Raw genomic sequence first — 72089 nt, forward strand, 5'->3', positions numbered from 1 at the left:
TGTCGTGGGGTACTTCGCTAACCAAAAAGGGCACTAGCTTAATTACTCTGAGAATGCGTAACCTATTCCCCAGATATATTAAAAGAACCATGTACTTACAATTCGCGACCATGAGCGATAAGCATATCGGTTCTGTCAAGGGTAACCTTGTTTTGTCCTATCAACCTACTTATTGCATACATCATATAGAAAATTAGACCATACACGATTAGGATACGCCATAAACTAACATAGTGGGGCTGAAAGTGAGATTCTCGGTGGTCTACCTTTTTTAATATGGATTGCCTGTCATAAGAAGGGGCTCTATCCGTCCCTCGATAGTCCCTCGTAAAAAATGACATATCCATCTGGGCTAGTATATCGAGAAAAAAAATGTTGCCTCGATTGTCCCTCGGAGAATATCAAGTATGGTATGTTAATGATAGAGCTTTGAGCGTCCCGCGATACAAGGCATCCCATAGTAGCAAAGGATAGACCGCTGAGAGATTCTCGACTAAGCCATTTTGTTTGTTGCTATGTAACGATTCCAATTTGACCTAAAGCATTAAACAATGAAGGATTTATGGTTTCACTACATCAATTCTGAGATTATAAGGGTCTTCCCTGATTAATCCTGGGTATTGGCATAATTACACCATTAATTACCTGAATAAGATGGAACCAAAAGGTCAAAGGCAAATTGTTGCACAGACTAACCTTGTTTGTATATATTTGTTTGTGTATATCTTCTAGTAAAAATAAAAAAATATAAATATAAAATCATAAAAAAATTCTTCTCAAGTCCTAAAATAAGTTTTGTCAAGCACAATCCACGATAAGAAATATTCTTGTTACTCGTGTGGGCCCGTTATGATAATGGGCTACCCGAGTTGGTCCAATTTGATCCCCAGAGGTCTTAAGTACTTTCATTCCTCCACTCAGACAGAGTCATCACCCAGTGTGGGCACCATGGATCCGTCAAATGTTAGCTTGTCAATTGAAGTACTGAATCAGGAAATAGTCAGCATGCGAAAAGAAATGACAGAGATGAAACAGTTGGTCACGCAGATGGTTCAGCAATGCAGGGCCAGTTTAGAGGAGATAATGCGCAAAGCCCCGAAGAACCTAGGATGACACGGATGGTACCTAGGGTGCAGCCCAAAGTTGTGATAGAAGAAGAGGAGGTTGTGGTTGTCAACACCCTACAGAATCCACTTGAGACTGAAAGGGAAAAGCAAATGAGAGAAAAGGTCGAGAAATTGGAGATCGCCGTAAAAGGTAAAAAGTTATGAAGCCAGAAGATGATTTGGTCTTCTTTCCGACAAGAAGAATGCCCAAAGATTTCAAATGGAAGCTAGATAAGTTCGATGGAACTGGAGACCTCAAAGCCCACTTAAAAATCTTCATTACTGTGACCAAGTCATGGGAACTCACAAAAAACCAGATGGGTCAAGTCTTCCTTTACTCATTAGCTGGATCAACTCTGAGGTGGCTCACCCAGTTGGACCAGACTCAAACTCAAACCTAGTTGGCAATTGTGAAGGCATTCACAAAGCAATATTCTTACAACACTGAATTAGATAGCACACGATGAGAGTTGGAGACACTAAGGCAAGGGCCGAATGAAGGGTTCTCCAATTTCATCATGAGGTTTAGAGAGAAGGCCGAAAAGATATGGAGCCGCCCGACGGAACCAGAACAGGTAGAGATGATCTTGGAGTATCTGTATGGAAAATATCATGATTGTCTCTACTGTCAACACCTCATAACTTTCGAAGCGCTCATAGCCACATGGAAGCGTATTGAAGATAAATTGTTCAGAGATGCAAACGGCCAAGACAATCAAATGATTCAAAATCAAAACCAAAACCCAGAGGTGAATATGGTAAATTCAAGTCAGTGTGAGTTCACTGATTGGGGCATGACTAGGTCTATGGCATACATCAAATTGAAGAAATTAGGGCTTTTGGGCACAGTTCGACCACGACCGCTCAAAGATCCTCCACCTTCTTGGTATGACCCAGATCACTACTGTGACTATCACACCCAAAAGGGACACCCTACTGATGAATGCATTGCCCTTGGCATGGTATCCAGGACCTACTAGAAGCAGGAAAGTTTAAACTGGGGGCAGACACTGATAGAGGATATCACTATCGCTTGAAGGCGTTAAACTACAGTCATTAACTTGATGAGCGTAAGTCTCGCTGGCCAACTTAAAATGGATCCAATACCTAGCTCTGGTTAGAAGGGCACTTTTGATGGTACAAACTGCACAATCCCATGACAAAGCAGTGATAGTACTTCACTCTTGTGTAGACAGGATCGCACTAAAGACATCATTGGGTCCGCATTCCTTAGGTCTTTTCATTCAGTCAAATTTTCTTATGTCGACTCATCCACCGTGTGTTTTCCATTAGCCATCAATGAATATGTTTTCTTGTCCATCTACTCATTCTCTTTCTTTTCGCTTTCATTCAAATAACAATTTATGATGATCTCATGACTGATAGTTAAAAAAAAATCTACTACCCATTTTTCCAATATCAAAATCTTGATGGTCAAAGATCTGGAGCTTTCCATACATCTGATCCCCTTCCAACGAGCCAGAAGCCTAGATGAAGATTTCATGTCATAAAGCCTGTTAAAGGAGGCCCCCTTTGGTCGCTAGTCATCCCAAATAAATCCTTATACAGCAAAACCCGCTAGTCCCCCAGTTGTACCTTAACCTTTTCTTAAAAAAAAAAATTCATCTTGGCCCACCTACACCTCATTATCCATACATCCTCCTGCTTATCAAATATCCCATTAGCTTCTAGGGTCCGACCGGAAGGAGTCTTCATGTTTAAGGAAGATGTCACAAGGGTAATCCATTTTCGAAGGATAAAAAGAAAAGAAAAGCTCCATCTCCAAAACCAAAGTTGAGCCAATAAAAAAAAAATGAGAGTTCAAAAAAAAAAGGAAATGATGAAAGAGTCCAAAAAAAAAAAAGATGATGAAGAGTTCAAAAAAAAAAAAAAACAAAGAGAGCAAAAATAAATGAGAGTATTTTTTTTTTTTGAAAAAGAGAAAGGATGCATTGGCTCAAGATCTTGCAAACAATTGGGAGTAATTAGACCATGGGACAAAAACTGTCACTTTTCCTTCGGAGATAATATTGTCAAAATTGTTAGTCAATCCTCTAGGGTAAAGCCCTTAGTTAAAATGAGAAAAATTGTCTAACTTCTCGATTACACTTCTTGAAAGAAAAATTATCAAAATCACAAGAAAAAAAAAAGAATTCAATTACCAGATTCCTGGTAGAATTTTGGGACCGAAAGTGCCAAGTCATGGTTGGACCCTAGGGGCACATTTGAGCCTCTACCATCCTTTTGAACCTAGTCCTAAGCCCCATTACAACCTAGTAAAATCCTCTTGGGCTAAACGATGATGAGATTCTCCTCAGCAGCTATGAGTTCACCTGGCTATGACGGAACTTAATTATCAAGGCTTTGACATTGGGATTTCTTTGTCCTGAACTACGTTCAACCTGATCCCTATAGGCAACTTGATAGAAAGAACAATCAAGTTCGGTCCTCCCACATATACAATCCTCCGTTCATCCATTTGCTTCTTATCTCTTCTACTCTTCATATTTCTACTCTATTCTCTCATTCGTCAATATCTCTCTCTTTGATGCAACCCAATGATAGATAAAAAATAAATAAAAAAAGATAGCCTGTCTATAAAGATCAAGGGAATTTATGGTTTATAAAATCCTAAGGATCGGAGCAGCGTCAGTAGCAGTGTACTCATCCTTTTAACCAGCAAGATGACTAGGGGAATACCGGAAGAGGAATCAAGTTGTCACTGGGGCAATCTCTATCTGAGATGAAGGGGCATGAGGAAAAAAGTTTATTTCCCTAGGATAGTCTACCAGGAAAGAGCATCTGAAATAAGAGGGGCATCCTGTCCATGGAGATCAGTTCCTAATCATTGAAAAACCTCGATGATTACACATAAAAGAAAGATAATGCTACCCACGGAGGAAGGGAAGAATGACTTAACTACCCAACTTGGTCGTATCCATTCTGACCTACTAGGTCAAAGTTCTGCCCATTCGATTTTGGCCCCTCAACGTTTGTCGAGCTTATACGAGTAACAGGGACGTGAATAATGTGCCTACGTGGAATTGTGTAAGAGGATTTCAAAATGAAATGCTTTTGCAAATAAAATGTTTTTCAAAAGAAAAAAAAAATAGGAGAATTACAATCATGGAATATGTTTCTCTACTTAGGTTTTTGGTGTTGCCATCACATTTGTGCACTAACCATTTGTGAAGAACAGGTGTTGTGCACTACATAAATGAAGGATATTTGGTAAGCATTTATGATTGTATATGATTGCTTTTCATTTGCGCATGTTTGCATCATAAACATTTGCATAAAATTGGTTATTTCATCTTTTTACATAAAATTAAAAATTTCATCATGCGTAAGGATTGCATCGTCATATGTTGTCTAAACGATGATTTTGGTTGCACTAACATACAACCTGACCTCATATTGTTTGGCTCCTACCATACTCACGTATGGCTTGACCAAACCTTCGATCTCTTCTGTAGTCGCGTGCAATTTGATTATCCGACTACTGCTGAATTCATGAATGACCTTTAAAAAACAAAAAAAATGCACTCTTGTGCAATTTGATCCTATTGATCCCTATTATACTTGTGCATAGCTTGATCATTTCAATCCCACTCTACTCGCGTATGGTATAATCACATGTGAATCTTCTGGTCTCAACCATAGTCGCATACAAATTGATTATGCAATTTGATCCTATTGATCTCTACTATACTCGTCAATAACTTGATTATTCTTGCTATACTCATGTATAGTTTGACCATCCTATGAATCTAACCCCACCTTGTACTCGCGTACAATTAGATCATTGACCTTTTTTATCCTCGCTATACTCGTGTATAGTTTGATCACCCCATAAATCTTTTGGTCCCCGTTGTACTCACGTACAAATTGACCCATCATCTGACCATCCTTGCAAGTTAATCGTTAACTCTTCTGATCTCTGCTGAACTCGTGTATAGTCCGACCTCCCGTAGTACCTTGATTTCAACTATACTCACGTATAGACCGACCTCTCATGGTCTCTTAATTTTTGTTATACTCACATGTAGTCCAACCTCCTGTGGTCTCTTAATTTTTGCTTTACTCATGTATAGTCTGACCTCCTGTGGTCTCCTAATTTTTGCTACACTCGCGTATAGACCGACCTCCCATGGTCTCTTCATTTATGCTATACTCGTGTATAGACCGACCTCCCGTGGTCTCTTGATCTCTTCTATCTATCATATAGTCCGACCTTCCGTGGTCTCCTAATTTTTGCTATACTTTCGTATAGTCCGACCTCCCGTGGTCTCCTGATCTCTGCTATACCCGTGTATAGTCTAATCTCCTGTGGTTTTCTGATCCTTGCTATACTTGCGTATGGCTCGATCACTTGGTGACCCCGTCTTTTTCAGTTACAAGGCTGTCTCATCGCTACACCATTTCAAAATTCGATCGCTAAGCTGTCTCATTGTTACATACTTCAAAATTCGATCGCGATGCCGTCTCATCATCACATGTTTCAAAATTTGACCGCAGTGTTGTCTCATCGTTACACATTTTGAAATTCAGTCGTGATGCCATCTCATCGTTACACATTTCAAAATTCGGTCGCGATGCCATCTCATCATTACACATTTCAAAATTCGGTCGCGATGCCGTCTCATTGTTACACATTTCAAAATTCAATCGCGATGCCATCTCATCATTACACATTTTAAAATTCGATCGCGATGCTGTCTCATCGTTACACATTTCAAAACTCGGTCACGATGTCGTCTCATTGTTACACATTTCAAAATTTGGTCGCGATGCAATCTCATCGTTATGCATTTCAAACTTTGGTCACGACGCCATTTCATCATCACACATCTCAAAATTTGGTCATAATATCGTCTCATCGTTACGTAATTCAAAATCTGGTCGCGATGCCATCTCATCGTTACACATTTCAAAATTCGATCGCGATGATCGTTGCACATTTTAAAACTCGGTCGCAATGCCGTCTCATTGTTACACATTTCAAAATTCGATCGCGATCGTCTAATCGTTACGCATTTTAAAATTCGGTCGCGATGCCGTCTCATCGTCACACATTTTAAAATTCGGTCGCAATGTCGTCTCATCATTACACATTTCAAAATTCAGTCGTGATGCCATCTCATCATTACATATTTTAAAATTCGGTCACAATGCCATCTCATCATTGCACATTTCAAAACTTGGTTGCGATATCGCCTCATTGTACATTTCCAAGGGAGATTCAGTCAAATCCCAACCGAGCGTTGCTCAAGGTCAGGTTTCCTACTGAGCGTCGCTCATAAACCAGAATTCAATGGAGCATCGCTCAAAACCATTACCCCATTTGATCTGTTGATCACCCATCATCATCCGATCCTTTGATCACCTGTTACCATTTGATATGTTGATCACCCATTATCATCCAATCCTCAGATCGCCCGTATCTGTTGATCACCTATTGCCATCCGATCCCTGGATCGTCCGTTGCCATTTGACTTTGTGATTATCCGCTATTATCCGATCTGTTGATCACCCGTTGCCATCAGATCTTCGATCTCCCGTTGACACCTGATGACCTCTAGATTTACTAATTGAGCACCAGTTGCTACCGAATGGTTTACCGAGTTAGGTTTTATCGTTCAAAACAAAAAAATTCATTGGGCGGTTTGTCGAGATAGGTTATATCATTCAAAACAAGAGATTTAATTAAGGTTTGCAGAGATAGGTTTTATCTTTCAAAACAAAAAAAACTTCACCGAGCGATTTGTCGAATTAGGTTTTATCATTCGAAACATCGTCACTTATGAGCAAAGTGGCGATAGTAGTTGCTCAATCGGATGAAGTTTGCCGAAAGGCTTACTAAGGGACCTCTATTACCTTTGAGCAAAGTAATGGAGTAGTTGCTCAACCCAAGGACGCTTACTGAACAGTTTACCGAGAGAACACCGTCACCTATGAGCAAAGCGACGGTAGTAGTTGCTTAAAAGATTTGTCGAATGGTTTATCGAAACACAATTTTATCGTTCAACTCCACCACCTATGAGCAAAGTGGTGGTGATGCATGCTCCTAGTGACAAAATCAAGTGGTCTTTTATCTTTGCCCTTTGGCTGTTGGCACAGCTCTCGGCCAAAGAGGGGCAAACTATAGACCCTGGATTTTGCCACCCCCCAGCGATGACGACAACCGGATGTGAAAGACTGGCAATGCCCTTTAATACTCTTTCCCTTCGAAGTGACTCAGACACCCCATGTTCCACCTTGTTTCCACCCATGGTTCCCCCTGCATCCCTAGAACGACCCTACACGATGCCCTCGCCTGAAGCCCTGACCCTGTGGCAGCACCGTGCCCAGCTACGGCACTGCATGGTGGCACCATGCCTGGCAACGGCACCACGGCCCGGGGCGTGCCGCCACCAGGTATCCAAAGTGAAAATTTTTCATTTTTGGGGGTGCCCCCGATTTCGCGATGGCACCGCCATACAGATTTTTTTGGCTATAAATACCCCCACCTCTTATTTCAACAAGTCTCAAGTTGAGGAGAGGGAGGGACCCTCAGAGCTCCAATTTTCAGTTTTTTCTTTTTTTCCTAGTTTCGGGGCCCTGCCCCTGTTCGATTTTGAGCATTCGAGCCTCGTCCCTCTGTCCGGAGGACCCGCCTTTCCTAACCTATTTCTGCCCAAAACCCCGAAGCCTCCCATGACCTAGTCACCCTGCCCGACGTCCTAATTCCTAGTTTTTGAAGCACTTTTCAACGCCGTTATTCTATCCAAGGCCCCAGTACCCGACACCTGTGCGCCATTACTCTGGCCGATATTTAAAGAAGCCTAGTTTCAAAGCATTTCGCCGTCGTTATTCTGTCCGAGGTCTCAATACCCGACATCTGTATGCTATTACGCTGCCCGACATCCTGGTGATTACTCTCCAAATATTTTTCGACATTGTTATTCTGCCTGATATCCAGGTAATTAATTTTTGACGATGTTACTCTATCCGATAAAGGATAAAGCCAGTTTTTTACCTCCAACTGAGCTGGGGGCGCGATTCGTCCCGTATAATTGCATTGGTTTAATGCATACAGGTATTTAGTCCTTTCATCGCATTTCAATTCCGTAACAATGTAGACTTTTAAATTATGCCCGTGTAGTGTACAGTAGTTAGTTTATTTAGGCAGTTTGTGCATCATTTTAGCTATACATGTGGGAATAGGACATTTATGAAGGAAGAATATTCAAAAACCAGCATCTAGTAGAAAGACCAATTTTATCGAGCGAGATGGGTGCCTAACACCTTCCCACCCTCGTAACCTGACCACTTACCTTAAATCTCTGACCAGACCAAACGAAGTCCTGTAGCCCTTCATAGGGCTACACCAATGGGTCCTAGGCCCTAATCCTAAGTGGCAACTCCATTTCACTTGATTGTATGACCCCCATCCCCCGATAAATCATAACCTTCGAGAAGACACATTCCTCTCTCCAATCGAGGAGCATAACGCCTAACCCCCGGTACGAACCAAGCGCCCCCCCTCGAGAGGGAAACACGGGCGTGGTTCTAGGAACAGATCCTCATAGCACCCCTCTACATCTATAAATACACCCCTCTCAGATTGAGGAGGGTTACATGCACCTTCTATGAGCTTTGCCTAGTCCCCAGTTCAGAGACAGTGCTCCCTTGTCAAGAAGCTTTGAGTCATTAGCCTTTGGCTCTTCACTTGGCCTTAGTCTATTGCCTTTCTCACCTATTGATTACTCCTACTTGAGACTTCAAGATCAAGGCTTGGAGATCCCAATCTGGCAATTCTGGCTTAACCAACGAAGTGTTTGAGTACATAGAGAAATGAGAAGCCACCACAAGTGGCGATACTTGCTCAACGTACAAACCTCCTGATTTACACAAGGGAATCCTCCACACTGTTGTTTCAATTTACCTCTACTAGGTAGGCTCTCTGTCTTCAAACTCCATTTAGTTTACGTTGTTTTTGGTTTTATTTTGTTTTGCATCTCCTAGGGAAGTGTGATCCCATCTTTCAAGATGGTGATCACACTCTTTTTCTGTCTCACTTTCATTGTTTATCTTTTCCTTTGTTATACATCTCATCTTTAGCAATGCATGCATATCTCCATGGTCCCCATCCCCTGTAGTCTAAGACTCCCTCATGCATACATCTGTATCAATCTCTTATCATGCACACGTTCCCTTACTTTATTTTTAATTTTCATGCTATTCCATGCATATACATTGAACCATCATCCTCGTTTTCATGCTCTTCTCTTATCCCTATCTAGATTAGAGTCAATCATGTTTAGGTCCCATAGGTCTTTGAGTCCTTTATTTTATTTTCATATTCTAACCCTTGCCTTGCAGCCGAAAGTTTGTGTATATGTTCTTCTACCCTCCTTGTATTTTATTTCCTTACAGTTTTCTTTTATTTTACATTCCTCTAAAGCATGTTATACCATTACCTATGCCTAACAATAGAAAGACCGGTAAGTCCGGGCAGTTGGGGTGCCTAATACCTTCTCCGGACCATAACTTAACCCATAACCAGACCAACAGAACAATTGTCCCCAGAATGGCACAGCATGAGAGTCATTACATTTACAATTTTTTTGGGATCCGAGACCCTCCTCTAGGTGGCGACTCCCTACATACAATTCAATTCATCTCTATCTCCTTCTATCCCCCAAAGATCTGATGGGGTGGAGGACATGTGGCGATTCCCCACCATGGGCCATCGTCCTCACAATACCACAGGACCCTCCTGAGTCAAAGGGACGCAGATTGTTTCCCGGTACAGGAACTCCTTGTAGTTTTGGTCAGGCAAAGTCAGCTCCATGGGAAGGACTCCGACCCTCAACTCAGTGATGTCAGGGGACAAAAGAGCAGTATGCATACAAGAAGGGGGGCGTGGCACTAGTTGAATGGGAGACCACTGAAGTGTGACTCTCTCTCCCAAATAAAGCTTGACCCCGTTCGGACCATCAAAATCTTGGGATGATTGTCTCAATGTCGAAGTAGGTTAGACAGTAGAAATGTACTGCCCGACAGTCAAAGGGCATGGCTCAATGTCAATGGAAGGTGGACTCGGTGTCGACTTGGGGTCTTTGAGTGTCCACCTAGGTTTTAGTATCGACAGGGATGGTTTGGACTATTTGGTCCAGGTTCTGTGCTAGGCTAGGTTGGTTCCAAGGAATCTAGGTCAGGGTTAGCCTTTCCAAGGGATCGTAGAGGGCTTGGAGGCTCTGGTTTGGGCACCGGCAAGGGGAATAGACAATCGATAAATGGATTCGGGCAATGCACACTGATGCTACATCCACAGATACACCGGCTCTAGGCCTTGGAGAGTACTCATCATTGTTATGGGAAACCTCTGAGGGAAAGACAAAATGAGGTGTCTATGGACACACTACCTGTAACATTGTGTGAGAACTGAACCAGCTCTTTGTTGACCTTGTTCTTGACTGGCTTGATTACTCATAATTCCATCTTGGGCCTGCTTTGCCTATATGCAGCTGGGACCACATAGGAAAACATTTGATCAAACATTCAATAAAATCAAAGTGCATACAATTGTTGGATTTATGTGTCCATCAAACCTAGTTCGGTCCGGTTTACTTTGTATTGAACATTTTATACATTTTGGTTTAATATTATTACATGCGATATAAATTCCAAGCTTTATGTGTCCATAAGTGATACTTAAAATGGTAGTTATGACTAGGGTTTGGGCTGGGCACCCTATTCATATGGTTGTTGCATTGGTTATGCCTAGACATGTGATGTCAGGGTACGAGTGCAAGTACTTACATGTTTGATGTGTATTGGTGAAGAATCTGCTTTGTCGATTCCCTCATGTATTACTGCCAGATATAGGATGGGATAGACATGTCTCACCAAGACCCTGTACCTGAGAGGACCCTATCACTGCAAAATGTGACCACATTCTTTGGTTCATCAATGACTGAGATTCAAGCGAGTCAAAGCCAGTGTTCTGGGAATACGCAAAGATTTTGTGAGTGAAGGAGTTACTCAACATGGTCACCACTGCCCGATTGGGGAACACCAAGATAGAGATTGTCTGTGAATGGTCGGTCGAAAGCTGCATCTAGTGTCGTTTTGGAAATGGTTTTTGCAAAACCTATTTTACATAAAATGATAAACTATATGTTGTTTTAATTAAAAATGTTTTGTCGAGTTTTACGGGACCCGATCATATACACAGACTTTCTGATATGGACTTGTTAGTACTAGTGTACATGCCCTAGATTCCATAATGATGGTGTTGATTAGTGGTGGGTTGGTACATGATGATTTATTATCATGTAGGGGTTTATTTGGAATTCATTAAAATAATTGGTTATTTATTTAATTACTGGATATGGTGCTAATTTTAGTTATCCATAAATTGAAATAAATAATTAATTACATTATTCCCTATTAGATTCTGCTTCTAGAAGCACTCTAGGTTTAAACAGGTTCAAGTCAAAGAGGAGAGAGAGAAACAGACTCTCACTGGGTTTATTCAAAATAAGATTTTTTAATATAAAAAAAACCAAAATATATAAACAATCTAAATTATGGAGGGAGGGACCACGTTTTCAGCCTTGGGCGAATTTTGGTGCTCCCCCCTCCTCCATGTTTTTCTCTCTCTCTCTCTCTCTCTCTCTCTCTTGTGATCTCTTCTCTCTCATTCTTCTTACTCTCTAGCTTTTGAGAGTTAGGGTTTTGGAAACCCAGGATTGCTCTCGAAGATTTGAAGAAGAAGATCTGGTTTTGACTTGGAGAACCTTGGCTGCACCATTGGAGGTTTAGATATGTTTACCTGGTGCACTTGTTGGAGGAAAAACCACTGTCTATTGGAGGAGCAACACTTGATGCTCATTAGGTTAGCAAGTTTCTGTTAATACCTCTTGGTTTAATTACTTGATTATTCATGGGATGTTAAAGAAACCCGAATTGATCTCTTTTCGTTACGCATTCGGGTATGGGATGGATCCCTCTTTCCATGGGATAGAAAAGAGATGAATTTTCTCTCTCTTAGGGATCCCATAATTTTATGGGACAAGAAAGAGAAGGATTGGATAATGGTTTATCATACCATCCATACTCTCTAGGAGAGGAACAGAACTTTAAAACATATGTACAGTCATCCGGGTATAAGACCCTCCTCCAAAATAAAATCTTTATATTACAAAAGTTCTAACTACATCAAAGTAATAGGCTCCAAAAATGATCATAAAGATCATCAATCTTCATCCCTTTCGACAATAGCAACACTCTTGCCCTTGTCCATGCCTGTCTCATCTATAAAAAGGTAATCATTCGAGGAATGAGCTGGCACCCAATAAGAAATAACATTGTCAATCATGCTCACCATATAATAGTCATATAAGGCTTCGGTTTTCTATTCATAAGCATGATATCATTTCATATCATTTGAATTTTTTTTCATATCATTTTAATCATAAGCATTCGATTATTATAAATCATTCAATCATTTGACAAACGATAGCATTTCATTTCATTATATCATTTCTCATTTCATTCATTTCATTTCATTTCAATCTTTAGCCTCAGTTTCTCAAACGTTTGGTATACCTCCAATTGTACCACCAAAGTGCCACTGGAATGGGTTTTACCTATGGAAAGATTGGTTTTCTCTTAGACCGCTATTATCTACCAATGATGATTACTCATGTCTTAGAGAATCCAATCCCGTGGCAGATTACTCTCCAAACATGCAGCATTGTCTGGTCTATCTAGTCCAGTCATTGATTTCCCATATTACATTGAAGAAGAGATCAGAAAGGTTTTTCTTAGCATGCCTAGATACCGATTTTCTTCATTGTTTCCTTTTTGTGGTTAGTCGATTCCTGTTGATGGCATTGTTGAAGTTGGGGATCGACTTTCCTATTGTTTTATTGTGTCTCCTAGGAATGCCCAGGATCATTCTTTGTAACCTCTTTTCATTTTTTAATATATTTTATTTCTGATCATTAGTAAAAGAAGAAAGAAAAATTGATAAATTGAAACCAATTTTAAGGCTTCCTTTCGATGATCTTATTAGTTAGAAAGGAGTTCTCTTAGCATCTAGATGCAATTTATGCTTGCATGGTCAAGAAACTATCAAACATATTTTGTTAGAGTGGCCTGAAGGGAGTTTTTCATAAACAACCTCCCATCAATCTGATCTTTGCTCTATGCAATGAATCACTACAAATAAAGGTGTTCAATGACATACCGTTCACCGACGAAAATGAACCGATAGCTTGAGCATCTGCCATGTCTTGCAATCCTTTCTTAGAGACACAATGCCCACGTTCTTGAAGAAGACTTGATTTCTTCCCTATGTTCCTTTCACAATGGTTCTTACTCAATGGTAATGAGAATGCTCGATGGATTAGGGAAGGACCAAATGTCCAATTTTATAACCTTAATTACTACTTCCCATTAAAGTAATGTCCAATTAGATTAGATAGGTTTCCTTATTTACAGCCAGACACATATGGAGGAAATCTCTAATTGAATCCAAGATTGACGACAATACAAAATCAAATATTGGGTTTCCATAATGGAACCAAATCAACGGTCATTTGGGACATAAACATAGAAATAAATACTACAATCTCCCACTTGGACTAAAATGACCAGTTCACAGCAACCCAACCTTTATTTGTGAAAAACATTAAAAAAAAAATTTATTCGTTTAAACTACTATACTTGGATTCCAACAAATTTAGAAAACAACACAATGTGGCCACTTTAACAAAACATCCCATCCGTTGGCTACATTCAGTAATACCTTGAATGAATGAAACCATTGATATGAACTATGGCGATTATGTGTCATTTATGAGTCAACACACTTCCTTCCATAATCACAATATCAACAATTCCATCCAAACCGGTTCTTAAGTAGGAAACAAATAATAAATGGTCCAAACAATAATATCTCTCATATTGCAATAAGTGTATACACAAAGATAGAGATGAGAAATGCTCAGGAACATCCATAAATATGATCATATCAAATAATAGAGGGTGTCTATAACAAAATGTGACCAATACATCAAACTCTAGTAAGACCCATGTTAGATACAAGATATTCAAAGAGCTTAGGCGCCAATGCCTTGATCAACGGATCTGCAATCATCAGACTTGTCTTTATATGAGATACAGACACCTTCTGTTCCTGAACAACTTTATTCACAAAGTTGTACTTCACTCCAATATGCTTACCTCTGCTAGAATGCTTGTCATTCTTGGAGTAGTACACAGCGGCGACATTATCACTGTAAATTCTCAGCGGCTTCATGATGGAGTCGACAGCCCAAAGCCCTGAGATGTAATTCCAAAACCAAATCGCTATTGATGTGACCTCAAAGCATGCCACGAACTCTGCTTCCATGGTGGAAGTGGAGACATAAGTCTGTTTCTTGGACTTCCAAGAGATTGCCCCACTAGCTAATAGAAAGACATAACTAGATGTAGACTTCCTACTGTCAAGGCAACCAGCAAAATCAAAGTCTGAAAAACCGATCACTTCCAATTGATCAGTTGCTCTGTAAGTAAGCATGTTGTCTTTGGTTCCCTGTAAATAACGCATCACCTTCTTAGTAGCTACCCAATGATCCATGCCAGGATTGCTGACATATCTGCACAACATCCCAACTGCATAGCTGATATCTGGATGAGTACAAGTCATGGCATACATAAGACTTCCCATAGCTGAAGAATAGGGAATGTCTTTCATCCGTTCTCGCTCTAGATCATTCTGCGGACACTGGCTCAAACTAAACTTATCACCCTTAATCATGGGGGCAACACTAGGTCTGCAAGTCTTCATACTATATCTCTCAAGAACTTTGTCAATGTAGGCTCTCTGTGATAGTCCAAGTAGTCGCCGAGACCTATCTCGAAATATCTCTATGCTGATAACAAAAGATGCCAAACCCATATCTTTCATTTCAAAATTCTTAGAGAGAAATGTTTTCGTATCTTTTAACAAACCAAGATCATTACTGACAAGCAAAATATCATCTACATACAGGACCGTAAATATAAATTTGCTCCCATTGACTTTCAGATATATACACTTGTCAAAAGTGTTCTCTACAAATCCGAAAGACACGATGATGTGGTTGAACTTTAAATACTACTGTCTAGAAGCTTGTTTAAGTCCATAGATTGATTTCTTTAATTTGCACACCAGACTTTCCTTTCCTTGTACACTAAACCCTTCTGGTTGGTTCATGTAGACTTCTTCCTCTAAATCCCTGTTCAAGAATGCCGTCTTCACATCCATCTGGTGAAGCTCCAGGTCATAATGAGCTACCAATGCTCAAATGATCCTATGTGAGTCCTTCTTAAAAACAGGAGAGAAGGACTTATAGTAATCAATGTCTTTCTTCTGAGTGAAACCTTCCACAACTAGTTTGGTTTTATGTTGCTCAACTTTATCCTTCCAATCGCGCTTGGTCTTAAATACCCATTTACAACTAATTGCTTTAAACCCTGAAGGTAGTTCAACAAGCTCCCAAACATCATTGTTGCTTATGGATTTCATCTTGTCTTTCATGGCAGCTACCCATTTGCTAGAATCATCATCATTCATAGCCTATGAAAAACTTAAAGGGTCATCCTTGATTCCTATATCAAACTCAGACTCCTGGAGATACACTATGTAATCATCCGGAATGGCAGACCTCCTTACTCTTTGAGGTCTACCCTGTACTTCTGGCTGAGGAGGAGGTGGAGGTAAATCCACAGTGTTCTCAGTGACAATGTCCTCATGGAGTGGCACATCCTTGGTAATTTGTTGTTCCACAGGATCATCATAAATGATGACTTGTGCAAGAACAACACTATTATGTTGTGCAGGAGCTGGGAGTGTAACTCGGAGCTCCTCAAATACCACATTACGTGGTTTATCACTCTCACTAATGTTGCCATCCTCTAGGAATCTAGCAGTTGAAGTTTCCACAATCCTAGTACTATGATTAGGTGCATAAAATCTGAATCCCTTTGACCATTAGCAGTACCAATAAAGTAACAACTAATGGTCCTAGGGTCGAGTGTTCTTTCATGTGGGTTATTATACAATCTGGCTTCAGCTGGAAGCCCCATACGTGTAAATGTCTCAAACTAGGTTTCTTTCCCGTCCATAACTCATAAGAAGTTTTAGGAACTGACTTACTGAGAACCTGATTCGAGATATACACGGCTGTCTTCAAAGCTTCGCCCCACAAAAACTTAGACAGCGATGAGTTGCTTATCATACTACGAACCATATCCTTAAAGGTACGATTACGTCTTTTTACAACTCCGTTTTGTTCAGGTATACCAAAAAGCGTATATTGGAGAGTAATATCCTTCGATTTGAGGAAACGAGCAAACGGTCCTTTAACTTGTCCTAGGTCTGTATGCCTACCATAATACTCACCTCCTCTATTTGACCTCATGGTCTTGATCTTTCTGTCCAACTTATTTTCGACTTCAGCACAAAATGTCTCAAAGACATTTATGCTTTCAGACTTTTCCTTCAACAAGTAGACGTAACAATACCGTGAGTAATCATCGATAAAGGTGATGAAATATGTTTCACCAGTAATGCAGGGGTCAAAAGGTCCACAAATATCGGTGTGAATTAATCCCAGAAGTACATCACTCCTTGTGGCGGCCACTTTATTCTTTCTAGATTGATTGCTTTTAATGCAATCTATACAAGTTCCAAAGTCAATGAAGTCTAGTGTAGGTAGCACACCTTCTTTCACTAACCCTTCCATTCTAGGTCTAGAGATATGACCTAAGCGCCTATGCCACAAGGTCAAAGAATCATCACTATTGGATTTATGCTTAGATCCAACATTCACATACAAGGTAAGTAAAGAATTTTCATAATCGGAGTTCAAATTAAATCTATAAAGACCATCATATAAATATCCAGTAAATACTAGATTATTGGCTTTATAAACTTTAAAAACATTATTCCCAAACATAAAGTCATAACCCTCAGAATCAAGTTTTGATAGAGAAACAAGATTTCTAGTAATAGAGGGGACATAGAGAGTGTCAGATAAATCTAGTTGGTATCCAATATCCATTATGAGTCTACAAGTGCCGATTGCTCAAACTTCAAACTCCATCCGGTTCCCCATGTAGATGATATTCTCACTGAGACTTGGGCTCCGGGTTGAAAGGAATCCCTGCATGGAATTCGATATATGCACAGTTGCACCAGAATCAATCCACCATGTGTTCCAAGGAACGTCAATGAGATTGGTTTGAAAACATACTAGAATAGAATTATTACCCTTCTTTTCAAACCAGGCTCGACGTTTCTGACAGTCTTTTCGAAGATGGCCCTCCTTCTTGCAGAAAAAACATTTCACTTTGCCAGAGTTTTTATTGTCAGCAGGTGGATTGGTCTTCTGCTTCTTCGGTGTAGCTTTAAAGTTCTTTCCTTTCTTACGTTTATGTGACACCATGTTGGCCACTTGACCTCCTGCCTGCTTCAATCTCTGCTCCTCCTGAACTAGCTTACTTTGAAGCGTATTCAGATCCCAGTCATTATCATTCGTGTTGCGATGGATCTTGAATGGTTCAAATTTATCAAGGAATGATTGCAGAACCATCTCAATAAGGAATGGTTCATTCATCTTCTGATTCAGCTTTTCAAGTTCTGCAGCTAAATTTGCCATTTCACAGACATGCTGGCCTATGCCACTGCTGCCATTATATTTCATGGACACTAATTTTCCCATAAGAGTGTCTGCAAGTGACTTGTCTATTGAAGCAAACCGCTTTTCAACATTTGCCAAATAGGTCTTTGCATTGTTAAACTAAGGGATCGATCCTTTAATAGTCTTGCCAATGGTCTTCTTGATGAACAAAAGGCACAGATGGTTCAATCAGGTCCATTTTTCATGAAGAACTTTCTCAGCTGTTGTACTATCATCAGTGAGATCAGCAGGTTTCGCAATTCGGAAGCAATAGTCATGATTAACGATAGCTAGGTAGTAAATCAACTCCTCGTGCCAATCCGGGTAGTTGGAGCCATTAAGGATAGGGATGGTATTAGGTACTATTATAGATGATATACCCTCTGAAATGGAATAGAATACATGCTTACTATCTGTAATGCTTTGAGTTTTAACAGTACTAGAAAAAGCAACCTATTGCATCATTACAATCTATCCTTTGGGATCAAGAAAGTAACACACTAGTGGTTCACTCAAAAGGTGTTGGAAGTCACCCATAGGACCAAAAATCTATCTACACAACCAGACAGTGATGTGTGCCTTTGGACACTCCCATCCCAACCTAACTGCTAAACTAATGATTTATCATAATGCCCTATAATTTATCTTTAATTTGATGTTATCACAGTAATGTTTGGGGTTAGCGGTTATGACCATCGCAATTATGATAAAACGTGTACCTTTGGATACTCCCTTTTAATCCTAATTGCATGATCTAATACCCTAAACTAGTTGCAATATATTTGGGATAAAATTTCATTTATATTTAAGGCTAACGGTTAGATTCAACATAGTTGAGAAAAATGTGCACCTTGGGATACTCCCACTCATCTCAACTATGTGATTGTCTTTAATGCCTTAAATTTCAAGTTTTAAAATGTCATTTCATTAATGATGTTAGGATTAATAATTTTAAGTTCAATCTCTTTGAATTTCATGACTGATCCGCTCTGGCGGCAATCAAATCACTAGTTTCTTAGTTTTATTCCTAAAATTCCAACATCTTGTCATATATGACATCAATAAATTACTAATTTTATTATTCCAAAATTTAGTGCAACTAATGTCATCAATATATTTTATCTTAAAATTCTCCTAAAATAACAAGCATGGGAGAAGACGGAATCAAAATCGGATTTAAAATGAAGACAGAATCACAGTGGAAAGGATTTTGTAATAATTCTGTCACACACAAATTTCCGTTGCTAAAGGTTCTGTTTCTATCCCTAATAACAAGTTTCTGTTGCTAATAATCATAAACAAACATAAACTAATTTAAAGAGAACATGTTTGTTTTCATAAACAGAAACAAACTTAATTTCATTTATAACATAAATAGAGTAGAAACAGAAACACAAATTCTAAGGCCATCTTTGGTATAGTTTTTATTTTTGATTTTTGCCTTAAAAAACGTTTTTGGTTGCGTTTGGTATTGTTTATGGAGCCTATTTCTATTTTAAAAAGATTGAAAAAAAACCAAAAACCAAAAATAGGTCCTGACCCATTTATGTGTTTTGGCCAAAAATCACTTTTGGTCAATTTTTCGGGGACTTTAATGAGCACGTGCTCATAACGTTAAAATTCAAAGGGTAGGAGTGTCATTTCTCATTTAATTAGAAGATCGACCCTCCTTCTTCTACTTCTACTTCTTCTCCTTCTTCTTCTTCCTCCTCCTGCTGAAACACCATTCGCCACTCCCCCATCATCTTATTTTTCTTGCACTCCACCCGCCCCCTCATCTTCTTCTTCATGTGACTCCACCTGCATTTCCTCCTCTTCTTCTTATTCTTCTTCTTCGACCCTGCACCTCCGCCCATGGAACCCTTTCTTTTATATTTTTTAGGGAAAAAAATTAACCCAATTAGAATTTAATATCAAGAAAACTGCCCCCCACCGCCATGGAGAATGATCGAGCAGCCCTTGCCGGTGCATCGGCTTGAATGAAGGGACCTTCTTGAGTTCATGAGATCATAGAAGCGGGAGCAATAGAAACCCTTTTAGGATGAAGATGGGATTCCGCTGCCAAGAAAGGATCTGAGTAGTGTCGAGAGGAAGAGGATTCAATGGCCCCAATGGGATCCAAGAATCGAGAGTCACCATCACAGCTAGTGATTGGACCCAAGAAGAAATGGGTCTTCTACCAATACAAGTAGCCAAGCAGGGGCCGAAGTCATTGAACCCCTGTTTCGTGCTCTCCAAACACATTGTTGTTTTGCCTCCAATTCCTTCTGTTAGCTTGCTTTATAGCTCTTTTTTGTTTCTTTCCGAGGGACAGTTTTTTTTTTTTCAATATCCCCCAGTCTTTCTTCAGGTAATCATGTTCTGAAGGAATAAAAGCACCCAATAATTTATTTGTTTTTCCCCCTATGGATAATCACGGGCTGTTGCAATAGGCATTGACGGGATATGTGAATCTATAGACTAGTGAAGCTCTTGTTCTCAGATGGAGAATCCTTGTTCTCATCTTTCATTAGGGCTCTGTGGATCAAATTCAAGAAACGCGCCAAAAGGGTTTCTTCTCTCTCGATCATTACTTCCATCATTCTGTCAATGCATCAGAGGTATTTCCTCTCTCTCGATCTCTCTGATGGCTTTAAATAAATTAAGAGTTTGTTGTTGTATGCTTGGTCTTCATGTTTTTCTCTGTAATTCGATTTGTAGATCATGCTATCGTTGATTCGTTGCTGATTTTACTTGAAGATCTTTGTGATTTTAAGGAAGGAGAGCTGAGAGAGTTATAAGGAAGGTGGGTGAAGCGAACATCTCTTAACCCATTTTTTCAAAAAACCATTTTGAACATAGGGATACCAAACCTATTTCTTCAAAAAAAACCATTTTATGTCTATTGGTTACCAAACCATTTTTATGTTTTGACAAAAAATGGTTTTCATTAATGATTTATGTTAAATAGGCAAAAATCAAAAAGAAAAATGATACCAAAGATAGCCTAAATAAATAGATTCAAACAAACCAGTTTCTATTTATGAACAGAAACAGAAACATAAACATAAATTAATTCATAAATTAAAACAAACAGATTCTGTTTATAACATAAATAGAAATCAGTTTAATAAACTTAAACAAGCATGTTTCTAAAGAGTGGCCAGAATATTTCAATCTCTATCAGAGTTCCAACCGCTGGCGACCGGAATTCGGTCAAGTCACTGGTTGACCCGTCGGGTCAAATTCTGGGGCAAAAAAAAATGGATCCGGGTCGGGTCCGTTTTGAATCGGTAGGTTCGGTTTGGAACTGGTTTGGTCTGGTTTGAATAGGACCGAACCAAACTGGTTCACATGATGGTCTAGTCTTAATGGGCCAAGCACTATGGGCCCTAAACTATTACTTATTATTGTTATTTTTCATAAAAAGACAGCCCATTAGTGAGCTATAGCCCACAATAGTAAAACATAACTAAATAAGTCATTTAATAGACCGAAAAGTCCAGAAACAAATCAAATAATGACACCATTATCCTTTTCTTCAATCTTAAGTTAGGAACGCATAAACCAGAACTCGTACAAGTTTTGTCTGTGAATAAACAGTTGGCTGATGAGGCCTCTATAGGTGATCGTTGGCTCTCATATTTTGGGCAAACTATGGCAGTAGTTCGGTGAACACAAATCCGGTGTCCAATTGTCCAAAAACAAACCACACAAAGTGATTCAAAGAACAATCTAACCAAAAACTCACTCTAATGGTTGGTTTCTTTAAAGAAACAAAGCGATTTAGAGCATGAGGGCTACAACCCGGGCTCTGATACCATCTGAAGGGAGTTTTTCATAAACAACCTCCCATCATTCTGATCTTTGCTCTATGCAATGAATCACTACAAATAAAGGTGTTCAACGACATACCGTTCACCGATGAAAATGAACCGATAGCTTGAGCATCTGCTGCCTTGCAATCCTTTCTTAGAGACACAACGCCACATTCTTAAAGAAGATTTGATTTCTTCCCTATGTTCCTTTCACAATGATTCTCTCTCAATGGTAATGAGAATGTTTGATGGATTAGGGAAGGACCAAATCTCCAATTTTATAACCTTAATCACTACCTCGCATTAAGGTAATGTCCAATTAGATTAGATGGGTTTCCTTACTTTCAGCCAGACACATATGGAGGGAATCTCTAATTGAATCCAAGATTGACGACAATACAAAATCAAATATTGGGTTTCCATAATGGAACCAAGTCAACAGTCATTTGGGACATAAACATAGAAATAAATCCTACATGACCTTCCCTAAAAAGATGTGGATCAAGTGTTTAGATATATACAAAGTTGCTTGGCCGAATGTTTAAAATCTAAATGATTTTTTTCTTGATGGAAACAAAAGTTAGCCTTAGTCTCGCTCAACTGTTTCTGGTTGGCTTGTTTTATTTTGATCCCAATGCATGTATAGTATAAGAGGAATTTAAGAAGATTTGATGTGAAGGGAAGGACTTCAAATGTCGTCATAGTGATGATCATGCGAGACTTAGAAGAAGCAAGTCCATTGATGTCTAGCAAAATCAATTCGATGGATGATTTGTTAATCTCAAAATATCTGGGTATTAATTTTCCTCATTCAGCTTCTCAAAGAATTATGGAAGTTCATTGGTGCAATCCTGCTTTGGGTGGGATTAAATTGAATATAGATGTTGTTCTCACTTCTTGGGGAACCTAGGCCATGCAGGAGCAGTTTGTAGCAGGGCTCCTCAAGGTTGTTTTACTCAGTATTTGGGTGTGAATCAAATTTCTTTGTTGAGTTTACTGCTTTCTTCATAGTCATCGAGTTGGGAAAAAAGAAACAAATTCAAAACCTATGGATTGAATTAGATTCATTTACTGCTCTCTTCATTGCAGCAATGGAATCACCGTAATCATTTCTTAGCATCCATCTCTTTGAAGATACCTCACTGTTATATGGAAGTTCATTCACTAGCAGATTTGTTAACTAAGAAAGAGGCAGCTTGAGTCTCATTATTGGCCTATGTACCTTTCTTTTATTTATCAAGATATCAGCTAGGATTCGCAGAAGAGATCCAAATACCAGTTTGAAGGATGATGGATGTATATTTAAGGATATATTCATATGCTTTGTCCAAGGTTATCTGCGCATGACAATGCCAAAAGTGGATCCTTTGATCAAAGGTTTGTGGTATTGTGTTCTGCACTTCTGCCGGTGGCAATGCTGAAGGTTTGTTATCCCTGGCTTCGTATGTTTGCACATTAATCCCAAACATCCATATTATTCATTTTTCTAATTTTTAATATTTAATATTCTTTTGCTGACCTTTAGGCTGCGTTTGGTAACGTTCAGAACAGCGTTTTGAACAGTTCTTTTGTTCAAAAAGAACAAAAAAACATGAAAAAGTGTTTGGCTTTGCGGTTCGTTTTTTCGTTCTTTTAGAACGAATCGGAGATTTTCATCACCAAAAGAACGTTCTTTACAGACCGTCTTCGACACGGTCTGTAAAGAACAAGAACGACAATTACATCGCGATAACGTGAAATCCCGTGATTTCGAGAAAAGAAGCCAACAGCCTCCTTGGGGGAAGAGAAGGGAATAGAAGGAACAGAGGAAGAGAAGGTACTTGCAACGACAGCCAAGGTAACCATGATCTCATCTCTCTCTCGCTTCCTCTCTCTGTCTCTCTCTCTCAATCTCTCTATCTGGCTCTCTCTGTCTCGCTTTCTCCCTCTCACTCTCTCTGTCTCGCTCGCTCTCTCTCTCTCTCTCTCTCTCTCTCTCTGTGTCTAGGTCGTCCCTGTTGTGCGAAAATCAGCGGTTAATGGGGGGTTTTTGTGTGTTATTGTGTCTCAGGAATTGGATCACCAACCCTATACTTGGAAGGATTCAGCCGAAAAGGTATAGGATTTTAGGAATTTTTTTGGTATGATTTGGGAATTTTGTATGATCTGTAATTTTAGGGATTTTTTTGGTATGATTTGAGATTATGGAATATGAATTTTGAAGAAGCCGTGTGCTTGTCTGCCATGTGAATTTAGGAGGAGATCGCACCGAAGCTTCGTTGATTATTATGAGAATCAAACATTATCTCCTGTTGCGATTACGGTGATTCTTAACCAACCACTTTGTCCACACGTCTTTCTTCTTACACGTATTCCCATCTTCCTTCCTTCCTTCTTTTCTCTCTTCTCAGTCTTTCTCTGCTTCTTTATTTCTTCACATCTTCAGAGTTTTTTTTTTTGTTCCCTCTTTCCATTCTTTTGGGTTTTCTCAGCCTTCTTTGAATCTTTTAAGACTCAACCAGTTTCATAGCTCAAAGAGTTGTCAAAACCCACTTCTCTGTCTGTTCTGCTTTACTCGAAGTCTCTTTTTTCCCCTTTCTGCAGAGTTTCTTGGGAACCTCTGTGTGTGTTTGAAAGATTATTGAAAATAGTCTATCTGGGTAGCTCCAAGAACTCTTCTACAGATTTTAAGAGTTGAGAAATAGAAGAAAAAATTATCAGTAAAAAAAAAAGAAGACTAGAAGGAAGAGGATGAAAATCCAATGTGATGTGTGTGAGAAGGCACCGGCAACTTTGACATTGAAGTTCATGAAGCAAACAAGCTTGCAAGCGAACATCAGAGGCTTCTTCTTCAGTGCCTCTCCAACAAGCTCCCTAAATGTGATATCTGCCAAGTAAATATTGCTTTACCTCCATATTTTTTATTTTCTCTAATTTTCCTCACCATTTTTGTTGTTTCCATTTATTGTTTGATTTGGTTCATTTGATATTTTTTTCTCCCTTCTTTTGATTAACTTGCTTTGGGTATTGAAGTAAATATTCTGAAGATGGTGTTAGGCAACTAGGAACTACTTTCTAATCGTTTGAAGTGTTCTTTATACCACTTTTATTCACTAAATGATAGAGATCAGAATGCTTCAAGGTACTCTGTTATCGTAGCCGCAAGGCGAAAATGACAACTTTAGTAGTTCGTTAGCTTAGGATCTATAGAGTTTCGATCGATGGAGATGTTGGTTGTATTTACATTATTCTGTGAGTAGTTTATGATGTAATTGGTATTAAAAAAAAAAAGGGAAAGGGGAAAAAGAGAGAGAGAGAGGGAAGAATGAATCAGGATTAGATATCAGAACTATATATGGTAAAAGGAATAACAAATAATGAGCCAATGAAGCACAGTTTGCTATGTTATTAAAGCTTCCATAATCTAGAGCAGAAGATAAAAGACAAAAAAGGGGGGAGTCTTGTTAGAACTGAAAATTGTGAGTCATCCATGAGTCCATTTATGGGCCCAAAAAGGGCTGGACATTCAATGGAGCCTGTTAAAGATACCTGCATGGGAGGGTAGTCTTAGCTAAGTAATTTGGGATTTAATTGTTATATTGTTTCTCTTTCCTATTATAGTTATATTTCAGTTTCCTATTGTAATTAGGTTCTAGGCTTAGCTAGGTAAGAGGTGTTAGAGTCCTATTCTTTTGTAACTCTTATTTGGCTTTCTAAATATAAAAACATGAAGGCTGGTATGATATAGACACCATCTATCATCCAACTCTCTTCCCATCTTCTCTTCTCAGTGATTGTACAACTCAGCATAGATAAACAAGATTGAAATTCAAGCAAGAACTATTGGAAACAAACAGTCGTATGGACAGTTTTGCTGTCTATATGCAGGAGCTAAAGCAGGCCAATGGATTTGAACCTGAATGTAGGAAATAATATTCTGACCTATAGAATCAATGAGAAGAACAGTGCACTACAGGGGGCTGCAGAAATCAATTCTAGTTGTAGGAAACAATAAAAGGAAATTTGTAAGTGGGATGGGCTTCGTTTGGTTACTTTGGTATATTGTAGGTACATCGTAGCATATAATTTATGGTTGAGTGTTGGTGTTTCACCTGATGGTATATTCTGCATGATGGAAAAACAGGTCTAAAGTTGAATGAAATCTATATAAAAGTGGTGTTACTGTCTGGTTAGGAAACAGTATGTTGATAAACAAAGTCCTTATCAACTTCCTTTTCTCTTTATGACTACAGAAAACACCATGCTAGTTTTGGTCAAGGCAACCCTAAGGAAAGTTCAGATTCCAATCCAATAGGCAGAATCGCATATGGACACAACCAGCAAAGTAAACTGGTGATATCTCCCAAACAAGAAATCTGATCAGATTCCAACACTATTTACTTAAGATTTGTCCATCAGATTTGAGCCAAAATTTGGGAAACCATTCTTCTCCATATAATTGACCTTCGACCAGCTTTTGGACCATATCTGAAACTTTGATTTGTTGTTATTAAATATATTTTTAAATCTGGTTTCTAAATCTATCACTGTGAAAACCATCCAAGAGAATTTGAAACAGGTCAGATTTTAATAAGATATTGATCATGAGATGTGATCTTCAGCCCAGAAGGACTTGATTAGATGATATTGATCTGGGTATGACAGGGGAGAATGGTTTAAACTTGAACTTTTGATTTTTGATCTGGGTACCCTAGGGGGGATTATCATATGATTGCCCTTTAAATTATAAGTTGATTCAACTTTCATATCCATACCTTTTCTGCCTTTACTTTTTTCCACTCACATAGGAGAAAGGGGATTGGGGAAGACAGAGAAATTACTGAGAAAGGAAGCAATGAATGGCAGGTAAGAGCAGGGCCCATCTATGTTATCTCTTAGGACCAATTTCAAAAGGTTCTGGCATTGGCACCACCATTTTTCTATTTGTACTAATTGCCTTTTCTTTGAAAAACAAAAAATTTCTTTACTTCTCATGTCCAAAATAGCTAAGTGCTTCAGTTAGTTAAGATCATTCAGTCTATGGAATCTCCTGGCTTTTTAGAATCCAAAAGAATGGAGAATATAATTTGGTTTAATTTGTTGTGTTAATTCATTGACAACTTGATGGGCCTTTAGCTCAAATTGGTAGAGCACTTGGAACATGAGCATGTTCCAAGAGGATGATGGTTCGAGTCCACCAAGGCCCTCTTTATTCAACTGTTCATAGCATAGTTAGTTATGCCACTAATCCACTCAAGAACCTAATTTTAATGACATTTTTGAAATTTGACATCTTTTTATACTTACTTTGGCTATGTTAATGAGATATTTTAATTTTATGCTAAGGTTGATAAGAGAAAAAGATTTTACAAGTCTTTTTTTGGTATAATTGACAAAAAAATAACATTATTGTAATTAATATCAAATAGGGAAGAACATATTTTACCAAACACCATTTTTGTTCTAAACAACGTTCTTGAGAACGTTATCAAACGGTCATTTTCGGTCTCAGAACGTCGTTCTAGGCCAAGAACGTAAAAGAACGTTTATAGTCAAGAACGAACGTTTTTTGTTCAGACCGTTACGAAACGCAACCTTAAGATCAAAAAATCAATTTTACGTAATCTTGTAATTTTTCCATATTGACATCAAACCCGACGGTCCGGTTACCTTCATCAGACCCAAACCAACTGGGAGATAACGTCTAGCGTAGTTCGCCGTTAGGGTATAATCACGAAAGCCTTGATCATTGAAGAGAAACAAAATCAAAGAAATTGGTCGGCCGTCATTTGCTTCAATGCTCTATAAAGCACCGTCTTTCCCCTACCTCCCCTCCTTAGATTAGCTAGCTCCGCTTCGTCTCGCGACTGAACACCCCGAAACCCCTACATTGCAGTTTGCAAAGCTCTTGTTTCTCGTTTAGATATCTTGGATCCTGGTTCGAGTCCTCATAACGGTTCCCATCGTAGAACCCTAGACCTGTAATTCTTTGAGGGTACATCTGATCTGGATCCTGGTTCGAGTCATTGTAACTGTTCCCATCGTAAGAACCCTAGACCTGTAATTCGTTGATGGTACTTGGTCTGGGGTTTAGCAAATCTGATTAAATCGCATTTAACTGCTGGAGCATAGTTACAGGTATGGTTCTACGATTACAAGTTTTTTTTTTTTAGTTTAGTGAGGAATTCAGTTTATCGATTGTATAGCCGGCCTTTTCTGTTCTAACTGATCAACTTCAGTTTAAAACCCGGAGTCCTATCTCATCAATAGAATTGAATCTGTTTTGGACAAGTTCTTCACTGCATGTTGTTGCTAATATTTCTGAACTTCATCATTCTTTATTTATTTGCTTTTTCTTGGCTTTCTTCTTAACGTTGATGTTCATTTTGTTCCCCGATTTCATGGCAAGAATCTCAAATGCTAGTCGTGACATGATAAAGAACATAATTTATTTGCTTATTTTGTAACGGTATGCCATTGTTCACTGGCCAATGGCTATTCTGTTTTTCTGTTAGTCCTTTTGTCAAGTTTTTCCTACAGGCAAGGATGGTTATTTCAGAACTTAGTAATCTGCGTAATGTGTTCAAATGAGAGCATATGGAAGTTAAGGATAGTTACTGACTCTTCTGAGTTCTGATAGGCGGGACCTCTACCATCTCATCTAGGCTGAATAATCTGATGTGCAACGGGAGGTGAACAAAAACTCCCTCTAACAATATGGGATTTGATAACGAGTGTATTCTTAACATTCAGTCTCTTGCTGGTGAATATTTCTGTCCTGTTTGTCGCTTGCTCGTCTACCCAAATGAAGCCATTCAGTCACAGTGTACTCATCTATACTGCAAGCCTTGTTTAACATATGTTGTAAGTACCACGCGTGCTTGCCCTTATGATGGCTACCTGGTCACTGAAGCGGATTCGAAGGTTTTCATCCTCTCTTGATATATTTACTGTATCAAACTGTTTACTTTTTCTGTTTGGATCTTGTCATATAATGTTGTCTTAATTTTTTTTTATCCTCTCTTGCAGCCTCTCGTGGAATCAAATAAAGCTCTTGCTGAAACCATTGGTAAAATAGTTGTTCACTGTCTCTATCACAGGAGTGGATGCACGTGGCAGGGTCCATTATCAGAATGCACATCACATTGTGCTGGATGTGCCTTTGGCAATTCTCCTGTTGTATGCAACAGGTGTGGTACCCAAATTGTGCATCGACAAGTGCAAGAACATGCACAGAACTGCCCGGTGAGTGTTGGAAGGCTTCATTTTTTGTAATATCTTTCTTGGCTGGGTGGTTCTGAGTACAATAAGATGATTATATTGGTTCAATAACAGGGTGTGCAGCCTCAATCACAGCAAGCAGAGGGTGCCCAGGATGCAACCTCTACACCAGGTGCTGCAACTGCAACTGAACAGAACCAAGCTGGTGATCCAGCAGGTGCGCTGACATCTCAAGCTCAGGCTGGCCAGTCGTCCCAGATCACTGCAGCTCCTGTGCCTGGACAAGATCAAAATCAAGCCAGTGCCAGTGCTCAACCTCAAGCTGTAGCTCAGGCTATGCCAACTCCAGAGCAGTGGTATCAGCAGCAGCAACAATACCAACAATACTATCAACAATACCCTGGATATGATATCTATCAACAACATTATGATCCATACCAACAACAAGCACAGCAGCAATATCAGCAACAACAACTACAAGCTCATCCCCCACATATAGCAGCACCGCATCCTCCCCAGGTATATTTGCAACCCCAGGCCCAACCTCAGTCTCAGCTTCAAGCTCAGGCCCAACCACCAGTGCAACCTCAGGCACAGCTTCAACCTCAACCTCTCCCACATACCCAGTCTCAACCTCATGCACAGCCCCAAGCTGTAGTGGCCGTGCAACCTCAAATGCAGGGACAGGTCAACTCTCAGCAGCAACTTCAACCAGTACAACCACCCCCCCATGGGCACCAACAGCCTCAGCCATATTCACAGGCTCAGCCTCATCCTCATCCACAGCATCATCCAGTCCAGAGTTATCCTCAGATGCAACATTCACGGCCCCATCCTCATCCTCAACCATATCTTCATCCACATTCCCAACCTCATCCTCATCCCCAGCCCCAGCCTCAACCCCAGTCCCAGTCCCAGTCCCAGCCTCAACCCCAGTCCCAGCCCCAGCCTCAAACTCAGCCACAACATCCATCAGTCCATGCAGTGACAGGCCACCAATCTTATCCACAACAGCAGCCTCACCAACAATTGCTGCCCGGTGCCCCACAACATCCTGGTTACATGCACCCTCAGCAGCAAGGTGTGACACACCAACCACAACATCCTGTTCAAATGCAGAGTCAGTTCCCTCATCAACAACCATCACAAATTCGTCCACCTCAATCTCATGGTCCAGTGCAACAGCCACAGCAGCCGCAACAGCCAGCCATGTTGCCTCAGCAGGGTCAGCATCCAAACATTCCCCCTGTGCAACAGCCACAACATTCTCTTGCTAGCCAACCGTTGCATCAGCACCCTGGTATGCTCCCACCCCAACAACAAACTCCTGTGCTTCAGCAACAGGTGCAACAGTTCCATCAGCAGGCCCCTGGGCATTCACATCCATTCCCTGGGCAAACACCTGGCTTGCTCCACAATCAGGCCCATCAACAAGGTCCTTTGATGCAGCAGCAGCACCCCATACAGTCTCATTTGCGCCCTCTGCAGCAACACGCTTATGGCAATCCTCAGTTGCAGCAGAATGTTCCACTGGGACAGGGCTTACAAGTCCAGCCATCTCAAAATCTTACTGGAAGGCCTATGATGCCAAATCATGGGGTGTCACAACAGCCATTTCCACAGTCTCCTGGAGGACCTGCAGGAATGGGTTATGTCAAGCCGATGCTGCCTGGTCCACCTGGTCCGAATCAACCATCTCAAAATCAAAATTATCCATCAAGGACAGGCATTCGTCCACAATCATCTTCTGAACAACTGCATGGTTACATTCAACAGCCTGCATTTTCACAATCTGGCAGTCTGAATGCCCCCTTTCCTGCTTTGCCCACAGCACAGTCTGGGACAAACATTCCAGCAGCTGCTGCGCGAATCACATCTAAGCCAACATCTTTTGATAACCCAAATGATTCCATGCCTGAGAGAAGTACGAATGAGCTTGAAAATGAAACAGCATCTCTCAAAACTAGTGGAAAGGAGGGAAATGGTTCAATTACCTCATTATCTCAAGATGTTGATGCATCTGAGCTTAAGGTTCCCAAGGAAAGTGATTCCAAACCGGTGGTTGATGAAGAGAAGCTTGTTGATAAAGATGAAGATAAGAACAACCAGTCTGATTTTTCTGTTAAAGAGATTCTGGGCTCTTCACAGACTCTGGGAAAAGACCCTGAATCAATGTTGCAGGAAGATGCATCCGAGGAACCTGTAATTAAACAGATAGTGAAGGAAGAAGCTGGTGAGAAGTCATCAGAGCTTTCTCCAGGTGGGGCTAAGAGCCATGAGGATGTTCATAGTGGTCCCAAGGAGAATTCCTTGTTGGAAACTAAGGAAATTCATAATGCACCTAAAATGGAGATGACTGAAGGACAGGATGTGAACATGCCAAAGAGCGGAGCAGATGAACGTGGAGCTGCACAGTCGTTTCCTGCTGGTGAAAGAGGCAACTCGCTGATTCTTCCTCACCATGGCTATCAGGATAGAAATTTGCCCCAAGCCAATTTTGGTCGGCCTGCTTCTAGCCAACAGCCAATGCATTATGGAGCTCCTCCTTACCAGCAAGGACCACCTGCTCCGGACCGAATGTTACCATCAACAGTGCCTCCACATCAAATGCATTTGCCAGGGCCGCCTCCGGTTCAAATGAGGCCTCAAGGGTATAACTCCCATTTACATTTACCACAGCAAGTTCAGCCATCAATTCCACCTGAACATTTCCAGCAACCAATAGTGGAGCAGCCTCATGGTACTTTCCATGCTGCAGGCCCAGGCTCCTCAGCATTATTTGGGAGGGGCCCAGCTCATCTGGGTCCTCCCCAGAAAGGTCTTGAACCACAATCTCTGGTTCTTCAAGGGTATCACAATCAAGGTATTGTTCCCCAAACCCATACCGGAGGTCCCAGAATTTCTCAAGTTGAGTCCATGAGAGGACCCCCATTGGGTGGGCCAACACCTGGGGCATTTGATTCACATGGAGCGATGATGGTGAGAGGTCCTCCACCTGGTATTGAAGGTCAGATGGGTCCGCCACGCCCTAGTAAACCTTTTGGGGCTGAAATGCATATGAATAAGAGGCCTGGCCAGTTTGATGGTAGACAACCCGAGTCAAATATGTCTGGACCTGCAGAACATGTTCCGTTTGGACAGGCGTCTATCCAATCTAATGCGATGAAAATGAATGGAGTCCCAGGAAAGGGTGTGGCTGCTGGCATACAGGACCCATCATTTCCACATGGTATGCAAGAGGAAAGGTTCAAACCATTGTCAGATGAGAGATATAAACGGCTGCCCGAGGAAGGCTTCAATCAACAATCAGATGAGCGCTTCAAGCCTTTTGCAATGGAACCAGGTAGGCGCATGATTGATCGAAGAGAGTTTGAGGAAGATCTCAAGCAGTTTCCGAGGCCAGCTCATCTAGATGAGTCTGGTCCTAAGTTTGAAAGTTATTTTCCCTCATCAAGGCCTCATGGATTTGGCATGGATGCAGCGCCTAGGCCCCTCGATAGGGCACCTGTTTTTGGTCGTGATTCTGGATCCAAATTAGACGCTGCTACTTCAAGATTGTTGCCTCCCTATCAACCTGGTGGTTCGTCCACACATCCTTTGGATTCAGAAGAAAGAGCTAGGCCAGCTGGTCTTCATGATGATAACATTGGAAGGAAGGTGGATCCTGCTGGAGCTCACTCAGATTTCCTTAGATCTATCTCTGAATTAGGTCGGCATCGTGTGGATGCTATGGGACCTCCAAGAAGTCCTGGCAGAGAATACCCTAGCATTCCCTCAAGCAGGTTTGGAGGCATTTCTGCTGGTATTCCATTGGGTACTCAGTCACACCTGGAGAATATTGACGACCGAGAATCACGTGTTTTTGGTGAAAGATCTAAGCCTTTCAATCTTCCTTCAGATTCAGTTGGTGGTGCATTTCATGATAGTAGGTTTCCCATGTTGCCTGGTCATTTGCGAAGAGGTGACTCCAATGGTCCTGGGAATCTGCGAATTGGTGAGCATATTGGATCTGGTGCACTGCCTGTCCATTTAAGGAGTGGTGATGTGGTTGGTTCAGAAATTCTACCCGGTCATTTGCGGAACCGTGAACCTTTTGTACCTGGCAGTTTAAGTCATTTGCGGGGAGGTGAACCTTTGGGTCCACGTAACTTGCATGGCCATTTGAGGATGAGTGACCCAGCTGGTTTTGGTGCTTTCCCCAGCCATTTACGTATTAATGAGTTGTCTGGGCCTGGGAATTTGCCTTCGCATCTTCGAATGGGAGAATCAATTGGCGGACGCCTTAGTGAACCTGGACGTGTGGGCAGTTTCCCTATTCAAGGATTTCCAAATGATCATGGATTTTTTCCTGTAAGTGTCATATTCAGATATTAATGTCTTCTTTTATGTTAGACCTTTCTTCTGTTCATTTGTTTTGTTTGTTTCCACCTGGGGTTGGGGCTTCATGGAGACATAAATGGTGCATGAATATGTGTATATGGTTTACATTTTCTTTGTATGCGCTCAGCTGTCTTTTGTCACTTCTATTCATCATTGTCAACTCTTCAGGGTGACATGGAGTCCTTTGATCATTCAAGAAAGAGGAAGCCTGGAAGTGTGGGATGGTGCCGTATATGTAAAATTGATTGTGAAACAGTGGAAGGTCTGGAATTGCATTCCCAAACGAGAGAACATCAAAAGGTGGCCATGGATATGGTCCTGAGCATCAAGCAGGACAACGCCAAGAAACAGAAATTGTAGGTTATTTTTGGTTTTTCTCTGTAATAATGTTGAATTTTGCTACTACCAGCATACTCTTATACCGTCATCTTGAGGAATATCATCCTTGTTTAACTGTGTGGTTTTGCTTCGACTTGTAGATCTTCGGATGACCATGCAGTTGAAGATGCAAGCAACAAGTCAAGGAAGGCCAATTTTGAGGGTCGTGGTAATAGGCATTAAGTTGAAGAATGCTACTGCAATTTTGATCAAACTGTCGATGTTGGAGGGAACGTGATTGGTTGCTGAATGGAAGTCAATTTTTTTTTCTTCAGTAATTTTGCATCGGAGACATGTAGGTGATTAATCCTTCTATATCTGCTTTTTTGCTTTCGGGGTGGTTTATGCTAGTTTCGTTGTTTCAGGTTGCTGCCCTGTTTAATGGAGATGGTTCTTTGGAACTGAAGTTTCTGTGACAAGTTAAGTTTGTTTATAATTGTGACTTCTTTAGCTTGCAAGGGAATAGTTTATACCAACATTATCCTTAATTTGAGCTGTGGTTCTACTATAATTTATTATGTGTTCAAACCTATCTTTTCAATTAGCATTTTCACTTTAGTTGAGTGGAATTAAATGCCTGTCTGGGCTTTATAATCTCTGTTTTCTTCATACTTATCAAGTCTTTTCCTGGCATGTTCTTTGCCCTAATCAGAGCCCTAGTTATATGTGCATATTCTTGCTGATTCATTTGGTCTTTGTTGAATTTCGCTTACTTCATTGTGTCTTTGTTTCTACTGTTTGACCTGATGGTTGGACAGATTTTCATATATAATTTGAAAATGGAACAGTTTTTCGTTCGAAGACTTGTTCTGCTTGGAGGTTTGTGTTTAGGTTTACTCAGGTTGTGATGTTCCTGTTTCCTTTGTATTGTGGAGCTTGTTATACTTCTCATGGTACGTCAGGCAAGCCCTTTTCGGTTTCCCCAGCTATGCCTTCCTTTTTCAGGTAGAATGTATTTGGGTATCCAGCTTTGTTGAAACTTGGAGAACCTTGTGGGATGAATCCGATACTTCATTTGGGTTATAATATGTTCAAAGTGGTTATGAATGTGAGAAGCACCAGGAATTTCTGCCTGGAGAAGCATTTGGCATTAACTCAATGGCCATTTGGTGGAAGTGGCCTTTCTTGAATATCTTGTTGAAGATGCAAGCAAACTTTAGTCTTAGAAAACTTGGGAGTTTTGCTGTTTACATTAACGTAATTGTCCTTTGCCTATCCAAACCAAGACTGATCAAAATTGTGAATATGGGTATATATGATACGTAATAATGTGTTGTTTTGTGCGTAATTAGTGGATTTTGATTAATAAATTGGAACAGTTTGTCGGTAATAAATGGCAAAGAGTTGCTAGACAAGTAAGAGGGGGAGTAGAATCCCAATTGGAATTAATATTCATTTCAAATCATAATTAAACAGTACATGTAGTTAGTGATATGTAGAAAATAGAACTAATTCTTAAGCATTGAAATGAAGAATTGTTACTTGATAATTTGGTGTAATTGGAGATGGTCAAGAGGACTTGGAAGGGGGGCTGTAATATTGGAGCATTGTTATATAAACATTTATGATATACAGACCTGGGAACGCCATTCTAGTTTTTTTGTCTAGATAGATTGTTTTGCTTTGGCTTTAAATTTTGTCCATGTTGTATCATGTGATGTTGGTGCTCCAAAGTTCTCAAGTGGTGTGAGAATGAATGCACTTCAATTTGCTTGTGTACTCACATCATCGAGTTATATTTCAATTTGCTCTTCTTTTTTTCTAAGGGTATTTTTTTTCTGATTTTTGTGATCCAGCCTCAGGTCAGGTCAGGTCTGATTTGTTTTGGTACTTCTTTTTAGTTTGCTCAGTTTTCTGTTTTATGTGTTTCTGGTTTTGTTAACTTGGAGGTTAATTAAGAGTCCAAAATGTGCATTGAACATGGGTTGTACAACCTAGTATCTTGTACAGCTTAGTATTGTTTTCAAGCTGTTGTTTCAGAAAATAATCTTGGTTTGCTACTGTTGATTTTTGAGTTTTTGAAGCATTTGTGTTGCTGAAGTATTTCCACATTTCATATGAAAGTATGGTAGTTTTTGGATGAAAAATGTTGTTTTGGTTGAAGTGCTACCAAAAACTGGAGTTCTTTATTGAAGCTAGTGGAAATTGTGGCGGTTCTAGTGACTGGAAATAGGCTGACCGACCTAAGTCGGATATTACAGCTGAGTATTTACTATTAGAATAATGTCCTTGTGTCCCACAGTGCTTCTGGGTTCATATTGTCATAACAACAAAGTGAACTTTTATTTAATCTTGAGAAGGGGCTTGACAAGGAGATGCTTTATTTTCAGTTCTCTATTTACATCTTTATGCGATACACGTGGATCCTCAAATATCATATAATCTGAGTTAGACCTCAGTGTTCGCTATCAATATATATTTATGTGTGGAGACATCCATATTGAAGGCACAAATCTGTGGAAGCTTCTTTTAGAATTATCTTAGATCCATGAAATATATCAACAAACATCATACCTGCTGTTCAGGGAAAATTATGTTAGATTTCTAGTACTTCTCTATATCATAGCACACAAAACATAGTGATTACTCGTTTTAAAAGGTTTGGTGTGCCAGACTAGCAAACTGCCATCCTCATTCTTGGCCTATATTTACTCAAAACTTCCTTACCCTAAACTCTTTTTTTTATCCTCCCAGAAAGGCAAACTTCACCCCCATTTCTCCCCTGGTACTTTAAAATACCTAAATTTCCCCTCCAGCTCCTCCTATACTATCCTCTGCCTCCTGCTGTGAACTCTGCCATGATCTTCCGCAGAAGAAATGGTCAAAAACATCCTGAACCAAGAGAATGCTCAAATTGATTTTCATTGTAGGGAAAGGTGGTGTCTGAAAAATGACTTGTAGTCGATCCTCTCCATCCTTCTCTCAAAGGTTCAATCCTCTGTTTTGATCATCTTCACTGACCCGGCTCATAATCTCAGTGAGTTTCAACAACACTTCATCAATACTCCCACTTGGTCAATGGATTCTCGAATCTCTATGCCTTGGTGTCGGTTCAATTCTCCTAAAATAGCTCCTTCCTAATGTATTTGGATTGCCTTGTTATGACTCTTATCTACTTTCCTGTTAGGCTATCTGAACTATTCTTCTTCCCAGAAGGTTTATTCTTTAGGCAATGGAGAGGAGAATATCCCAGCAAGGCAGTGCTTCGTCAGACTTTGTTGATGGCAGCAGAGCTAGCTCTATATTTGCCAATGCTGCAAAAGCTGGGCTGGTAGGGTATACTATACTTTTAAATGTTAATTCACTGTGTCTGCAAGTGTTCGGTGGTTTAGAAATTTTACTTCCTTAAGAGGTTCACTTAGGTTACAAGAAGATGGCACATTTACTGGTTTTTAGTATTCCAAAATTGTTTCTTGGAGTGTTCCTCTTCCGAGTCATGCATGAGAAGAAAGAGTGGACACACAAGTGACACAATGATGAAGTGGCTCGATTTGTTCTTTCTGAGTTTGAATTGGTAGAGTTTGGCTGATCAGATCAGCATGCTCGTGATAGGCTCACAAAGGGAACACAAGAAAAAATAAAAAACGTAAAAATAGTGAAGATAAGAAGTATCATAGGTGTGAAGAAAAGGGTATTCGCTATTGGCTCATGTCTGCTTGAGTAATGCAAAGATTGCAAACATTGGTGAGAATCCAATTTCCCGAAGGTTCATCCACTGAGGGTAAGGGCGGGCCTAGGATCAGGCTGGAAGGCGTAGTCAATGAACAATGGGGAACTAATCAGAAATCAGTTCGTCCAAGTGATCACCCTTATTTATCCTCTGGAGGTTATCCACAAGCTAACAACTGCATGAGGAAAACCTCGTACATCAAGGTCTCCAACAAAGCCACTACTTTCTTCTCCGTCGCTACCGTGCACTAAATTGATGGTGATAGCACCTCAGCCAGGGGGGAGGAATCGGTTGAAGCTCATTGGAATATCGCAGAAGTTGTTTCCGGTGAGGTTGAGGTGGTGAAGATCTAGGATGTCGGAGAGGGAAGAGGGGAGGGGACCCACATGAAGGTTCTGGGAGAGGTTGAGATGCTGGAATTCGACATGAAGGATCTCTTTAGGGAGGGACGAGTTGATGGAGTTGTTGAAGTGGGAAATAAAGGAGATTGTTATGGTGGTGGCAGAAGATGGTACAGAAGGGTCCGACAATGTTGATGCTGGACAGGTCAATTGAGTTTTCACTGAGTCAGTGATGGAGTAGCATTTGATGCCTTTCCAGTGACATGGGGTCTTGTCTCCGTTCCAGTTGAAGAGTGCTCTGTCTGGGTTGTCAAAGCCTTGCTTGACTTGTTGCAGGATGCTGCAGGAGATGGCAGTCGAGCTCATGACGAGAGGCAGAGGATGGTAGGAGGGGGATGAAGGAGGGGAAATTTAGGGATTTTAAAATACTAGGTGATAAAGAGAGGTGGAAGTTTGCTTTTCTGTGGGCATCAGAAAAAAGTTTGGATTAGGGTAGTAAATTTAGGCTAACTGAAGGTTAGTGGTAGTGATTCTTCCTTCTTTCATGGGTGTTGATGTATTGTTGCCAAGCATTTGTACATAGTGTACAAATAGAAAATTATGTAGATGTTTACACCTTAATTTGGAACAGGATATACAGTTATAAAACCTTTTCTGTTTAGGAGTACTCAACGTGTTTCCATACATTTCTGAATAGAAACTATGGATGTTTTTCACACTTTTTTTTTAATAAATAAAACAAATAACTGTATGAATGCTCGTGTTTCTTTACATTTAATTAATAGAAGAAACTATGCATGTTTCTTCAGATGCACATTTTGTTTTTTTCTCGTGTGAATATTCTTATGAAGTAAACAAGTCAATGCATTATATAGTTCTGTGAGCAGAATTCTCACATAGGAAAGATGGGCCTTGATGCATGCAGGGGATAATGGGCCCAACCAATCTGTTTGATGGCTTAGAGATTCAGAACGGAGGATCTGAAGTCATTTCTGCTCAGTTGCTTAAATTGCATGATACGAGATTTGGAAAAATGATTAAGCCATCAACTTAATTGTCAAAGGAAGCACTGACTAACAGAGATAACTGTGTAATAGGTATACAAAATTCCAGATGTAAATATGTGAACGAAACCTAGAAGCTGCCACCTAATATGTTGACCCTTTCTTTTCCCCCTTCTAGATACCTAAGATGTCAACCTTTGTCCTATCACAGACTAAATGACAGCAAAGAATATAATTCAGAAGCAAACACAAGCTTTAAGTAAAGGAAAGAAGAAAATCAGCAGTTAGAAGAAGAAACAGATGGTATGTTGAATTAGATTTAATGAAGGAATGAATATCCTGGGAAAATGAACGAAGCAGAAATAACAGAAATTCTATAGAATGAACTGAAGAGAATCTAGGAAAGAACAGGGCTGCCAGATAATGGACATAGATTAAAGTTCAAGGTCTTACCACAAAGAAAAGAGAGCTTTCCTTGTCTGTACAGTAAAACCTTTTTATTGTATATCTAAACAATAACCCAGGTGTACCCCTACATTAGTACTTATTTGGGCCTGGATTGAGGCCCAACTGCTGGTACTTTGGCCTGGGTTGCAGTATGGATCTACCTTCTCCATCCAATTAAGGGCTTCTTCTTCAGGTCTCTTTTACTGGTTGATAACTCTGTTCATAACTTCAGGCCTCTCTTATTGCCAATTCTACCTTTTGCTCCGGCTCTGGTCTTCTAGTATGGAACCAAAATAAGTTTTTTCCCTGTTTTATCCTTTTACATTATCAAGACCAGCTTGATTTACCTCTTTTTACATCATCAATGTCAAGCTCAGTTACATTCACATACTGGTTTTCAAAAGTGTTAAGCTTGCAGAAATATATCTGCTATTCATTGACGACCAAGTCATGAGTAGTTCCCATGTAAACTTTCTTAAGTTGCCATTACTAGAGTCACTAGACTAGTGCATTTGCCGGCATGCAATAGTCATTTATATGACATGTACACCAAACAGATGTAGTTTAATAAAGAACACTGATCTGGTTATGGGACACATGGATAGTGCTGATCTAATTTGCTGTATCTTGTTGACTGATTATTAACGTACTGGGGAGAGTGGTCATCCTAATTGTAATAATGTGAAAAGGGGGGGGGGTTAGGAAACACTGTTGATATGGAGAAATATGCAACATTAAAAAGTGTTGAGAGGGTGAATATTGCCACTAGGGAATATTCATCCTCTCAACAAAAAGAAAAATCATTATTTCCTCTATAGGGCAATGGTAATTCACTATAGAGGTTTCATAGAATGCAGGTCTTTTGCTCCGTAGACTTTCATCTACTTACCATAGCTTTTACATAGGGATTCACTTGCTACCCAAGGAGCTGGCATTTTAGGTTACAGGGGACTAACCATGTCTGTTTTTCACATTTAATGCATATTGGTAATTTTTTGTTTGATGGTAGATTTGACAGAATGAAACTAGATCAGAATGTGTTTTTGTTGGACTTACTGTTTCTGGCGAGGGTTCCATCTCATATCAAGTTGATCAAACTGCCTAGGGAACTGTATTTTATTCTTACGGAGATTTCCTCTTGGGCTGGAAATGTAGATTTCAAGGGCTTTTATTGGACCATGAGAAGATCTTCATCTTGCAGTAGATTCAAAGGAGCCTTTAGTTATCCACTTTGACATAGTATTGTGGCATGGGTTACTAGTTTACCACGTCTCAAGCGTTTTCTTGGTGCTGTGTTTCTACTAGGTAATTGCCTATGCTGCTGAAATCACGTGTCCATTTGCTGTTGTCATGCTGTCTTCTGCAATTTTTCTTAATGTATCAGGCCTCGTATATAAACACTACACTATACATCTTTTATGGTTTTCTTACTTTACCATTCTCATTTTGTGGAACACTTCTATTTCCCAGAAGATAAATTTTGAGATTTGGAGTAGCTTAATGTAATGATACAGTGGAAAATAATATTCCATTTTTGTATCATACAATGCTAGGTTGGATTATACTGTTGAATAATTTCATTTGTGCAATTTCTGTTTATATTTAGTTTTGTATTCATTTAACAAAATCTTTCACTCAGGATTAAAATAATAATGAAAGGAAAGATATTTGTCGAGTTGGTTGTTATAAGAAATAGGTTCCCATTCCTTTGGGTTAGCATTAAGGATTCATGTTAATTTAGCAACAGTGGATCTATCAGGGATGAAAGCAGCCTGGTAGCTCATCAAATCATCTATTACAAATTTAAGTTTACTAGTAATAATTTTTTTAATAAACTTATAGAGGAGATCCACGAGAGAGATTGGATGAAATGCAGAGATAGAATCTCCACCTTCCTTCGAATTTATGAATAAGACAAAAGAATGTGTGAATTTGGCTACCTTAGCCGCTGTCAACTTAGCATAAGACTGTGCTTCTATCCATTTGGTAAAGTAGTTAATGACTATTAGAATATACTCATGACCATTAGAAGACTTGGGGTTACCTGACCAATTACATCTATGCCCCAATTGGCGAATGGGTTAGCATTAATGATTCATGTTAATTAAGCAAATTGGTCCTCAAGGTATAAGTAGTTGGAAGGCGTTAGGGAATTTTAGCAAATTTCTATTAAACATAATAATTCAGCTTGACAGAATGTTAAACCCAAAGAGAGGAAATACAAAAATAATTGAGAGCAAAGGAAACTAGGGTTGGATCAAAGTAGAGATTACAACTTCAATAAAAATGTGCCAAAAAGTACTAAGGTTGATATCGTGTTACGTATATATGTGAGGTGGCAGGGAATAGTTATTGGTGTGGGTAGTTATTTAGAGTAGCTGTTAAGTAGTTATTTATTTTGTGGTTACTTTGAAGTTGTGTAATTATAGTAAATGGGGAGTTATATTCTGGGAGTTACATTGTAAATGGGAAGTGATGTACGAGTGAGGGGAGATGTTATAGAAGGTGTGATAACTATTTGTAAGCCTATAAAATAGGCATTGAAAGGGAAGGGAAACTTGGATAAACTTTGATTCCCTATATTTTCTCTATGGCGAAACGAGGTGTGGCTTCCTCCATAAAGCCAAGAGGCCTCAGTAAAGCCAAGTTATCCTATTAATTATCCTATTTTATCTCATTGTTTAATAAGGGAGTCAGCAAAATTCAGTGAGGTAATGTGCAAAATGGTAGGGAAGATTTTAAAGGAGTTGTTATGGTAGGCTGGTTGAGTTATAGCAGAGCTGGAGGTTGTGGTTTCCTGGGTGATATATGGTTTATGGCTATAGAAAATTTGAGCCTGGATACAATGGATGTTGGGCTATGGGTTAATGCTAGGGTAAGAGAGTTTAAAGTATCAACTGCCTGGTGAGAAAAATTAAAAAACCTCTTAATGATACCTGAAGGTTTCAGAAAACCATAAAGTTCTTTGAGTGCATCAATAATCTGGACAGCGGAATAGCTCAATACGCTAGGGTCCAATTGATTTGACACTGACTATAAATTGAACTTCACACTTGGATTGGCTTTCATGATCTTCATATGAGCTCGAATATTCCATGTGAACAGTAGGCCGAAATATAAGACTGGCCAATAGGTCTTATTCCCATTGGTGACTAGGTGGGTTAAACTGTCCAATCAATATGCTGATTATGTATGTACGGTATAGAAAACCAGTGTCCATCAATAAATTATATCGGACCGATAAAAAACCCTAAATTGAGGTTTCAGGTTTCAAGGGGGTGTATAGAAGACAATCAGAACTGTTAACCTCCAAATTTTGATCAAACGTCAAGCTTTTAGTAGAATTTCCAACTGAATCTGTCATACTGTTATTTAGATTGCCAAAATCCAGATTTCACAGTGTGTAATGGTTTTAATTTGATCAATAATAATATGCGGTCACCCTACACTTAAAGAGCTAATTGGAGGAAAGACATGATAGCTTAGGCTTCCTATCAAGTATGAGTGTATGACCTTTAACAGAGTTGACTGAAGGGTAAGGATCCATGTAGCCGGCCCTCTTTTAGTTGGGATAAGGCTGAGTTGTTGTTCATGCTTCACTTGCTGTCTCCAAAAATAATAAAGTTTCATGCAAACCTACATTTATGTAGTTTTCCAACATATATTTGTTCATTTAATCAAGCCACAAATTATTAATAAAGTCTCTTGAAGTAGTTTCTAGCTCATTCCATTCATAAAACTCAAGAAACAAATGGGCAATGTGGCAGAGATAGCTGCAATTCTAGATGAATAACTAGCGGCAGAGCAGAAGCTTGAATGACGTATGAACCATGTCTGTGACCTTCAAAGACAATATTTTCTATTCAAGAGGGGAAGGGGGAGGGGTTGGGGGGAAAAAAGAAGATTTTCTTACGATAGACATTGTTGACTTAATCTAATTCCATAAAATTGATTAGGATGCTTCAAACTGAACCAGTTCCTACTAGCACTATTACAAAAAGATTCAATAAATAAAACCTGAAATAGTGAAAACATGTGCTTTACTGACCCATTATTGGGCTTTATTACTCTGCCCACACAGATAAGAGACATTGATAGCAAAGATTTATTAGTCTTTATGCTGCTCAAGGATAGTATAGTTGCTCTTTTATGGAGGAATGTTAGAGCCACTGGCTCACCTAGTATCATTAGGATTGTGAGTTGTTGATTTGCATCACTTAGTTAGCTTTGCTGCAATTTACCAGCTTAGCCATTGGTTTTGACATCAGTCTTATCAGTGAGTGTATATCAAAAGTTTCTTTAGATTTTTTATTTTTATACTTTATAAGAAATGATGGTTCTAGAATAGACTTGGTTCTCTTGAAATTAATAAATTCAACCTGACCCAAATTCTTTTAGATGGATTGAAACTGAGAAATTCTCTACAACCATAAGTAAAAAAGGGTTGTGCATGGGCTGATTGACTGCAATTCTCCATGTATCAATCTGCTGATTAATCATAATAAGTGTCCCAAGTGTGGGGAGCTCTTTGAAGCCCTCGATCAATGTAGACATAGGCTTAATCATGGGCTAATTCTTCGCAAGTGAATCAATGGCTTTTGCATCATGTCGGTAATGAATTAAATATTTTTTCAATTTTTTTAAATCATTGTTTTATTTGTAGATACATTGCTTGAAGTTTTACAAGGACCTCTCTAATTTGCTTTGCTTTTGGGGTTTTGTGGAGAACAAAGTGTTTATCATGAATGTGTAACGTGGCTACTCTAAAATCTATTATAACTATTGTCTGGGAAGTCTGGTTTGCTGCTCTTCAAGTTTCTCACCTGGACTTCCTCTCCGTTGTCAAAGAAGCCTGGGATAAACCAGTTCAAGCCCATTCCACTACTCCCTTGAAAACTTCAGAATGTCAAATGTGCCGGCAAAAGTTGGAACTCCTCCTTTGTTCTTTATCTGTCGAGACAAGCTTCCAAAATATCCAATTGAGGCTTCACTATGGCATCCTCAATGCCCCCCTCTCTAAAGAAGAAAATGTGATCTCTTTGGATCTCTCTTTGGCTGCTCAGGAGGAGAGTTTCTTAAGGCAAAAGTCTGATGTTTTGATCAGGGTGACTCCAACACCGTCTGCTTTCATAGGTCTCTGAATGCTAGAACCAAGTTTAACTCCATCCCCATGCTTCTAGCTAGAGACGGGTCTTCTCTCTCCAGAGTGTTGCAGACATCAATACATAAGCAGTTGGGTAATTTGCAGAGATTTTTTGGCCTTCTTCTACAGCCTCTTTTGGTCCAATCCCTGAGGGTCTTCTATACATGTCCATTCCTACCCACCTCAATGGTTCTCTCCTAGCTGTTTGCTATAAGGAGATTTTGGCTCAACTTTATCCTAGTTTTGCTGAGGGAGGAGCAACCCCATTTTTCACTTTAAATATGCGGATTTCTTACTTTTTGTAGAGGATTAGATCCAGTAAAAGGGGGTCTATGGCTGTCTGATATTTGACACCATCATTTAGCCATTGCAATTCTTTCCTGATAGCGGGCCACATGTATAGGACCAACTAGGGGATTGGTCATGGCCTGGAAGATATTTTAGAGGCTTATAAAGGCCTATTTACAGGCCAAGGTCATAAAGGCCTCTATGAGATCCTAATAATGTCATGGCATTCTCAATTATCTCTTAACTTAGCTATGTTAGGCTTCTCTCTCACAAGGTTAAGAGAGCCCTTGGCCCTGATGGATTCAGTATAAGATTCTTCTTATCTTGTTGGTACATCATTAAAGGAAAGGTCCTATTAAGGCTCCCAAGAGTTTCTTCTTCAACCCAAGCCAGATCAAAGGGGTTAACAACTGCTTCATTTGTCTCATCCCCAAGAAGGAACATGCCTTTTTCTATGATTGACTTTAGGTCCATCTTCCTATGCAATCTCTTATACAAGTTCATTGCCAAAGTCCTTGCAAACAGGCTGCGGTTGGTAGTTGACTCTCTTGTTAGTGACAACCGATCGACTTTCATTGCTTGTAAGAGTATCTCAGATAATGTTCTTTGCAATGGGCTTGTCAAAAGGCTTCGATAGAAAAGGTCACTCTCCTGCTGCCCTCATAATGATTAACATCCACAAAGACTCTTAACTCTTTGAATTGGGTCTTTATTTCAGAAGTTATGCTCAAGATGGCCTCCCCCCTCCCCTCCCAGTTTTTGTCAATTGTACCCACATCTACATTCCTCTTTGTGCTTCTCTGTGCTTTTCAATGGCAGTCTGACCTGCTATTTCGCCTCCACTGTGGGTATTCTCTAGGGATGTTCTCTCCCCTCATTCATCTTCTCCCTATCCCTTGAAGTCCTCTCCCAAAGTATCCAAACTAACATAGACAAACTAGAAAGGCCCTTAAGCTATCCAACCTCACTTTTGCTGTTGATCTCATGATCTTCTCTAAAGTGACCATTGTTTTGATTGGAACCATTATGTCCTGTTCGCACCATTTTGAGACTCGTCAACCATTTAAATTTTCAGTTATTCTTAGCAGGGGTATTTCCTTAAGTGTGTGAGATAAGATGGGGTGGGGGTGTGGTGGTGTGGTTACCTGCAGGGAGTGGATCCAAATTCATGGAATCGCTCATGTTTGCCTTCCTCTGGAAAAGATCCAATTAATCCAAATTCCTCAACTCTGTTAGTTGGGCTGCAGTCTGTCTTCCCGATGATGAGGGAGGTTTGGGCTTGAGAAGAATCAAAGAGGGTAACACTGCTGGTGTTATCAAATTGATTTGGAAGTTTGTGATTAGGAAGAAAAGCATTTGGTTAAAGCTTGTGGTAAGAAGAAAAGCATTTGGGTTTGTTTGGCTTACTCTGGTCTTCTTTATAACAACTCTATTTGGACGGTTTCATGTATCTCTGATGCTTCATTGCTTTGACGGAAGATCTTGAATCTCAGATCTATTGCTCCAGGGGCCATTACCTCCAAGATTGATGATGGTGCGTATACATCTCTTTGGCTTGACAGCTGGCACCCTATGGGTGTTCTCCTGTGCAAGAGCCATTTGCAATTCGGGTATTAGTAAGCAGTTCCCAGTTGCAATCATTATTCAGCACTATGATTGGGCCCCTTCCACAACTTTCTCCCCCCTTTTGTCCGCAGTTTGGAATGTCTTGCCTCTCATCTCTAGAGGGGCTTGTGGTAGGGGAGATATGATTGTTTGGTTAGCCTCTAATTGGCCTTTTCAGCTCTAACTCAGTTTGGGAATTCATTAGAGCTTGTGGTCCCTAGTCTTCATTGTACAAGATAGTTTGGTTTATGGGTAATAGCCATCGTCACCTTTTGGGGGTCCCTATCCAACTGCTTCCCAACGTAGTAATGCGTTATTCACCGTTAGATTCCTTTGTCCTTGTTGTCTCTATTCGAATGTTGTGGAAGAGGTAGACCACCTCTTTTATGCTTGCCCCTTCTCCTCTGCTATTTGGAAAGGTCTCTTGGGCAAATGCTAGCCATGTAGAAGAAAAACCCTTCCTTTAGCGAGGGAATGGAACTGGGTGAACTTAACATATGCTGGAAGTCAATCTGTGATGTCGTTGACAAGTTAGTCTTTGGTGCCACCATCAACCATATTTGGATTGAGCGTAACCTCTGAAGAGGGTCCTCTAGCTCTAGATCCTTTGAGCAGATTTGGAAATCCATCTCCTTTGAAGTTAGTAGCAAGCTATCTTTGGTCCCGTCCCCCCCACCCCCTCATAAAACAGTTGATGATACCCCATGGAACAAGCTTATTGTTGTGTCTTGGGGCTTGCCCATCACCTTTCTGCAACCCTCTATCCCCTCCTCCTGATGGCTGGGTTTGTGCTTTGCTTTTGCTCTGTTCTCTTGTGAATTTTCATTTATGCCTTTTAGGTGTTCCCTCTATCTCATTTTGGTAATACAGTTTTTTCTTCATAAAAAATAAAATAAAATAAAAAAAAAAAAATAAAAAAAAAAACCAATAGAAGCAGTTGGAGTTAAGAAAATGAAGTTGGTAACTTTGTTAAATATAAAATCGTAGGTGGACCTTCCGAGACCCCATCATATATAATAAGAAGGTTTTAGCTCTCTAACTAGGCATGTAAACGGATCGGATTCGGCTTGGATACAGATCGTATATGATTGGATCTTGATATTCCCTGGTCTAATGCGGATACCTTTAAACGGATTCGGATGCGGATCAAATTCGGATTTTCGAACATCCATTTACATCTCTGCCTTGTGTAACTCGGGCATTCCTCCCCTAGCGGATACAATTAGGGATGTAAACGGATCGGATTTGGCTCGGATCCGGATCGGATGTGATCGGATCTGGATATTTCCTTGGCTGAATACGGATACTTCTAAACGGATTCGAATGGATTTTGATGCGGATCGAATTCGGATTTTCGACCGTCCGTTAAAATCTCTGCCTTATGTAACCCGCACCTTCCTCCCCCTGGCGGATACAATTCACTCTCAATACATATCTCTTAGCTCACGATTCTCTTTTCCTCATATTCTAGAACCTGTTGAATCTTCAAAAACCCTCAAGATCATTATTTACTTGATTTATTGTCAAGTATTTGAATTTTTTTTCCGGACCGATTTTTATCGGATTTTTTTCCGGATATCTCTAAACAAATACGGATGTCCCTAAATGGATACAAATGCGCATTGGATTTGGATTTTCGGTTATCCATTTACACATCCTTATGACTCAACACGCAATTATTGTATGGCAGACTACAAACTTTCATTTGTGTACATTTTATCATTGGGGAGTTAACTTTTGCTAGTTGACAATTCTGAACTGTTCAGAAGTTTTGACATTCAGATAGGGGACAAAAAACATTCTATAGTAGATGTCTTGCAGCAATATAAGCGCTGTTATTTATAGGCAATTTGCTCAGGCGGTCATGCAAACCTATGCTATGGTTTTGTACCTCGAAAGTTGACTCCAGGCCCTTTGAAGCTGTCATGTGTGTATGCACCCAAATACATGTTTTCTACTTGGCTTAGACTTGTCATGGGATATTTATTTTAACATCTTCAAATTATGTATTTGACATTGTGTGACACGTAACATCATATGCATATAACTACAAATAACCACTGAAATAATTGTCACAAAGGGAAACTAGCCTAAATTTCTTTGATATTGATTAAAGTGTGATAGTCAGTGTAAATAGTAGAAAGCAGTAAAATAATATCTACACACATTTTGTTATGGACTGCTGAAGCCTATCAAAAGAAATTTCCTCAAGTTGCACACCCTTTCACTTTGAACATGCAAAGACACATAGTTGAGTGCTTTGTCAGACCTTAGCAATGGTTTATGGTTTTACTACCTATATACCCTGGATTGACTGGTTACATTGAAGATACTTGTTAGGAACAACAGTTGCATTGAAAATACTGGTTAGAAACAACATGGTAAAACATTTAATGCTTGTATGAAATATGCGGTGGGGTTAATTTCACTTGTAGGGAAAAACTTACCCTTAAAAGGTATTTTTTTTACCTTCATTCTTAACTTGTTCTTGTTTTTTTCTTTTTATTCCAAAGTTTTTCTGGTTGGATCGCATAGGGGCAGATATTTATACACCTTTCTTCCAATTCTGGCCTTTTTATTGCATATCTGATTAAAAATTTGGGTCAAGAAATTTCGTTTGACTATGATCTGTCCACAGAGAGAGTATGAAATAAATCATCACACAGCAGATATATATTTATGTTGTGTGTCCATTTGGTTGTGTAGGAAGTATTCTTCCCTTATTTATTTTGGTTTGTTCAATTGTAGGGAAGGGTGTTAAAAGTGGTTATTAATCCATCAATTATCTACGATTCCTATTCCGTCATGAATACCTAGGCATAAGATAAATCCCAGAATATGTTGCTAATAGCAGTGGTGGAAAACATATATAGGTGAGGCAGATGCATTGGAGTGCCCTATTTGTCATACTCTTAAAATTATGGCTGACCTACCTATAAAATTCCTGTCATCATTTGGCATCCACTTCGTATCTGGGAGCTTCTATAGTCATATTTTCTTATCATACAGGAAATCCTTAGCTAGAACGCTGTTCAGACAAGGAGTAAGGGATGGATAGGATTGTGACTTGCCTATGATTGCCTAGAATTCCTCTTGTTCCTCATCCCCAAATCAGTTAAGGAGCACCCAAGGAATTTGGTATGTTTCCTTACATCGCTTTTGTATAATGAATTTCATTGGGCTTTTCAGGATGTTAGCAGCTGCCTGCCATGCGGTTAATGTAACATGAATAACTGAAACTCCTATAATTTCATCTTAAATGTACCATAGGAATTTTTTTTGTTCAAGCGGTACTACATCGTATGCTTTCCACTGAATTCTTGATGCTTCCTCTGACTGCACTCTTCTTTTTTAAGCGTCACAAATTATAGCTTGTGTTTCTTTTAGTTGTCAATCTAGCACAGGTAGTTAGACCATAAAGCATTCAAACCGTTTGAGTTCCAATAGTTTTATGTGTGATTTAGATGATTTTGACCCTAAGAACAATGCTGCAGTTAACGTGAGTTAATCTTAATTGAACTCCAGATGGGGATGAATGACTCCCCCAACCACATAGAGGGAAGACAAAAAAAAAATTTATGAAGATCTTTATAACTATTACTATTTTCAATCTTAAGGGTTTATTAAGAACTCATAAAGAAGTGAATTGATTGATGACCATTTAAAAAAGGGAAAACAAGTATAGTTTAATCACAGACCAGTCTAATTGTTTCCCAACTTTTAAAAGACTTGCATGCTTATAAACTTTCAGGGTAATCATAGTTTTATCTTAATGGGTTTGCTTTATTGATGAGTTCCTTTCCATCTTTTGTTCAGGATCCAGTCCTGTTGAGGGCCACACAGAATAATGGCATTTATTATTGGGATCCCACATTACATTGCATAGTTGTCGGGAGGACTAGGTGACCCAAGACGCTTGTCTAGGCGCGCAGTATATGATTATATGTGATATACCAATGAATTTTATATAATATACTTTTATGCAACATAGAAGTCATATTAACGCAATATGATATAATTATGCTAGTAGTAATGACCTTTTTTAAGCATCAGAAAATAGTAATGATCTAGTATGAGAAAACCAACATATAATTAACGAAGTAGGATAATTGTGAAGTGTCAACCATATTCATAAAAAAAACAAACAATAAATATAAATCAACGCAAACTTGTGAAGTGTCAACTAGGAATGCTGTTGCCTTCGACCCAAGAAAGAGCGTATACAACTGGCAGGGCCTAAACAACTATGTTACATTGATATTGTTTATTTATTGGATGTGAAACCCAGTGTATATAAAGACCTGTGCTGTTTATCAAGCCATTCTGAGTGGCAGCTCTACTCTGTTGCCATTGGAACTGCTTGCTTTTTTTTTGGGGTGGGGAGAGAAATAGGTCCTACTCTATCCTATTCTACGGCGTAGGGGTGGGAGAGGGAAGGTGTGAACCCGGAGGCTTGAAGCCAAGACGACCTGGTAGTGATGGGCTTCCATGCACCACAGGCTACCAAGTATGCTAGGCACTTGTTCACCGAACTGCTTGCTCTTATATGCTAGTTGATTGGGGATTTTTTCTAGGTGCTTTCTTCCCAATTTTGACCATCGGAAATTGTTTTGAGATTGACTTTGATAGATAGGGGAAGTGTTAGAAAGATTAAACAGTGTTACTTTTTTGCACTTGCATCCTCTCTTTAACAATACAAAAAACAGTTCTTGTGATAATTTTTGAATCTTAAGTTGCTTGTGGCATTGACGCAAACAGACGTGTTTATAGATGCCTGTTCCCCCTGCTGCTTCAGAGGTATTCCTTGGATAGATAGTTGAATTGGTTGATCAAGTAAGGTTAAATTGATGGGTGTTTTCTTGTTTATGTTTCAAATACGTTGTTTACAAATCATAGTCTCCCTTCTTCAATTTCTCCATCTTTTATTGTGTTTTGATCTGTTATAATGTGCGACTAACTCCACCAAAGAAAATCAAATCTCTGGTAATGGAATCCTCCATGCACTGCATCCAATATGCCACATGGAAGGATGATATATTAGTTTTATACAGAAGGAAAAGGTGTCAGGTTTATATACTTTTAAGCCATGCAAATGCATAACCAATGATGTTAATATCTGTCTCTGAAAATTCTTTTGTACATAGTACAAACCTTCTTATTAGATTAGTTGTGTGGAACCTCAAAAACATACCATATTAATTGGACAGAGTCTATGGATTATGCTGGCTGGTAGTTTGTTCTACTATCTAGTCCATGATTTCATGTGCATCCGAAGAATAACTACCTTTTGGATTTATCCTATTTTTTTTTTCTAAAGGGTGCGTCTGTCTGTAACCAAGCAGGCTACAAACAGCAGTTGTAATTGGACTTTTTTTGCCTCCCATCTAATGTTGTGGCTTTATAATAGAAGTTCCAATGATGTGATTGAGAGAGTTTGGGCCGCTCTCCCTCTGCACCCTCCTCGCCACCTCCTTTGCCATGGGTGGAGTTGCTTGCTCCTAACTGACCCTCAACATCTGCACCCTTATATACGGTAGAAACACCACCACTACACTTTGTTGCTTTCTTTTTCAGTTTGGTGCGTCACCTGTGGAAGCTTGCTTTTCTTCTCTTCCCTTCCCTTTATCCCTTCAATAACCATCTAGGCTCTATGCTGTGCCTTACAGAAAAAGTAGTAATTGCATGATTTTAGAGGTAGAACACCGTGAGATCCAACAGGAGGGGTAGGGGTGGGAGATTCAGAGGACGAGCCATTGGAAGAGGGAGGGAGATGGGAGGGCTAGGCTGTGCCTGCATGCGTTCTCATGTTGTTGCTGCAACACTCTTGCAGCGCTTAGTCGTTTCTCAGTCTGCTCTCAGCTGCCATCTTGCTGCTGCGATCTCAGCTACTTTCATTCCCTGTGAACTTTGAATCTGGATGACTACTCATGCCCACGGTATTCAAATCTCTGTTTGGACTTTGGATGTGATTGGAATTTGAAGTTTGTAAATATGAGCTTTGGTGTTTGATAGGCCATATACCATGATTTTTAAGAAGCAATTCAAGCTGGCCCAATATTAGGTTTCATTCAATTGATTTATTTTGCCAAGGTGATGACATCCCTCAGAAGTCAGAGAGTGAACTGGTAAACGATGCTGTGTTTGTGTTTAATGCAGAGCGATGTTGAACAAAATGAGACTTGGACCTGATGGGACCAGAAACAACAAAAGCGCATGAAAACATAGGAAAGACCCCATGGCTTGCAAATCTGTCCTCCCAAGGTCTTGCGTGCCTGACCGCCCTACTATAAACCTCCATTGCAACGACGTAATGCTGGACCTCAGCTGTGGGAAGATTCATGAATTTGCAGCATATGTCACTAGCCCAAAATCACTTGTCAAGTGAGATCTTGCCAAAACTTGGTTGGGCCCATAGGAATCTCGTAAAGTTCCATCTCTCTTGGAACCACTCTTAGTGTTTCCCTTTGACGTTTGTGGGGCATGCTCTTCGCTACAGATCCTCAATCCTCTTCATGAGCCTGTGGCTCTGGTGAGTGGTAGTGTTGATATTGTGTAAGCGATTGTGTGCCAGCTGCAAATGATAAAATGGTACAAGCTTGAGAGAGAGATATATGGAAAATTACAAAAAAAGCCCCACCTATAAAGAGAAAGAAACATGAGGGGTAAAAAAGGAAAAAAATGGTTACGACAATCAATTGTAACCGTTTCGGTTACAAATATATTTCCCTTTTTTCAACCCTCCACCATATGTATGTTTCTATGTTTGTTGTGGTGCAGCCATTTAGTGTCTTTTGTCTGTCTGAAACTAAAGTTGGCATGAATTTCTGAATTACATTGACACATTTGTTTTTAAATGGTCCGCATTGTCATTAAATTACTAACTAGAAACTCTACTCTGTTTTTTTAAAAAGATATCCTATGTTCTTCTGAATTTGTTCCAAGTTGAAATTCTCTTGCTCTTGCATAGGCATCCCTTATCTCATTAGTGTGGGCTCCTGTGCAGTCTTTTTGTTCTCTTTTTTTTTTTTTTTTGAATATCTGATCTTGCTGCCTTTCACCCTTTAAAATTTCTTTTGTTAATTGGGGATGTTGATTATTGTTATGGGAGAGCGATTTTGATGTTTTGCATCCATTTTGTTATTCCTGCACTTTGATTCTCACTGAAAAACTTATGGGTATTCTGAGATGCTCTTCTTTTTGTCTTTCTTCTTATAGAGGTTTTTTTCTAATTTGTTGGTGAATTGGCATGGTTTAAAGTATATTGGTACGTATTGTATTGATCGATATGTATCAGTATTGTTTGGTTTTTTTTTTTTAATACATGGACCGTCTCGGATTGTATCAAAATTTATGGATCGATATGGTCGATACGATTCGATACAACCGATACATATCGATATGTCCAGTAAAGGGTTCTGTGGGTGGTTTAATATGTATTAACTTTAATTTCGTAAAATGGATCGAAGATGACAGTCATATACTGATATCATCGTCCTGATGTGACAAGGGGCATTCTTACCCTTTAAATGCTTAGCTTTTGGTAAGTTGTAACCCTATGTTGTTTGTTAACTATATTTTTCTAATGAAAAGTTATTTTTCAGGGCTAGAGGGGGGGGGGAAGGGAGGAGTTCGTGTTTCAAGATTTTGTTCTTACTGACCATATCTAGAAGCTCATATGCTTTGGTTTGAAGGGAGATGACAATAAGTCCTGTGGGGGTAGACAAACCAATATTTTTTTGCCTCTATTTTTCCTTTGAGCGTGGGGTATTAAACAATTTTTATATTCAAAAGGAAGGATTAGCGACATGTGAAATACCTAATTTTACATTTCAATCAACTAAGGGAGTTCTAAGGCATAAAGTTACTTGAAAATTAGATTTTTTAGGGCATAGAGTTCCTTGAAGATAGGATTTTTTAGAGGATGCGGTCCTTAACAATGGTAACTTTGGTCGTCTTTATAACTGATATGGCTAGGCAAATTGAGGTAAAATTTTATTTTTTGGGTGGATGGAAAATATATTGAAAGAAAAAAGTGAGTACCACAACCAGCCTAATAGGCCAAACAAGAGGAGGTGCTGCACAAAAACTAAGAAACGTCAATGAAGGTGATACAAACTACTGGGGATGGGGAGCAACAAGTGGAAGATCCCAACAGCAAGATCCCTCTTCCTGACATTTCTTGTGACTAGCCAAAGATGATAAAAGGCCAAATCTGTTGTAGTCTGCGAAGAAGCAGTCCACTTTTTCTCTTTTCTTTCCCATCAGATTTGATAAACCATAGTTGAAAGCCAACTTAACAATTAAGTCACTAGTTGTTTTACCATTAAAGTTCCTCAATACCTATCTCCATTCCCTCAAAAAATGTTTAATCTCTCTCTAGTGGGGCATAATTCTAGAAAGGATTCCTTAACAAAGAGATTTGACACAAAATGAACAATGCTCAACCATTCCAGTATAGTTCCAACAGAGGCAGCATTTTGATTGATTAAGTTCCTCTTTTGAAGCAGACCTAGGGATGCCCCAGTAAGGAATGATATGATTCGGATTGAAGGAGTTAAAAGAGCTAGGGGCAGACCTAAAATTACCATAGGGGAAGTGGTGAGGAAGGATATGCATGGCCTAGATCTTTTACCAAGTATGACCTCGGACACAGCCTATTGGAGAACAAGGATTCATGTTGCAGATCCCATTTAGCTGAGTTTTTCTTGACCTGCTAGGCTGTGCCTACTTCCTTTACTATTTTTCATCTCTTTCTTTTTTTTCTTTTTTTAGAACTCTGTTTTTCCCACTTTGTTCTGTTTGGATCCATGTAGCCGGCCCCATTAAATTGGGATAAGGTTGAGTTTTTTGTTGTTGTAAGTTCTTCTTTTGAAGGAAGTCATGGGTTGGGAGCGGTGTGGTCAAAGCTCTCCAAAGCAATAAAGCTGTGGCAAGGGATATTGGAACTGAACCAGATCAATTTTAACCAAAGGATTTTTGGAGCTTTAGATCTTATTAGATTCATGGCCGAAGACGAGGAGAGCTTCTTTGAAGAGTTTGGAAGCCTTTGGACTAAATCCCCACTACGCTTAGTACGCAATTGAATGTTGCTAAGCTGGGCCTACCTCCATGAGATTTAGAGAATTACTTTGACTAGGATATGAAGAATCCTCACGGAAAATGGAGGAAACGTTTGCTAATTGATTAGAACTAGCATCATACCTTATACGATCCCCGAATTTAGAAATCAGGATTCTGAGAGGGTGTCAATTGTCAAGCCAAAGATAAGTATCACAACCAACCATGTCACAGACAAGCCGATCATCATTAGGATAGGAGGCAGTCCAAATGGAATCGGATTTCACCTCACAGACAAGCATTTTAAAGGATTTTCCTCCAAACACAAGGATCATCATTAGGATAGGAGGCAATCCAAATGGAATCAGATTTAAGATATTTGGAATAGACCCAATTAGTCCAAGTACTTTTATTTCTAGATGCAATTTTCCATGTAAGTTTGATGATTCTAACAATTTTTTATTCTTTCACCCTATGAAGGCCTAACCCATCCTCATCTTTTGAAAGGCAAACAGTTGCCCAATTGACGGTATAAAGAAATCTAGTGTTCCCCTGGCCTTTTCAAAGAATAGAAGGCATAATTGACTCAATCACAGAGATGGTAGATCATAGATGAAGTCAAAAAATTACCGTACTAGTAAATACATCAATTTTGCCCGACTAAACTGAATAGTTCTAAATGTCCCATGAAAGAGATGATATTACTCTTTTAAAGTTGAAGCCTCTTATGAAGCCTATCAAGGATAGGAGAGCAATGAAGGGTCGAAAGCTTCGAAGAGATTAACTGGAAACCTAAATAGGTGATAGGAAAATGACCCTTAGGGATTCGCAGATTATCTAAACGTTGAGCATTAATGCCAATGGGAGCCCAAACAAAGCCAGCTAGGGATTTCTAATGGTTAATAAGAAGGCCAGACATATCAAAAAAATATTTCAAAGCATCCTTTATTGCAGATACATATGTGATTGAAGCCTTTGCGAAGATCGTGAGATCATCAGCAAATGAGAGATAGGTGATTTTTAGAGCCTTATGTTAGAGTGGATACGCGGACGCGAAACGGATCGTATCCTACCAGTAGAAACACCATTCTAACAAATAAATAAAAGGGAATTTTGATCGTTACTTGAAGCTTCACAGATGTAAAGCCTCTACGTGATCTTAGCCCTTTCTCTACGAGTCCTTCCCACATGCACAACTTTGCGTTCCCAAGTGCAAGGTCCTCCACACCAATAACGTTTTCTTAGTATATAGAGGAGTGAGAGTGAGCCGTTTCTCCCCTTTCGTGGATGAATCAAACTCTTGTCTATTATTTGAAAATCCCTCACTAAAAGGAGTTTATGTAACTTCCCACTTAGTCATAGGGGTTTCCTAATTAGAGTGAATGACTCACCAAGTCAAATCTTATCGTACAAACAAGACTTTAATTTATTAGGATATTAAATAATGATTATTCTTTTTCCCAACAGCTTACACTTGGATCGGCTGAATTTGTTTCGGAACAGTCTTAATCTCTAACTTTTGGACAGACCTTCCATTGCAGTGGAGAACGACAACCTTGATGAAAACTTGGAGTTAGAAAATCATTTTTTTTGTTTGGGGGGGGGGGGGTTGGAAACCGTTGACCAAAACTGAGAATTTGGTAGTTGAAATAAAACAATGAATCCAATGAATAAATATCAAGCTTTAGAATAACATCAGGAGGATCATTCTTTCTTTCAAAACCCTTTTCATGTCAGTGGAGGATAATATCAACAATGGATCTATCAAGGATGAAAGCAGCCTGATAGCTCATCAAATCATCTGTCTATTAGTAATAATTTTTAAAAAAACTTATAGAGGAGATCCATGAGAGAGATTGGATGAAATGCAGAGATAGAATCTGCACCTTCGAATTTAGGAATAAGAGAATAGTACGTGTGATTGATATTATTGGTCCTTGCCGGTTGATAAAGAAGCTTTGAATGGCATGGATAAGGTCTTTCAGAGTGTCCCAAGCTGCGACAAAAAAACCGAAGCTGAAACCATCTCTACCAGGAAAATAATGGTATTTAAGATTGATTGTGACATGGGAGACGATGAAATTATTGGTGTTACTTGTTTAATAAGGAAAAAGTTAAAAAAAAAAAAAAAAAAAAAAAAAGAATATATTTTTATCGTATCCTGAGCTTATCAATCCATAATTCTGTTTGCATATTGACTGATCAGATGCTTCTAGGATGTGTTGATGAGCCAATTAGAACTAATTAGCTCGTTACCATTTTCTTGAATTGTTCTTTGTAATCCTTCCTTGTTCAAGGAAAATCTCAGTTATGCTTTTCTACTTAATATTCCTACACCTAAAATGCTCCTAGTTCAATGGCTTCTTCTACAGGAAGCTGACTTTTCTTGAAATGTGTGATGTGTGAGGTATTTGAGGTTCCTGTTATTGTTTTCCTTTCCCAAGTAGTAATACTATGGGTCTAAACTTTGTATCTTGTATGCTCTCTATGTGTTATTCAGTGAAGTGTCAAATTTTATGTTATTTCTGTTTGGAATTGGACCTCGATAACTGACATTGTTTGCACGTTCCATGGGTTCTTTTTCCTGAATTTTGAAAGCCTGAGCTTTTTAAAGATGTTGATTTAAGGATCTGAGATTGATAGTTACCGATGGGCATAGCTGCTATGCAGTGCATCCAAAGCTAAATCTTGGTCTTGAACTGTTTCTCTATAATCAGAGTGGTTACATTGGTTGTATCATTTGATTTTGTTGCTGCCGCTTTGGGGCTTTGGGGCTTTGGGGCAGTTAGGGTTTCGTTAAAAAACCAACTGGAGTCGAGCACAAGACTAGTTTTATGTTGCACAATCAATAAAATGTTGGTGAAACTTTGCATTTTTTGGCTACTGGTCCATGGGGAGAAGCTATGTGGTCCACTTTGTTTGAGAACAAATAGACTGAAATCCTAAGTTAGCCATGTCAGCCATTTCGAAGGAGACTTGGCTGCAGGATGATTTTTCTTTTTTTTTCCTGTGGGTGGGGAAGGGGAGATGGAGACTTGTGAAAAAAAAAAAAAGGGTTTCAGCATCGTCTGGTATCAGATGGAATAGGTTCATTTCTATCTATTTGATCTAATTGTGCACCTAACCAAACATTTGTAATCGCAATTTGTTCTGGCCAGTAGCGCAATTTGGAATGCATGCTTATCATATTAGAGCTCGTCAGGAAGTACTTGGGACTATAATCATTGGAGGAACAATACTTAATCCTGAGGATTGTCAAGGTTGGCCGATTGTGAGATTAGATGATTGCTGACAGGCAGTGTATCATGTTCATGGCTGACCCCAGTGCTTTAATTTTTTGGAATAAAACAAAGGACAATCAAAAGAACATGACCAAAAGTCGATCAATAGAAGCAGTCATCAAATAAAAGAGAATAAGAGTTGAGGATGCTAGATTAGCTGGTAATGAGCAAATGAGCAAGTGGTAAAGACCCTGGCCCCTGGTAGGTCTAGGTTTCCAGCTTACCTTCCCTCATCTAGCCTCCTCACCCCCCTCACCCGGAAAAAAAAAAAAAATAAAAAGAGTTCCCATGGCCATTTGAAGCTATTTTGCTTGTCCAACTAAATTACAAGTTTGCATCCCATAGACTTGGCACCTTGCATGTCCTATTTTCAACTAACCAGTTTTCTCAAAGTTTTACCCTACTCTATTTTTGCTCGTGTAGTATACTGAACTTGTTCCTCACTGGTAAGCCAAGTCCTATAGCCTATGCTAAGGTGGGGTGAGCTAGCAACATCAGTAGCTGTGTATACGTAGGTGAAAAGGCTGCACTGAAACCATCCATATAGGATCAGAAATTCACTTGAGTTAATCTGTTTAACTTTGATCCATAATTAGGATCTATTTTAAATGTACATTTGGAATACTTTCTCTTTTAGCACTCGGGTGAGTCGGACCCAAAGGGTGGAAAAGGGATGATAATAATGATTGTCACCGATGGGAGAGCTTTTCAAGCATGTATTGATCTGTTTAAATTTGGTTCAAGTAAATATTTTTCCTTTAATATTCGGGTCTAAAGGGTGGAAGAGGGTAGTAGACAAGACCAATGATCATCTCAGACAGACAATACAACATTTTTATAAGTAGTATTTTCCTACCATGAATCTGGGAGTATATGTTTATAACACTACCAACAACAACAAACTCAACCTTATCCTAACTTAATGGGATTGGCGACATACATCTTAACAAAAACAAAGTAGGAAAAACAAAGGGATCGCTTGATAATCTTTTTGTTGTTTTTGTGCTGAGAAACAGTAAAAATAGTTTTTTTTCTGTTCCTGTACACAGAAACAGCTTTTGTAGCGTTTGGTATACCTGTTTCCAGAACATAATTGTTAAAATCTGTTTCTGGAAACATGTTCTTATGCTGTTACCAATAATTACAGAATTGCCCTACCATTTTTCTAAATCAAAATAAGAATTTTGGATTATTACAATCAATATTTTTAAAATTTAATAATGCATGTCTTTAAGAATGTACTTTTAGCTAATAAAAATTAATAACGACATTAAAAGTAGTTAGTAGGGTTTGAGCTAGATGCCGTCTATCTGTAAGCAGTTTGAACAGATGGTTAATCAAGAGGAAACTAGTGAATATAAATAACAAGAAGTAACACCATTTCCTACTTTTTTAGTGGATAACACATAATCTCTAAATTCTAATAATGTATACAGACACAGGTAGGGGTGCAAGTTTGGCCCTGTCGGTCTGAACCCGCTTGGCCCGCCCCGAGTCCGAATCGGGCATGGGCTTAGATTTTTAGCCCTGAGGGTGCATTAGGGTTAGAATTTATGGCCCTGAGTCAGGGTTGGGTTGGGTCGGGTACGGGTTGAGCTCTCGGGTTCAACCTGATCCTGATATTGGCTCTGATTTTTTACCCTGATTTTGGTCTTGATTTTAACCTTGATTTTGGCCTTGATCTTGACTGTGATCTAGACCTTGATTATATATAATGATAATAATCACAATATGATATTATATTATATAAGAAATTATTAATGTAATAACTAACAATTAACAAGGGTCTGTTATTTATCAAAACATAACATGACACCAAGTCACCAATTACTATTCTTAATCTCTTTCTATTATTTTTATTTTTTTTAAATAAAATAAGGTTTATAAATTTGGCTTCTAAGTACTATATATATATATATATATTATAATTTCTAATCAGGGTTGAGGAACTCCAAAAGAGGCAATAGACATGGTTACAAACCTTCTTTGCTGAATAAAATTAATACACATTATATGTTTGGGAGAGCCTTGAGGAACTCCAAAAGAGGCAATAGACATGGTAACAAACCTTCTTTGTTGAATAAAATTGGATGAAGAGATAGAGTTTAGAAGAGGAATCCCTTTTGTATAACATGTGGTCTTTCCACAAACTACTTTCAACATCGCAAGAAATAATAGAAGGGAATCTTAATACAAACTTACAAATAGTAAGCACACATTCTATTGAAGCATAATTTCTGTATAGCCTCATTGCTTTGGCCGATGCAACTCTTTGAAAAAATGGGGGAAACTAGAGGGTGCCGTTAGGGTATTGGGGAAAGTTGATTTTTGGTCGTGGCCTCGTCATGGGTGAAGGGGTAAACTAAGGGGGTTAGGGTATTGGGTTTGGGTCATCGAGAATGGGTTTTTTTTCCTTCTGCCTTTTTTTTTTTTTTTTAAATTTAAAAAATACAGATTCACGTTTTATTCGTGTTTAGAAAGGTTTTTCATGCCATTCCCCTTTTTTGCCGTTGCTTTGAGTACAGTTCGGTTGTTCTCGTTTTAAATTCCAAAAAAACGGTAGGGCGTTTTATTTGCGTTTTAAATGCGAATAAACTAACAGAGGTTTTGACTGGGCGAATCGCCAAGAATCGAGTCAAAATTTTTGGAAAACCTGGTCAAGACTCAAGAGTCGTGTAGAGTCTGTCAGTCTGTACTCTTAACTCTGTAGACTAGGTCAAGGTAAAAAATTAACGAGATTGGGTCATAACTCATAACTCATAAATTGTTCGAGTCAAATAACGCTCGGTAGTTTTACCAGAGTAATGATAAACTCGGCGAGTTTAGTCGTTTTTAAGTAATTTATACATATTTACTGCATTAAAAATAAAGATAAAAAGCGTGACTCATCTTGACAGGGTTTGACAAGGCCGAGTCACCAGGTTTTTTTGGAAGACGAGTCGAGTCAGAAAACTTGGTTTTCCAACTATATTAGAAAACAAAAAAAAAACAAACAAACACGTAAGTAAGGTGACAGTTACATCCGTGCCCAAACCTCAGCTTAAAGCCTGGTCTAACCGGCCTGGTTTAACTCATGTAGAATCAACGGTAGAGTACTCCAAGGAGTTATGGGCAATGATACTCAAACCGTCCCACAAGATCATTAACCTTGAGATGGGGGAGGTCATCGAGGATAGGTTCATCGACAAGGACAGGGTGAAGTTTGTCAATAAAGGAGTGTTCTTGGCGTACCCTCCGCAGGCGGACCCACAAGGCCCAGCCCGATTCGATGTACACCTTTACAACGATTAGGAGTAAGCCATTATTCTTATGCCCCATTTATAGCATGAATAATATTACATGTAGATGATTTAATGGGCTTGGATGGATAGCACCTCTTTAAATTGAAGATAGAGAGGGCCTGTGGGCCACATTAAATTGAGGCCCAATGACTTGAACCTGAACCTGAACCTAAGGTATGGTGTCCAACCAAACAAACCCTTGAGCATTTAGGCCTAAGGACCAACACCCAGCCAAACATGCCCTAGTGACCTTTTGGAATAGATAGGGCTAAGGCCACTATTCCCATCTCATTCTAACCCTAAATCGATTTGGGAAGGAAGAGAAGAGAAGAAGAGAAGAAGAGAAAGAAGGAGAGGAAAAAGGAAGAGAGGAGGGGAGGAGGACTTGCTCACTCATCACCCCCATGTGGTAAGTTCCTCATCTAGCCACCATTACTTCTCTCATCTCCATTAATCCCTATATTCTTGGATTTGGGGTGGTGTCCTACCATTAATGGCTTCACCAACCTATTGGAGAAACCATTAATGGAAGGTACTAAAACCTTCTTGATGTGGTAAGTGAATGCTTCCTTCCTCCCCATTTGATTACCTAAGCCATCAATGCCAACTCTAGCTCAAGAATACATGAGCTAGGTTTCATTGATTCCAAATCCATCACCCATCTCTTGTGTAAGATTGGGTTTATGAACCCTCTTGATGATAAGACCTAAAACCCTAGGTTAGGGTAACATTCTCAAGCTATCATTGTATGGCATAACCTTAAAACATACCCATTTGAGCCATGAAACCAAAGCTCCAAGCCAAATCTTCAAAATGAATTTGTTTATGTAAAAAGGTAGATGCAGTCGGGCTAAAACGGTAGGAGCAGCCCAGGTGACCTTCCTACCTTTTTCTCTCGGTGAAAAACTATAGGAGCAGTCCAGAAATGTTCCTACCGTTTTACAATATTTACATTTTTAAACCCCTATTGATTCCTACCCTTTTGGGGACCTTAGCACTAGTCTCTTGTGTGTCTTTTTGTGCGTCTAGGGCACCCAAACACGGGGGTCGACTCGCATTTCAGTGCGCCGGATCACTCATGGCTCGATCGAACCGAATCTCAAGGTGAGGAAATCGGATACCCGAACCTATGTTTTAAACGTGTTATGCTTCATGGTTGTGGTTTACCTTTATTTACATGCATGAATGGTTATCGAGAATGGTCGATTAATGGACCATGTGTGTAGGAATATATTGATTGAAATGCATGCATATTATACGTATATGCTAAGGTGCATTGTACTTTCAATTCTTCTATTGCGATACGACATTGGCATGAGAGCATGTGGTGTGTGTGTGTTGAGATAAATAACATTATGTGATGACAATGAATGTGGTTACATGGTTGTGAGAATGAATGTGACGTTATATTGAAATGTGAGAATGGTTAATGATGATAGAATGTGTGAGTATGATGGGATCCAAGTACCGTAGTGTGCGCCGGGCTTGGGATCGATAATTATATTGTGACTGTATGTGTGCGTGTAAAGCTAGAGGGAGCAAGATGATAGCGAGCCCGGCGGAGGGGCTATGGACTCGGCTTCTGGCTTGCACGTGTACATACCCCCCTTTCTAGGTATTAGATGTTGTTGGTTAGGTCGATATCGTACCCCGTGCTACGACCCTTGCCAACAGGGGTTTACGTGTTGGATAATCCCCCACGGGGACACCAAGGTGTACCGATTGAGGTGCTGGGAGCAACGATTCCTATGTGAGGACCAGAACCGTGGCAGTGGGGTTAACTTTGGGGGTTTGCTGGGTAAACCAGTGTGTACCGATTGAGGTGCTGGGACCGGCGAGTCCGATCGAGGACCGAGACCGGCAGACTCCCTGCGCAACTCAGGTTTGACATCGTCGGATAGGTCATCCGCGTGTGAGAGATGGAGGGCCGAGGATGCTACCTAGGGCGTTGCAGTAGTACTATACCCGACTTAGAGGTTAGAGTTAGGTGCACATGTAATCATTGTTTCATGCATCATAATATTATCATCCATGCATGTTGTAGCCCTTTGCATGATTCGATTTACTCATTGGGCTTAGTGGAGCTCACCCCTCGTGGAAACCTTTTTTTTTTTAGATGATGATGCAGGTATGATGGAGCCAAGCGGCTCGGAGCCCATGGCCCCTGAGGGTGGCAGTGGCGAGGACTGGTGGACCCCTGAGGAAGGGGAGCATGGACCAGATTGTTACTACAAGACTTGCTACTTAGGAGAGTAGCTTCTTGAGATATTGGGCCAGTGGCCCCCTTTTGGATATATTACTCTTGACTTAGATATTTACACCCCCTATTTTTGGATATTTACTCTAATTAGATATTTACCATTTTATCATTTTGAGTCCCGTCATGAAGAATGTATTATTTATATACATTATAAGAAAAAACGTCTTTTACGGCGTTTTTTAAGTGTCGCCATAGCCTAAAAAATTGCCACTCTATGCTTCAGTGGCGTTTGTAATAAACATTGCACATATTTCGTCAAATGTACCGTCAGAAATGTATCACGGCGTTTATGCCTTATGCCCGTGTAAGTATACTTTCGTCGACGTTTGTTAACAAATGTCGCCATATATACTTTATACCGGCGTTTTCTGAAATGCCGCTATAGATTAGTAAACGTTGGTATAATATAATTTATTTGCGGCATGTTTACATAAACGCCGGTAAAATATCCTAGAGCGGCATTTCTTAAACGCCGATATATATTGCTAAATGTAGGTTATTTGCGACAGTTGTTTGTAAACGCCGATAAAACATATGGCAGCGGCGTTTCTTAAATGCCGTCATATATGGTCGATTTTAGATTATTGCGACGTTTGATAAATAACGCCGCCAAAAGTAATATATATATTTTTTTGAAAACTATTCTCTGTGCTGTAGCACAACTTGCATGACCACCCTGCCCCCTGTTTCATATATAATATATATTCATTTCAGACCATAAAAATACACATTCATCCACATAAAGCAGTAATTTTACTAATGCCCAACATCCACTAAATATGAAATACCAAACATTAAAAAAGTATTAATTCAATCTCAACTTAACGAGGAAAAAAATAAACCCCTCCTGGTTCACAACCACCAACAAAAAATAACTGCATTTAGTCCATTCTAGTTATCAACTACAAATAACAAAAGGGGAAAAATAAAAAAAAAGGTTCCCATTGATCGACTCTAAGTCAAAAACTTCAAACAATGTATCTTTCAATTCTTAGTGCATTAACATAATGTAACTTCACATACTCCGAGACGATATTAAGACCCTCAGATTCTTCCCCATAATCCTGCACATCAGTAGGAAGATGGGAAACCATAAGAGAAAGAAATCAGATTTATGCTAAACTAGAAAATGGGTTAACATGAACTTCATTGTACTTTTTACTCACCTTCACAACGACACAGGAGCAACCAACCACCTCTCTGACCTTGCTCACTGAGTCAATCTTACGCAACGGCATAAGAAAAAGAATAACACAAAGGAAACAATCTGTTAGTGAAATGCCATTGTAGGTTTTAAGAGTAATGAACTATTATGACAATGGATGATGGCATGAATGCACAAAATATTTGTTGACAGTACATGCAGTCTACAAAAAGATGATGTTACAGTGCCCTTCAATGCATTTTAAAAACTAGTTAGAGCCACAATCAAGATCACTCAACTACTTTGAAGATGGGGGAGAAGAAGGACAAACAGAAAAGGGCATAAAAATCCTCTCTTTAAGGGATTTAACATAGACTTTATTCTATCACAAGCACTTCAAGAAATGCAATACTTCATTATAGAACGGTTTTAAGAGAAATTATATCTTTGTGAACTCATTGATGTGTGCTTCCACTCGCCTGTAATCTTCTCAACCATTCCTTCAGGATTGGCCAATTTATTGACAGACTAATTATGTTTTTCAGAGGGGATTCTTAACAGCAAGTTGCCCATATTTTCATTGTTGGGCACTACTACTTAACAAAGTAACAAATCAGTAAGGTTGCTTTGATTGCAACATTCACAAAAATTGCTATTGGTAATGGTTCTGTGGTTAATTTTCAAGACAAAATAAATAGAACCAAAAGGATCTCATCCGTTTACATCTATACCTTGTGTATTCCTCCCCCTGTAGATTGGTTTATTTGTTAAAACTTGATTCTACATCAGCTAGCATTTAGAGTTGGTATAGGAGATGATTTTCTTGGTGTGTCCAGGTCTGAATGGTGAGGTTTGGGATGAGATGAAAACACAGTATTTGTGCATGGTCTCCATTTGGGACCTCTAGGCTTGCTTTTCCAAAGATTCTAGCATGTTACTCACCTGATAAACATGGGAGTTGAAGCAGGCTTGCTACACTCCTGCTACACTCCCTCGTGATTATGATCTGATTTTCTAAGAGAGATATGCATAATTGAACAGATACTATCAAGTAGAACCATTGACTCTAATTAATGAGACTTGGATATCTGAAGAAGAAAAATGAGGAAATAAATAAGTTCTAGTTTAGGAGCTACTAACCATACTTACCAGATTGGACCTTAGATTTGTGGTTGAAAAATTGAACTTATTTTCCATCTTCATAAAGAAGTTGGATTTGAGGTTGGGTATATTGAGTGTATGTTCAGAAGTTCTTGTTTCAGGTTGTGTTTGATTGAAGTTACACGAAGTACAAAGACCGAGATAAATGAAGAAATCAGTACATTTAAGTTTTGTGGCAAGAGTAAATCAATAAGAGAAGCAACTTGGGCATAATAAATTATTAGGAATGACTGCAATTATGCTGCTTGTATGGAGCATGTAAAATTAAGAAGAGAACAAACATGTTTGGAAAAAGTTTCTATGAAGTAAAATTACGACTCTAATTTTATGGTAATTCAATTGGGGGAAGAAATGAAAGAGAAACTAAGAACTACTATTAAAAAAAATATCCAAATATATTTGGAGTCTAGATAACCAAATAAAAACAAATGAGCAGCAGCTTGTGGCCACCATAAGCAGCCCATGGCCATGGTACAACAGCTAAGGCCAAGTTTGCTGCAGATACAGGGTGCAAAAAGAAAAAAAATTAATTTGAAATGCATGCCAGGCCGCTACACGAGCAGCAGCTTGTGGATGCCATAAACAATCCATGGCCAGGGTACAGCAGCCAAGGCCGAGGTTGCTGCAGCTACAGGGTTCAAAAAGTAAAAAATGGTTTGAAATGCATGCCAGGCTGCTGCCTTTTGCGGACAGCCATGGTGTCCATGTGTGCAAGGCCTAATGGTCAAGAGGCCTAAGGGAGTGAGGATGTAGGCCGCATGAGCCTAGGTGGCCTGGGGTGCAAGGTATCATGGCAGCAAGGGCCAGAAGGGGCTGTGGTTATGGGGACTGGTGCTTGAAAACACCCAATGCCGAGGATGTGTGATATAGTTGCAGCAAAGGTTGCCTGGGTTTGGCATGTAATGCACCTGCTGGTATGTATGCAAAGTGCTGCCAATAGTGAATCAGAGAAACCAAGAACTATCATAAAAAAAATCCAAATATATTTGAACCTCGGATAATCAAATAAAAACAAACGATAATAACAAACAGACAAAAAGGGGGGAAATAAAAATAAAACTCATAGCAAATGAGATATCACAAAGAAACAAACATAGCAGGAACCAGGGATGAAAAAGGAAGAGACAAATTTGAACCAAACCAAAAAACTTTGATTGTAGCATGGCCAAAGAAAAGCCAAAAAAAAAAGGAGCACAAATACAAATGAACATATGCAATTTCTTAAAAAAGCAACTGTAACAGGGTTTGACAAGAGATATTGAACCCCATAAGCAAATCCAATACTGTAAAATAGCCAAAAAATTTATGACACCTACCAACCATAATGAACAGCTGAAAACAGAACCAACAACAAACAAGACCAAACAAAGATTAGTTAATAGGAAAAGAAAGAGGCCTACCTCAAAATTTTTTTATTATAATTTTATTTACCGATTTAGTCTTATTAAACAAAATTTGGATAACAGAAGAGAACTACTACTAAAAGGAAGGGGAGAAGAAGGAAATAACTTTCGTTTTAAGCAGATTTTTCTTTTAAAAAAAATGGAGTTAAGATTATATACCCATTTCAGTGGTACTACCTCCCAATCTTTGTGTTCGCATTGATCCTTACTTTCTATTTTCTACAAGGTTTCTAAATTTGTTATTGAAAAATCTCTATTTTCTAGGCAGTGCTACAACTTCAAATCCAACCATTGGATTGGAACCATATTTTGACGGTTTATTCCCCTATTCCATATTGTCCTCCAACCTAGATTACAGTCCCATCAGATTCCTCAGTTTCAAGTTATTTCAGATCTCCCTATTCTGGTTCCTAAGGATTTGTCCTGAAATCTTTACTTATGATTTCTTTTTAGTCTCAACCTAACATAGAATTGATGGATGTAAGAAAGAGGGCCTGAAAGTTTACCTGTATAGATAGACTGTCAAAATCTAGGCTAGCTTATGCAATGGCCTCAATTATCAGCTGTTCAAATTAATAGGTGATCAAGATTAATATATATAGCACTTAAGATAAACAAACCAACAAAATTTAATAATTTTTAACTTACATAAGTTAACTGAACACTGTGAACTACCTTTACCCAAGAGCCCTTGGGTGATAATTTCTATTTGGCGCTTCATTGCATTCATTTCTGTCAACCTTTCTTTCAAAGTGTCCATTTTTGCCAACTTTTCTTTCAAAGTACCCATTTCTGTCAATTCTTTTCTCACAGTTCTAAGCTCTTCCCTCAATTCTCATACTTCTGTTTGCACTTCTTCTTGCTGCCGTCTTGCCTCAATATTTTTTGGTGTGGTGCCAAAAGTAGTCGGCTTTACACCTAAGCCTTGACCAAGCACTCGGCCATTTGAATCTAGGCCAACCACTTCCATGTCTTGGACAGGTCTTATTTCTCTCATTTCTGGGGGTTGTTCCTCCAATTTCTCATCAATCTTGTTCTACAAACCAATATAAAATAGGTTAACATCAGAATAGAAAATAACATACATTTCATACTTGGTACTCATTCCTCTCCCTCTTTCTCTATTTCTCCTTCTCTTTTTATTAAATAATCATAAAAATTTCATTGATCTCGAAGGCATACAAATATGAGACAAGAAAGAACTCTGAAAGGAAGAACCAACAGAGAGAGGGAGGAGGAGGAAAAAAACATGCACAAAAAAAGAACAGATATGACTCACTCAGAAAAGGGAAGGCCAAGGAATCACCCTTTGGTTCCCACAGCCCCATAAGAATCATCATCCTTTATTATTTTATGGACCAATTCATGGAGGAAAACCTTTATATGCAACTAATCAAAAAGAAAGAGGCCCAACTAATTAACTAAAAAAATTATATGCTGGACATGGGTAATGCAGTTACAATGCAACATAAGGGCCTGTTTTTCTTATTATACTTTGTATCTCTATGAATAGAATTGGCCAGGTGGAGCCTACTCCACCGATTGTTAGTCTTTCTAGCAATTCTTCTTCTTCATTATCTTCTCTATCTTTCTCTCTATATTGCTGGTTTTATACTTCAACATTGTCACATGGTAACAGAGCAATATTACTGTTGATATCTCTCATCCTCAAGCTTTTTTGATAGTCTCTACAGAGTTTACTATCGGTTCTGGTTGCAGCAACCATATGATGCCTATCTGCTGAAGATTGCCCTAGTTTTTTGGAGGATATGGAATTAAACTAGGGTACCTTGCATATACATAATGCTGATTATGAAGATAGTTTGATTTCAGCCATCAAATCAGGGTTTATAAAGCTAGCGACTGCTAAATTTGTAATTATTTGAGTTCTGCAATTACTTTCTATTCAACCATCCAATGGGAGTAAGCTTCTGAGAGTTGATCATACATCCTTATTGTGGACACTAGTGTTGTTGTAATTGTTATGGGCAATGTGGTTGTAAATATACAGGCAGCCAGTTGAGTAGCAGATGCAGAGACTAGTAGCAGCAACAGCTTCAGATATTTTTTGAGCTATGATATAATTAGAATTTGGATGAGATCAAAACAAAAGAAATGAAGATATATGAGCTGGCTTTCTAGGAAAATTTTAATCAGGTCAAATGGAACATGGGTGAGAAAGTTATGGTCATTTCCATAGAGACACGCAAATCTGCCCAGAATTCATGTTTTACAGATGTATCTTAAAGGGCGTTTCGAAAGCTAGCCAGCATTGTGCTTTCAGACTGACTCATATGCATTTGCAAGATCTAGAAAAATCTCAAGCATCACAAATTGAGAAGAGAAAAAGGAAAAAAATAGGGTCCCAAAATCTGATAATGAATTGTTTTTAAAAAATACAGCAATAGTGAATGAAAGGGGTTGAGATTACTATCGAACAACAGCCTTGGAATACTTACTATGATTTCTCTCGCAGCCTGATCTATAATGCTGCCATCTCTCCTTGTATGGGTTCTCTTAAATAATTGTACTCTGGAAGGTCCCTCGCCATCTGGGTTTTCAGCCCGCATGTCTTCAGCCACCTGTGCAAAGCTCCTCCTGCCGGCTGTATGAGACATAGTTTGTTTCGATCTACTCTCTTTATTTTTTGTAGATTTATCCTATCATACATAAAACCCATCAGCAAAATATGTATCATAATTATTTCAATCAAATGAAATTATGTTAATACATTGATTAAAAAAAATCATATTACCTACTAATTTGAAGATGTCCACCTCCCAATGAGGTACTCCAACTGAGTTTCTGGAATTTCTATAGGATTAATAGGGCGAGGGGCATTCAATAGATTAGGATATTTTTCCTCTGTCACTTTTTTCAGTTCTCCCTTGTAATCCCCCCATGAGTGGCCAATTCTCATTAACAAAACACGTTGGGCTGAGTCCGGCACATTATACTTTTCCTATTAAACATATTGAATTAGTAGATAGAAGTCTAAACTCATCAACAATAACAACATATATACCTATGCATTCTTAGTTCATTTATACATGCATATAAGATGTGATATCACCATACCTTAATCCTATTCTATGTATCTTCTTTGTAATGCTTCGGAATCACTCTCCAATCATGATAATATAACGATAGTAGTGTTGGGGACCTAGCAAGAGTATCACAGAATGTGGAAAATTCAGCTCCGTAATCACCAACTATAACATCAAAATCATTTGTCTGCATATCTTTTTTAATCAGTACTTGGCCTATTATAGACATGGATGGCTCTTGTATGGCCTCTCTTACGCCCTACAATCAAAAAAATATGAAATTATTAGTAAGCAAAATGGTGTTCATTTAATGTAATTAGCATAATTATTATATTTTCAAAATTAGAAATTGAGAGTTATACTTCTAGATAACGATGACGAACTAGGGCCCCCAGAACTAATACTAGGGCCCTCAGAGCTAGTATTAGGGCCCCCGGAACTCTGGTGCTCATTCAACTCCTCAACCTGCATTGGAACAAGATCACAATCACAGTAAGTATATTAGATATATCAATTGTGAACTTATATAAATAAATAAAAGTTAAGCACAATAAACACCTTGCCATGAAAAGTCATAATAATAAAAAAGATATACAATCCACAAAATAATTATCGAATTATTATTGGAGAATTGCATCAACTGTTGTTCCTTCTAAGTCTGTCCTTTCCCAACTAAGATCAACACCACTAATATTTACTCGTCTCAGACCCCTAGTCTGCATGTTCATATGTTGATAATCTTGAGTAAAGTATTCTTCCACAACAACATTCGTATCAAACACATCGCGCACTGATGCACTGAGAGCAATAACCCAACCTTTGTTGAGGGGGTTTGACACATAAAATACTTGCTCTGCTTGGCTAGGGAAGACAAATGGGTCATCAGATAAATGTCGACCGGTATGCATTAAATGATTGAACTTCACCCGTGTAAAGCCAATAGGTTTTTTGAACACTGCCCTATCGCTTGTTTCAGCCCAATCACAACGGAATATCATTGTTTTTAGGTCCGCTGAATATTCCATCTCAACAACTTCCTTCAACACACTATAGTAATGCACATTTCCATCACAAGGTCGAGTATCTCTACGACGAGGGTTGTTTGATGTTATTGCCGTTACTAAGACCCCGCTGTTTTGGGTTCGTCGATTAGCTTCACGATCCTTGGTGTGGAAACGAATACCATTCAATATGTACCCCTTGTACTTTTTTACTTCCCGATTGGGACCCTGGGCTAGCCTTTGAATAATGGGAGGTATGATTTCTCCACTTTCGCGTAGCTTGTCCACCTATTCGATTCAACATTAGTTGTTATGGAGATAATCAAAGGTATGTTTTTTCAATATTAAATAGATTAAAGCATAGAAATTTAATA

At 39.2% G+C, this 72089-nt stretch overlaps 1 protein-coding gene and 2 long non-coding RNA genes across 10 annotated transcripts; all 3 read left to right on the plus strand.

Annotated features, from left to right (window-relative positions):
* The first annotated feature begins 16070 nt into the window (after positions 1 to 16070).
* On the plus strand, positions 16071 to 39127 carry LOC122649996. The gene is made up of 4 exons (XR_006331355.1): positions 16071 to 16081; positions 16842 to 16856; positions 37184 to 37190; positions 38898 to 39127. It is a non-coding gene; the product is annotated as an uncharacterized LOC122649996 (long non-coding RNA).
* LOC122649995 (trithorax group protein osa-like) lies at positions 27610 to 34093 on the plus strand. Of its 8 annotated transcripts, none has more exons than XM_043843282.1 (8): positions 27610 to 27741; positions 28132 to 28527; positions 28633 to 28848; positions 28939 to 32167; positions 32306 to 33175; positions 33290 to 33560; positions 33684 to 33877; positions 33948 to 34093. In XM_043843282.1, exons 2-7 carry the CDS (start codon positions 28321 to 28323, stop codon positions 33763 to 33765), a joined length of 4875 nt encoding a protein of 1624 aa, XP_043699217.1. In that variant the 5' UTR covers positions 27610 to 27741; positions 28132 to 28320; the 3' UTR covers positions 33766 to 33877; positions 33948 to 34093. The 8 variants fall into 8 exon arrangements, with proteins under 8 accessions (XP_043699217.1, XP_043699214.1, XP_043699210.1 ...); XM_043843279.1 differs by having other exon boundaries at positions 28939 to 29688; positions 29731 to 33175; XM_043843275.1 differs by having other exon boundaries at positions 28939 to 33175.
* An 816-nt stretch (positions 39128 to 39943) lies between the features above and the next one.
* Positions 39944 to 49364, plus strand: LOC122650016. Its single transcript, XR_006331362.1, has 2 exons — positions 39944 to 40349; positions 49090 to 49364. It is a non-coding gene; the product is annotated as an uncharacterized LOC122650016 (long non-coding RNA).
* The last annotated feature ends 22725 nt before the right edge of the window (positions 49365 to 72089 follow it).

This window comes from Telopea speciosissima, chromosome 2 (genome assembly GCF_018873765.1).
Source record: "Telopea speciosissima isolate NSW1024214 ecotype Mountain lineage chromosome 2, Tspe_v1, whole genome shotgun sequence".
NCBI lineage: Eukaryota > Viridiplantae > Streptophyta > Magnoliopsida > Proteales > Proteaceae > Telopea > Telopea speciosissima.

Bases quoted from the DNA above. Each gene is read 5' to 3' on its own strand.
- LOC122649995 (XM_043843276.1), top strand. From the start codon at position 28,321: ATGGGATTTGATAACGAGTGTATTCTTAACATTCAGTCTCTTGCTGGT. The intron at 28,528-28,632 runs GTTTTCATCCTC...CCTCTCTTGCAG, and splicing joins TCACTGAAGCGGATTCGAAG to CCTCTCGTGGAATCAAATAA. The intron at 33,176-33,289 runs TAAGTGTCATAT...TAAATGGTGCAT, and splicing joins TGATCATGGATTTTTTCCTG to GAATATGTGTATATGGTTTA.